General features: G+C 43.2%; 1 protein-coding gene across 1 annotated transcript; it reads right to left on the reverse strand.

Annotated features, from left to right (window-relative positions):
* Window positions 1-8,455: 8,455 nt before the first annotated feature.
* CCL20 (C-C motif chemokine ligand 20) lies at window positions 8,456-39,118 on the reverse strand. Its single transcript, XM_078667988.1, has 4 exons — window positions 38,937-39,118; window positions 25,214-25,331; window positions 15,549-15,626; window positions 8,456-9,006 (listed from the first exon to the last, which is right to left on the reverse strand). Exons 1-4 carry the CDS (start codon window positions 39,010-39,012, stop codon window positions 8,979-8,981), a joined length of 300 nt encoding a protein of 99 aa, XP_078524114.1. The 5' UTR covers window positions 39,013-39,118; the 3' UTR covers window positions 8,456-8,978.
* Window positions 39,119-72,089: the final 32,971 nt, after the last annotated feature.

Consider the following 72,089-nt stretch of genomic DNA (forward strand, 5'->3'; position numbering starts at 1 on the left):
TATCTACTTTCAGGTTTCAGTATTGCCAAAAATATATACAGGCTGGCATGTACGAAAAATTGGGTAAAGGGTACATTAAGTCAACATGGAACTTGCCCTATTCACATGCATGTATCAGTAATAAAGGCCAGAAAGTGTTTCTTAGTGGCAATAATTGTGCAATGTCACTAAGCGGTACACTACTGTGTAATGGAATTAGTTTACACGGAGCCTGTGAAGGGTCTTCAAATAACCTTTCATGTCACCAGCTAGGCACACCTGCAACACAAATAGAACCATTCTTTAGGAGACTATCGAACGGGAGTTACATTCTGATTGTAGAACGCAGATGTTGTAGTTTGCTGCCCGGAGTACCTTATCTCGTAACTACGACTGCGAAGGTCATGTGCTGTGAACGAGTATTGTTCCCCAGCGCAATGCCAGACAGGGAGGCAAGGTTATGGCCGAGTTTGAAATTTGCTTCTATTCGAATTGATACTTTAAGCAGAATGAAAACAGTGCTTCTTCAGACGCCGACCATGCTCACGTCATCAAAAGAAACGTATGATCTCCAAGTTGCAAGGACAATGGCAGAGATTCATTCGTTGTTATCAACTAATTCCCCCATACATTTTGCAGAAGTCCTGAACGAAATCTTAAATATTTCTGATACCAGTGGAGTCTCAAATGTATTTAAGACAGTGTTTTCGGGGGCTTTAAGACCATTCAAAGCCATTCTGGGTATTTTTCCAGACTTTGTCCATTCCATCTTTGGTGGACTTCCTCTCCTTTTGGGACTAGTGGCAGGAATCCTATTTTTGATCCTGTTATTTCGCTATGGCAGACCGAGTCACAGACAAAACACCTGCGACAAGGGAAGAAACAATCCTAGCCATTGGATACCGGGACCGGATATCTAAAATCCTTGGACTATCCCGGCTTAGAGACCTGAATATGACTTGGTTTCTTTCATTTAGACCGATGTGGCAAAGATGTGTTTTACCTGTATTAAGGTGCTTGCTATGCGGAGAAGAATGCGTGTTGGACACCTGTCTGACGCTACAATCAGATGCGCCAATGGATGCAGAAACTTTGTTGGGTCCGGTCACGGCTCATGCATTGTGCTGTCCCCAGCGGCTACCAATCCTGATGACGGCATTCGTGGAAACTTCACCACTACGATTGAGGGGTAGTGAGGTTCAAGATGAAAGCAGCATCAATCAGGTACGACCTTCTGTCAGCTATGCTGATCAATACATCAATGAAGGCAATCATGCTCATGAATGCATGGTGACCACTTTTTCCGAGTTAGTGGAACTCTCACAGGAAGCTGTTGACAGCTTTTTCGACAGTCTCAATGATATGATGTTCACACCAGAGCAGAAATAATGACTTTTGAGCAAGCTAGCACACGGCATTCCCATCGCCCTGAATTTGGCCTTCAACTTTAATGATAAAGTAACATGAACAATTTTTTCTCCAGTCTACGGACAGCAGATTTTTCACAAACCCCAAAATATTTTTTGTTTTCCGGGACACTTATCTTCTGCTTAAAGTAGAAACTATTCCTAAAGAACTGAATTTCTATTTTAGGAACTTTAGAGACATTAGCTGCCCTCTGGCATGTTCATGGATATTTTATTTTGTGATGAAATGGACTCGCATTTTTTCATCTGTATTAAGAGCCATTTCATGTGTCATTTTCATATCTTGTTGATAATAATGTATGAATATGCGTGATTAATTTAGCATTCCTCTACTGCTTATGTGCATATAGTGCATATAATTATATTTTTCTCGTGTATTACATGATTTCGAAATACATATAGATGTATTTTGGGGTGGTACGGTATACACATACGTCACTGTATATTTACTATGCCTAGATTTGTAAACATGGACATAGTTAGCGTGGAGTGGGTGTGATGTATTCCTATAGGTTCTGTATCGATCCCCCTATTCCTGACCCGGTTCTGGTTAACAAATTAACTAGCAGCCATCCCATGATGCTGAAACCGTTATCTGATTAAGCCACACCACGGCGCAGGAACGCGTTATCTGATTAGGTCATAACGCTTGCCATCTAATTAGGCAAGCACTATTCCTTCAGCCCCTGATAAGGCATACGGAGTTCTCAAAACAAATCAAACCTGTGACAACCTGGGAAAAACCCTGCGGCCATTGTTTTGATTTCTCAGAGAACTTCACTAAAGAATGTGCTAACGACTAGTTCGTATGACATCCTTATTGACGTATCTATGTCCATCCTTACGTCAATCTCGGCACCTTATAGGTATAAATATTACCGACATTGCCTTAAGCAAACACAAGCGGTGGTGACGAGATCGGAGCAGCGAGACTTGCCGAGGAGCCCAGCAGAAAGCGAAGCCCACTGGCGCTGCCCCGCCTTCCTGACGCGCTGAGAACGAGACGCTGCTTTCTCCTGCCGAGAAATCCAGCTCCGGCGCTTCCAAGCGGCCCTTGCAGGCAGCCTGGAATATCGAGACCAAAGACGAGAGATACCAGCCCTCAACCATTCTAGATCTCAGGTACAGAACTGAATAACCCCTTACAGAGAATTCCTAAGTCAGTCACTTGGCAAAACAACCTTAACTTAAACTGCTACTTATCTACTCCCGCCCACGTATTAGGCTTAGGTCAGGTACACTGGGGTAGGCGTAGTTAGAAGCACCAGTTGAGTACGATTAGTCAAATGTATATATGTATGTATCTATTTTTTCCATTTTAAACCACCATATGGCTTAGAAACCATATAAATGTTTTTACAGTATTATTTTATACTTCTACTTTTATTGTATGCACCTTACTTAACCATAAGTATTGCAATAATATCGATTCATTTCTCTTGTACGAGAAAAGAGACTGATCAATAAATACCATCTTTTATTGAACACGCCCGTCTCTTCCTTTTCTCTACAATCTGGTGAAACTAAGAATGCACTGAACTGACTGAGTAAAATAAGTTGTCTTTTGTTTTCACACGACTCTAGAGATACACTCTTGATTAGGAGAGAGCAAAGTTGTCATGTTCTATGGTTGTCAGAAACTAAATCCCTTCTTGTCTATCCAGGGAAGTTCAATTCCTCCCTGCCTATTCGAGAAAGTTTCTAGTGAACTCTGAGCTAGCTGGCAAACCCAAAACTTTAAGTCTAATATCGTCAGTAGAAGACCTAGTTAACCTCCGTCCTAGGTCTATACTATTGAAGGTATTATTCCAATGCGCAGAGCCTATTGGGATAATAGGAACTACACTACAGTGTGTTCGATGCTTTTGCCAATCTTATTGGCTTCAGATAAATCAGGGCTTTCTGTCAACAACCTTTCATGAATTTTCATGTGATTAGTGCACCTTACGAGTTGGTCACTAATGAGTGAGTCCGTTAGGTTTCCAAATTCACACGTTGAAGACAATCCCCTCAGGACAGCTATGTCATTGATTACCTTGGTTTTTTGAAAAAGACGTGTTCCTTTCTAGTACAATGTTAATTTTATCACTGAACTGTTCTTCTAATTTCCTTAATGTAGCTTGGTATACATCTATTTGCCTTTCTCCTTCTCCTCATTCTCATTCTTCAATAGTGTATTGGGAATCAGTTAAATTCTCATACATTTTTCTACCATATAGTCCTAAATTATGTAATAGGATATGTTGTTTGCGTAATGCTCAATATCTGTCACCACCTACAGCTATTAAATATGGTTCAAACAATCTCACCCATCATTTCCATGGTAGAATTGGTTTGCCTATTTAATTTAGGAAGGGAGATGGTTGAGACATGCTTGAAGAAGCCATGAGGGTAGTTTCAACTTTCACATACTCAATTTGCTATAAGCAACTAAACTAGTACAAACTGATTGCTAAGGTACAGAAGGAAGTTATTAATACACTACTAACAACCCTTCAGAAAATGACAGGGTTACATGTCAACCATTACAAAAGTACTATTAATATGATGTCAAATATGGCACAAACCTTAATGCTGAAGAAACCAGAATGGTCACAGCGTGCTGCAGAGAAAAATGTAACTAACACCTCTTATGTGATTTCAAAAAATTGTGCTCTCACTAGTGTAACACTTGTTTCATTAGTGTATCGTTAAATTGACATTAAGGAAGAATTAGTGTGGCTTATTCAGGAGCTAATTACTTCACTTAAGAAAGTCTTATGAGTTATGTGCTGAATCAGTTCCAAAATTGAGAACTCTGGCAAGTAATAAGGGTGATCAGCTTTTAGATTAACCAATCAATGTGATTGTGCTACACTTCACAGTCTCTTAATGAGGAAATAGGTGGGACACCACCTCCTACATCAACGCACCGTAAAGGCAGGTTCTATTGCCAGACACCCTCTTTCTGCCGACCTCTCCAACTGCCACTCGTGGGAGGCTGCCTACCAGTCACTGCCAGTGCAGGTAAGCGCGGTGAAGCAGGACGGGGGTGTGGCAGAGGGGAAGTGACAAATAACAGAATAGGAAAAATAAAATAAATAAATAAAACCACTTACCGTGCGCTTGCTGCATCGCCGAGTCGGCAAGCATAAGGTAAGTGGTTTTTATTTTATTTTCCCAATTCTGTCCTTTGTCACTTCACTCCCCGCCGTGCTTAACTGCACTGGCCGCGTCTGCTGACTACCCTCGTTTAAATTGCTGCTACGTTGCTGCCCCAAGTTTTTGTAGCGCAGCTGGAAAAATGTAAACCTGCATCTAAGTGTCAGTGTTCGATGTTCAGGAGCCAGTAAATAGCAGCCGCCTCTACGAAACACTGTCCACTGCAATGGCTTTCCCAACCCTGGTGCCAAATGAGGTGCATGGCCGGCAATAGTTGACTGGAAAAGCTTCCATGTCACTGAAGCATCACCTGCCTCTGCAGGCAACCTCTTACAGCCACCTACTTATCAGTTCCTTGATAATGGTGCCAATGAAGTGTAGGGTACCACAGCAATTCTTGACTGCTGCCGTGTTGTAGAAGCAGCACCCACCACTGCAGGCAACATCCCATTGTTGAGGCATTGCCCCTTGCTTCAATCGTCCACTCCTTGAAGTGAACAGCTGGGGACCACAGCTCTTCCAGCACAGTAGGTGTCAACATCAAAGGTGTTCCACAGCGGAGCTCAGAGATTCCTGTTACTCGACAGAGAGACTAGCAAGGTCATAGCAGAGGTAGATATGAAGATGACGGTGGTAAAGGCACTCACTGTCCCCTGCACAGCTTTGCTCCTAATCACCACAATATGTAAAGGATTACCACGCATAAGAAGGTAGAAATCAAGTTTATTCTTATGATGTGCCTCTAACTCCTCTCTCACAGTAAGTCTCTAGCTGCGATATTGTTCGAGTCTTTCACTCTTCACAAAATTCTAAACCAGTCTTCAGAGTGGAATGTTCCAATACCACCATAGGTGAAGGAAGGGGGGAACACAGGAAAAGGAAAGGGAACATGAAAAGGAACACAGAAATGCTATTTATAACAATCTGCTTTATTGGACAACACGTTTTCCCCCATTTAAAAAAAAGTCAGTAAAAGTTTCCTCTCTTGTGGCTTTCATTTTAGATCTTGAAAGGTAAATTCACAAACCCCTTTAAACCCCCCCCAGGTGGGAAAAACATGGACACACATTTGGTCTGAATATGTTTTGCAGGAAAAAAGGTCTGAAGGCTTAAGTACAAAGTGCTCCAAAAATAAAAAAAAGGGCTCATTAGAGGGCTCAGCCTCAGTGGTCTAAAATATTTTTCACTTGTTAATAAAAAATATAGTTCAATAGTGAAAGAAGGTTTATGATAACTTTAGTGGGAAAGTATCTTTATATAAGTGGGGTTTGTGATGCTTGAGGGTAAACTGATTTAGAATTGGTTTGCCTCACATCCCTGCTCCCGAAACTGAATATACATCTCTGGCTTACTGTTAACAGCCCTCCTCCTGGAAGTCAATTGCTTGGCCTCTGATGGCAGGAAGTTTAGAGGTGATCTTATCAGAAGCCACTTAGCAGGGAGGGGGACAAAAACAATTGGCAACACAAGAGACAGCTGTCTCAGCTCCTCATTTGAAGTCAAGATTTTGCAAGAACGTGGCTAGGATTGTGTGTATGAAATTATCCAATCACTGACGAGTAAACAGGAAAAGAATGGTACTATGCCACCAACTAATTAGAACATAGATGGAACTGGAATGAAAAAATAGGAATTAAAGAAGATTTTGCCTGGCTGCTGGAGAGAGAAGATTGAAGTCATCCTGTCTCCTGCTGGCATCCAGGTACTAGAAGTGTTGTCCAAGAGCCAAGTTGTTAGCCTTCTGTTGCTGTTACAGGGTAACAGAGGAAGAAGGATCCCTACTCTGAAGAAGGCCCATCAGCTAATTTGGGGCAGGGCCTTCAATGAAACCCAGAAATAAAGATGCATTGCCTGCCCAAATGGCCAGAGGGCTACAGGAGAGATCTGGATCGATTTCCCCTCACCAACAAACCATTGGGGTGCTTGGCTGTACCAGAATAGTAGGAGCAGCGAGCCCTGTCTCCCCACTTTGAACTTTGAATAGATACCTCCAAAAAAGTACCAGGAAGATTGAAAGCATTAGAATGTACCACTGTGGAACATTACTGACTCTACTATTGACCTCCCATCCTCAGTGAGGCAGAACAGTTTCTTGGGAACTTTTCGTTGTTTTTCCTTCTGTTGTAAGAGCAGCCTCTGATGTCCATTTCTGGGTAATGCACATAGACCAAAGGAACCCTTAAGATCCTCATTGTTCCTATTGGAACTTTTTCAATATTCTACTCAAAACTTTACAAAAAGTTAGAAATCTATATCTCCAGTGCACCTAAGCCAGTTTTAACTACTTTTGCATCTTTTACATCACGCGTGCGAATGCAACGGGCTCTGGTCCCCCAGATTGGCAGAAGAACGTAACGTAAGCAGAATTGAAAACTTCACCAGCTCAATCACAACGACAATCTTAAGTAGAACTGATCCTCATGATAATGTAGCACTTCAGACCTCTCCATTAACTGGTCCCCACTGGGGCAGCTGTGTCTTGTCACCCCATCGCCCCGGTCCTCACATACTCTTCCCCCTGCCCACCCACAGAAACAACAGAATGAAAAGTGTTATACCCCCCTAACACAGATAGGTTATAGCGTAGTCTCACCTCTCACATAAATACCTGGGTATCAGTTAGACAAATCTGCCACACAGTTCACTGCCGTGATCCAAGCATGTACGAGTAACTTACATAAAGAGTCTCTACAGCAAATTTTAAGGGCATATACTGTTAATGTGTTAAGTAGTTTTCTTTTGATTTGCAATGCTTTCTCTATGCAGCAAGGAAACAGCAGACTCATGATACGTTATCAATATTTGCATATATACTATATATGTATAACTTTGTAACTCAGTACTGAATGGTATGCTCAAATTCATGCACAACCTCCACTGCTCGGCTGTTTAAGTATGTTAAATTAAAAATTCCCAAACATTATTGAAAGAAAAAAAACTATTTCTGTATCTTTTTGCTCGTTTTATTTCTCTAGGTTTTTCTAAATTGGTTCGGGAATGTTGCTGTATTGCGCACTTAACTTTAATGTTGCCTGGTCTTGCATTGAACTTGACATCCATTTCACTGGGGAATTGCCTACTGCTTCTGCCATTGCTATCAGGAATTGAGCTGAGATTTTGTTAGAACTGTGGGGCATATTATCAAGGAGGTTTATCTCCGCTTTTTTGGCTTTAAAAGCCAAGAAAGCGGATATAAAATTATCTGCCTATTACCTAGCTGTCGCTAACACCAGTTAGCGACAGCTAGTAGGAGATAGCGACCATCTTGGGCCCCGCTTTGCATGTCAGTGAAATTTATCACTAATGACATGCAAAGAGGGCGTGCCAAGATGTTAGCGACTGGAAACAGTCGCTAACATCGCTATCTTCTATTACCAACTTTTGGAGATATTCGCGCTAAGCGCGAATATCTCCAAAAGCTAACACCTGCCCCTGAGCAGTTCTTAGCCATGTTATCCAATGGTAGGTGGATAACATGGCTAAGAGCATTAGCTCGGTAATGCATGAATATCGCTGACTTTTCAGCGATATTCATGCATTTCGGCCGATTTTTATCGCTTAGGAGATAAACCTTGATAATAGCAAGGTTTCTAAGCGATAAAAATCGCTGCAGCTCGTCGATAAAAATATTGCCGCTAAGCCAACATAGCGATAATTATCGCTAGTTGTTGGTAATATGCCCCTGTGTTTTGACTTGCTAGAGTTAAGTTGTTATTGGTAACTCCCTTCCAAATTAACATCCCAGTTTCTGTCATTATTGTTCTGAAAAGTTAGATTACGTTTTGCACGTAGGTCCTCATAGAGAGAGTGCAGAGACGAGCAGTCTGCACGCAGTACAGGAAGTTCTTCCCCCAACTATTATACGGTTGGATTACAATAAAGCTCTCTGATGCAGATCTTCTGACTGCATTTCACAAATAATGTTTATTTTTTTAGTATTTGTTTCTTACAAGCACTTATTCCTAAGATAAGTATACACCATTTATACAATAAAACATTTAATAAATACAAATATTATTAGCTGCCTGAACAAATAAATTAATAAGGCAAAAGAAGATGCAAAGACTACATAGAACTTCAGGTAGGAGTCAGTAGTGAAACAAAGAAGCTCTCAACTTCAGGTACAGAATGTTAGGCAGCCATTTTGAAAACACGGCCTAATCATCTGCATTCTGTCTCTAGTGCATGGCTTGTTAACTTTAAGAAAGGTTTGATACACCACGCGGAAACCATGATTATATATTTTTTCACGCCAGCGACAAGGCAGGCTACATCAACTATGGTTTCAAGTATGTTTTGCTGCAATATAAAGCAAACAGTGCAAAAGCCATAATTGTTTCCATTGAAACTAATTTAGTCAACTGATGTGGCATTGTTGGCCAGCAACCAAGAAAGTCAGTTCTGTACTTTTGTTCAGATTCAGAAGTCGTCTTAACCACTTCTCCCCTGATTGGTCTTTCTGCAAGGAAAAAAACAAAGAAAGAATTAGGCATAAAGTAAATATTACTATAAATGTGCTCTCCTCATATGAATTCTACAACACTCAGCTGGTTTTCATAAAGGTTATTAATATACGAGACCTATGTCCTGGTAGCATCCTCTTGGCAATAAGTTGCACACTGACACCACCCAGAATTCTGGGAATCCATGGACAGTCATTTGCCAACTTCAATATTTATGGAATGAAAGAAGTCTACGAAATGTGGCTTCCACCATCAAGAAATCTGTCAACATTCATCACATCCATTGGATTCCAGTTTTCACAACCAATAGTATAGAAGAAGACTGAAATGGTTGTTTGCCACAATTTCAAGGTCTATTTAGGGGTGGGAAATAAATTCCGCTTTCGGAGTTGGCGAAGTTTTGCCCACTCTGTGCTACGCTTGTTACGAGGAGTTCTGGCAAAACTCTGCCAACAGCTGCTTGGTGGAGTATTTTCTTACTCGCGGCTCGCTAACTTTAAGCTGGCAAGTGGGAGTGAGAATTTGCATCCCCTAACACAATTTTAAGGTGCTAGAATGGCACCTGGTGAGATTTTATCAACGTGGGTGGTTGCAGCAGGTTGTGACCATTCGTGGTGAGAAAGCCACCGCTTGAGTAGAAAATCTATTTGAGCCACAGGAGAGAAGCAGCGCCCTCTGGCACACAGCGTGGTGCCATTTGTGCTGATTCTGCAGTGTAGAAGAAGCTCCCGGTGCTACAAATCAGAGAAAACAGCACAACATGGCGCCTGCTCGTGACACTCCAGAATCTCAGAGTTTTATTCAACTCCTCGAGTTCCACCCATTTCAAGGTCTATTGTATTGACCTGCACATATATTGACCCCACAGTTTTGCCTCCCACTATAGTGTCAAGGAAAGCATAGAAAGGAAACTATGCATTTACGAATCTAACCCCATATCTACTTACTTTGCTGATATAGTGGTAGCCAATATTATGAAGCGATGTAATGGCGTGTAGATGTTACAAATTTGATACTATGACCCTCCATCAACTCAAAGGTATTACTTTAATTCCTATTAACAGACAAATGTCTCCACTTCTAGTCTTTTTTGACAATTAGTATCACCCAATATGGAAATTGATTTACCTAACCCATAACACTCTTGTCTACCAATTTCGAGACCGATCACAGGCCTCAAGTTGGTGGTTAAGAAAGAAATCAACAAAATTGCCAATGTTCCTGTGTTCACCAATAAGCATTTGAAAAGTGACTCACCACAACACAAATGGGCTTAAAAACTGAAGAAAATTGAATGGAGATCTACATGACCCTTAGACCTTCCCCCTTGGACATCCAGAGCACAAGGCTCATCCCCCAACTCTTTAAACTAAACTGATATGTCTTCTAATACTGAACCAAACAGCACCTAACACATTCCTTGTTTAGAGTTAAGTCACTGTTCCCACCACACCTCTGTTTTTCACTCCACCAATACATACTTGTGGAAGAAACGGCTTGGACTGGACTAGTAAGAAGTGGCTGAACACTAACAAACTATTTTCACACAAACCTTCTGTAGGAAGTCAACCTTTTGTGTGTGGTCACCACTGATTTTTTATCTTTTACTGAGCCTATGTTTTTGCTGGTGTTAGACCTCAATGCACTTTAATCCTGCAAACCATTGTTAAAGGGCGTGTGCCCCCCCTTTAAACATGATTGATTTGGCATATTTCATAACATGCTTCAGGCCTATCATTGAAGCCTGATTGTAGCAGTGAAAAAAACTATTATTCGACCTGCAAAAATAAATACTTTTGACAGGTCAAAGACTTCCTTTTAACTATTAATAAGTCACCCCTATCTAGTTCATGTTGCCCACAAGGTAGGGTGCATGGAATTCAAAGGAGATCATAAACTTAATGTTAACATGTTCATTCAGTGACTAGCACCCTCAAGCTATTTTTCACAGTGCCAGTCCTAGCTTCCTATGTAGAACACCAGAATACAGATTAAAAAAGCTAATAGTGTATTTTGGGAATTGGACCAGCTAGAAAAATAACTAAACATCTATTTTTAATAGAATTAAAACCCAATTTGATGATGAAGTTGGATTTTTAATAACTATTAAGAAAAAGTAACTTTCTGAAAATTTCCCTTTCCCTGCCTGAAGTTCCTGTAGGCTACATTTACATTTCCTCTACAATTTCTGTCAGCCAGTAATTAGCATTTGACGAGGTATGGAACCTGCTCCCTGAGTACTGAGAAGGGGGGGGTGTTGTTCCCTTGACAGAATGGCATTAGGATTGAACCCAAGTAAAGAATTAACTTTTAAGTGGTCTCCCTGTCACATGCAAATGTCAGCTGATATCTGGGCAGGGCCCATCCTTAGACCCCCCCCACAGCCAGGCAGGCTTCACTCAGAGAGGACCTCTTTTTGACCCTACAATGTCCAATCTTGCAGGAGTGTCAAATCTTGCTTATCAGACTTGCTGTGGTGTACACATAACACTGAGGGCGCACTTAAAAGGAAGACAAACCAATCTTGCAAATCCAGTGTCTGGTTGCCCAGAAGCCCTGATTTGTTCTACTAGATGTCTGTGTTTGGGTTTAATGGGGGTACAGTGACTGGCACCAACTAGATGTTAGTGTTAGATGTGAGCAGACACTAGGATTACCAGAGTGCAATCTCCACACAGATAGATTTCAGAGCCTAAGTTGAGTGTGTCCAAAGACTTTCATTAAATGCCCAAAGTAGGTAGGGTTGGCCCCAGAACATTTACCCCATTGTTTGAGGCATGCTCAGGAGCCATTCCCACACGCTAGCTGGTGGCAGGCATAATGGTGGTAACTCCAGACGTCCATTGTAGAAAACTAATGGACCTGTGGAAGTTCAGAAGAGGACTGAACCTGCAGTCTGAACTGGAGAAGAGTTCTTAAGGACTGGACCTGCTCTCCCTCTTGTATACAGGACACAAATGTGGATGTCACAGACTTTACCTCCTGTTGAAGCTACAGGGATACAAAACACTACAAGAGGCTTTTCCTGCAAATCCCCAGCTTGCTGGTGACACCGCACCTGGATGGATCCTGCTGTTTGGCCTCTGCCTGATAATGTGAGTCTCTAGTGCCTCCTCTGAGGTTCTAGGGAACTTTAGAAGTGTACTCATATGGTGGAATGGGACTTTAAGGACTAAGGTCAGAGGGAAAAGTCTTTCACCAGGGTGAACATGGTTGGTGTAGCTGACCCGTACTCCATCGCAGTCAGCATCAAATTGTGTCTAGGTCACGATTTACTGCGATCATTGACTATCATTGACACTTTATTCTTCTTGGTGCTATTCCTACTTAAAACTTTAAAAATTCCTCTCTTTGGGTACCCTCATTGAGGCTTTGTCATTTTGGTGTCATTTTGTTTATTACGTTTTACTCTACTTTTCTAATTCAGTTTCGGGTTTTTGTTCTTTTGTATTTCGACTTTATTACTGTTTTAGTACTGCTTAGGCATTGCTCTATGATAAGTCTGTCTGCTCTGTGCCATAGCTACCAGGGTGTCTGAGCTCAGATTAATTTAGTGACTTTAAAGGTTCACCTTGACAAGGGTTGTGAATATTCCTTGAGGTGAGTAGTCACCCATTCCAAATAATGATCCAATTTCTTACATCTTTCTTAAATAAATACTTTAATTAATTCAATACTATTACTTTTTTCAGTCTTTGAAAGGCTTTACAAAACCATCATCAAATGCACAATTTCAAAATACTTATATATTTAATTCTACCAAGTAAATTCCTTTTGATAGGCAGCATATATTTATAAAATAGCATAATGATTAAACGAAATCCCTGCAAATTCATTAGCTACAAAACTTTTGGACACCTCAAACTCTTTTTAGGTAAATGCACGGAACATGTAAAGCAGGTTAATGATTAAAAAGTATGTGTGAAAATCTATTTATTACCGCATGGTACTAAAATATAGTGCATTAAATATTGTTTGACACAAATATTGTGTTCTACATATCATTCATACAAAATGCCAGATTTTAGTGTATACTAGAACATCTGCATCCAATGGGATGAAAGTTTTCTAACTCAAAAAAGTGATTTGAGTAAATTCAGAGCTTCCAACAGAGTACCACTGTTTAGGTCAAAGTATTTCACAAAATCAATTTCTTTAAGTATGTTTTCTAATTTATATTCTTAATAGGGGTGGCATCGAATTTCTGCAATATTCACAATGGTAGTGTTCAAGCACGGTGCAGAATAGTATCTCATAACTTCTGATTGCATAATTTAGTCCACTATGCATCTGGGCACTAAAGCCGTTCTACAGGGGGCGGGGGTTTAAAGCAACTGTAATGAAGAACGCAAATCCTCATGAAAAGAATTACATATGTCAAAAATAAATAGCTATTTACATTTAAAGGCCATATTTTCATGATTAAAACGGAGACGCTGCAATGTGTAATATCAATGCCAGCATTGCTCGAGAACTTGTAGCGCACCTTAAGTCGAACAGATAGTGTTCATTAAACAATTATAATAAGATCATTGATTAAGAGCTGGAATATCCAGTGCAATAATATCATGGAACACTTACATCATAGACAAATTTCGAGGGGCAAAAGTGCAAGTAAAGAGGTATAAAATCTACTATTCTCAATTCCACATATATGTACCTTTACAATATCTACATTGTCAAGATATAAAGATGTGGAGTTAGGTAAAGAAAATCTATACATACCTTTTGATATGTTGCCCCTTGATAGTGTGACTATGATATTAGTGCCCCATGGTATTATGTAGTCGATATTATGGATCCACACCAAAATCATAGGGATAGAATGAATTGTGATAACAGGAGACGTTATGAGATTTCCACAACCCTTGAACACATTCATTGTGAACACTGCAGAACAGTAATCCCTTACACCGTTGAAGAATAAAAGCTGAAACATGCCTAAAGCGATTGTAGTTGTGATATACATTAACTGAGAAAAAGGCAGTATCCAGTTGCACTCTCTGTAAGTACTCAGATTCCATTGTTGATTTGCCGAATGATTATCCGGGCATGGGGTAATAGACAGGAGGCACACCACTACATTTACACATATTGAGAACTATGTTAAAACATTTAGAGACGGAGAGTTCAAAAAGGGTGTATAACTAAAGGACGTTTTTTTTCTCTCTCTCAATAGTTCTGTAACAAGATATTTGGGACATTCTATTAATATCAGGTGATAGTTTTGAAAACAATATTCTGACATTAACCAAGAAATAAGTATTTTGCCTTTGGTGTATAGAGTAACATTGTGGCAATGCGTTTAATGGTTAATGCATTTGTGCTTTGGTTTTACAACGTACATTTATTAGTATGTCTTTATGGCAATGACATTGCTGGTTATTAATCAATTTTGAATCAAAATTAGTGGTGTCACAATCCATGTATCTAACACTCACGACATATATTCGGAAGCGATAAAATTGGGTTGCCCATGGCTATCACAAGAAGGACTCTTGGAGACTGCCCAGCCAGTGTTCCATGATGACTTCCTGCCCCAAAGGAAAATCCTTTACTTGGGGGTCACCATCACGACCTTTCAAACAATGCCCAGGATCCCATCTGCAGGCCCTACCCTCGTTCTGTGAGGAAGCCTGCAGTGGGCACCAAACAGATCACACCTTCAGTTGGTTTATACTACAAGCTAGATAAACCATTGTTGCTACTGACACTTTGATTCAAGAGAACCAGAAATACATGGCCAATGGGGATTCTCCATCAAAAGCCGCCAGACTGAATCAGAGACAGATATATGGCATAAGGAGAAATACCTGAAGATAACATCTTAGACCATAGCAACCCACATAATGCACAGCATGATGACCAAGGAAAACACAACAACAAACCCAACCCCCTTCACAATTGACAAATACCAGGTTACTGGCATCAAACATATGTTGCAGCATCGACTGGTGACTGTCCTTGTCAGTGTCCCCACCCTCATGGTTCCTGCCACACCCCTACCACTTGACACATGCCCATTCCTGTATGCCTCTCCTCCTCCTGGCAAGGTCTTGTTGGCCAGCTTCATCCTAATATCATGCTCAGGGATGCAGATCCCTATGTCGGAGGAAGACCCAGCCCTGCCACCCATCCCATCCCGAGCAATACTGTGTAAGTCTTTGCCGATAACTGAAATTCCAGTATGTCAGGTGTAGATAAACATGAAGTCCATTTTGTGCATTCTATTACATAGAATTTTGCCTCTCTGGTTATGAAAGCATGGTCACAAGAACCAGAGTGAGTGGAAGGAAAAAGACTGCACAAGGTCTGCCGGTTGGCTTAAAAAATGTGGATCCATAAGTGTCTGTTGAATTTTATTATTTTGCCTTATTTTCTGTTTGTTGCTATTCCTCTGGAAGAACAATAAAAGACCTGAAAACCCAGCAATGAACAAAATTATGCCACAGTGACCTGCAAATGTGTGGTAAAATGCCACCGTGCGCCTACATAACCATAATACTTATAAAGTTTGCGTGTAAAGAATCTTACGTGCCTCAAGGTTTTGATCAACACTTTCACCCACTTCTCCTGGGGGTTGGCACACACTCTGAAACCACGCCTAGTGTGGAATCTGGAAGGAAGAGACAAGTTGTGAATGAAACACCTAAAATAAATTTCAGACAATAGCAAATCTGTCAAACTTTCAATTATTTTTTCTGATCAGTGATTCTGAGAGGATGTGAATGGTTTTGGGTGAAGTTTGGCGTTTACAGCCAGATCTGCCGACTTTGGATCTTGGGAGCCAGGTTTGAGTCCCAGGTTGGCTCATCATGATGTGATTCTGGGCAAAATCACTTACAGCTAGATTCATGAAGCAAAATTGCGATCGCAATAGCTGCGAATTAGCTATTGCGGTCGCAATTTCAAAGAAAGGTATTCATGATAGTGAAAAATCCAAAATAGCGAATTCGCGACATAAATTTTGCGAGTTCGCAAATAAATTCGCAGAATCCAGGAACAAGCCCAATTGGGAATCTGAAATAGCGATGAACCATGGATTCTGCGAATTCATTTGCGGACTCGCAAAATAATCGCAATCGCCATTAATGAAAAATCGCATATTGCGAAAAACCCGAAAATCGCTATTTGCGACGCGCAATTCAAGGAGAACCCAAACCAGGTGGTAACCAGTAAGAAAAAAAAATTAAAGATTCAAAAAAAGTTAGCAAATTACAAACAGGTGCAGGCCTGACCAAACACACTTAAGGACATGCAGCTGGAGCCTGACGACTCTCACAATGCCAGGACTCTACATGGTGGTAAGGCGGCGAAGGCTACAGCGAGCAGCACGGAACAGACGTAGAATCCAGGAGTGGATATTCCGTGTGCGGGTCACCCTTCTGGGCCAAACCAGGGAGCAAATTTACGCGAAGTACCGCCTAAATGGGGCAATGATCATCAAGCTGATCCAGGACCTAGACCCCCTGATGCAGCACCCAACAAGGAGAACCAATGCCGTTCCCACCCATGAGCAGGTATTGTGCAGCCTGCACCTACTGGCCTCCGGAAGCTTCCAGGGGATAGTCGCTGTCGCAGGGGGGATATCCCAGGCCACCATGTCCCGCTGCCTAAGGAGTTTCCTGGAGGCCATGCTGACCCGGCTACACCACTACATCTCATTCCCCACCATCCAACAGGACTTAAATGACACCAAGCTGCAATTTTACAATGTTGCCCAATTTCCACATATAATAGGATGCATTGACTGTACCCACATCCACATCTGCCCACCAGCACAAACGGAATACATGTATCGCAACCGCAAGTCATACCACTCCCTCAATATCCAGATGGTGTGCAATGCAAAGACAATCATCACGGACATAGTGGCACAGTACCCGGGGAGCACACATGACTCCTTCATATTCCGGCACAGTGGGGTTCACACACGACTGGCCAGGGGAGACTTTGGTGAAGGACACCTACTGGGTAAGTACACATGCCCCACAATATTACACTGTGATAATGTAGCTGCGCCGCACAGGCACTCACCATCTGCTCCTATCATTCAGGTGACAGCGGCTACGCTCTCCGTGAGTACCTCCTCACACCATACCTCAACCCTTCAACACCACAGCAACGGCGTTACAATGCAGCACACATACGCACAAGAAATTGCATTGAGAGGACATTTGGCCTTTTGAAAATCAGATTCCGCATACTGCACAAGACTGGTGGGGCCATCAAATACGAGCCAGAGGTCTGCTGCCGCATCGTGGCCGTGTGTACAATCCTCCACAACATTGCAACCAAGCGCAGGATACCTGTACACATCTCTGGCAGTGAGTCTGAAGGGTACAACCAACCACCTGCACGTGTGCGTCACACACGCGGCGAGAATCCTGCAGAAGGACACATGCGGCGCAACCAAATCTGCATGAACTATTTCTAGTGCACCCACTCCCCACACCCATTACCTAACTCATGCATGACAACATTAATAATGACATGAGTCAGATTAAGTTAGTCAGAATTTTTTTAATTGTTACAGCACAATAAACTGGGCATTCTGCTAACTGGTACATCAATGACATATTGCGTCATATGTCTGTCCTTCAGGAGGGCATGCTTTTAGCAGCAGCATGGCCCCTCATGTTAATGATAATGTTCAATGCCGCCTCCGGGCAGATGCTCCCAGCCTCCTTTCCCCATCCTCCTCCTGATAAGGCCGTGAGGCAGCAGAGGGCCTGCTGCTGCGGCGGGGTGCTACCACCGGTGGAATGGACTGGCTGCTATGGCTGGATGTAGCCTCACTTGTGTCGTCAGCCCCCCCCCTGGCCATGGTCGGCAGCCTGCATGCCCTGGACTGCTGTTGACACATGCTCCAGAGCTCTCGCGACGTCCTGGCAGCACTGGACCATTTGGACCTGCATGGCCAAGGAGCGTCGCGACAGCTGGGAGGTTGTGTTCCCTATTATGTAGTTCGACCGCGTGTATGCTGACAGGCGGGTCAGCAGTTGGCGGTGTCTGCGGCGATTGAGAGCCCGCTGCCTGTTTATGGCCTGTGTGTTGGCCTCCATAGCAGCTGTCATCCTCTCCATGCGGTCTGACATTACTGCAACATTTCGGGCGGTCTTGTCCAGTTGCAGGTGGATAGCCCCGAGATGACGGGCCTGCGTCTGATGCACATGTAGCATCCGGCGCTCGATGGAGAGCCCACCTGCTCGCACATTTTGTCCCCTACCAGCACGGGAATTGGTAGTGCGCTGACCCCTCACCAGTCCGCTGGACTGGCTCCTCACAGCCGCAGGGCGGCGGGTTGATTGGCGAACTGCAGCTGGTGTTGCATGCCCCACTGGGGATTGCGTGACGGGCAGTGCTACTGCAGCGCGTGGTGGCACAGGGGTAGCACTGGCCACAGGGGCAGGTGGTGTGATGACCGCTGGTGCGGCAGCTTGCCCTGATGGTCCGGGCTGTGGGGATAGATTTGTGTCTCCCTCTGTGTCATCCGTGATGTCCATGACCAGGCCATCGCTGTCTGTGCTGGGGACTTCTACGCCACCTGTGATGTAAAGTGGACGTTGATTAGTGACATGTTTCTTACACATTTAGGCTTCCTACATGCATGCAGACTACCATTCCCTGAGTCGCTGCAGGATTGACTCTCACTAAACATGTCTGGCTTAATGGGGCAAGATGGTAATTGTGGTCAGACTACATGTCCCACAATGCAATAGCGGTTTAGTGGTGTGCTTTGGCTGCATGACTGGGGTTTGATATGGGAGGCTCTGGAGTCATGGACATTGTTAGGGGACAGGGGGTCGCAGTCGCATGGCACTTACCTGGTGTGTCTTGGGTGGGTCGGGAGGAGTCAAGCTGTGTCACACCCACGCATGCCTGCGGATTTATGGTGTCCTCCACTCGGTCCTCCAGTGGTGTATTCGGTGGGACAGTGGGCTCCCCTCCACCTGTCGCCACACGCTCCCCCAGCCTCTCCGCTATCTTCTCCTTTGACCGCCCTCTGAGGTCATACCAGCATTTTTTAAGTTCGTCCACGGAGCACTGGGTCACCCCAACAGAGTTAACTTTAGCGCGGATGCGCAACCATAGCCGCCTTTTATCGGCCTCGGGCACCCTTCTCGAATCTTTCCCGAAGAGCCGATTGTAGTCCTTGCAGACTCCTTCTATTAAACATTCGAGCTCTTGCTCAGAAAATTTAATTTTTCTTTTTCTCCCACTGGCAGATCCAGCTGCAGCTTCCTCAGACATGCTTGCCACTGGGGTGTCTCCTGAAAAACTCCTGTAGGCACACTGGAGGGGACCTCTGGTGGTGATGCTTCCAGTTCAGGCTCTCACTGCTGAATGAGGGTGGAACCTGCCTACTTCCTGGTTGTGATGTCATCACTGTGCTAAGGATGCGACTTCCCGTTTTTGCGATCTCGCAGTTACCGAGATCGCAATTTGCGATATCGCTAATTGCGGAATCGCAATTTCTAAACGGGTATCGGCCGAATATGCGATTATTTACCGATTTTCGGGGACTGGCAATCGGCGATTGCGGCCGATTGCGAATCGCTTTTTTTAATCGCAAATATTAATGAATTCCAATTTGCGATTTCTTAATTGCGATTCGCTTTTTCTCGCAATTTAGGAATCGCAGATTGGGACATTGATGAATCTGTCTGCAAGTCCCTTCGTTCCTAAAAAACTGATCTGACTTTGTGTAATGTACCTGGTGCCCTTGGCCTGAGTTTGTGCTTTATGAAACTGAAAAAAACTACATTCACCTTGTTGAAATGGGAACCATTATCAATAGTCATTGCCCAAATTAAAAGGTGGTGATATGATACCAGAGCTGGAGAAATCTATTTCAGTCAGTATATCGACCAGTAATTCCAGATATGGAGAGTTGAAGTTCACAAAGAAACATGCAGACCAAGAATAGCGGTGGCAAAAATGCAGGTTTTCCAGATTCCTGGGCCTTTTTGATTCTCACATCTAACAACTGCTAAGAGAAAGTAGTAAATGTGAGTGTGGGGGGCCACATTGGGTTAGTGTGGCGGGCATGAGCCGGCTCTTCTGCTGCTTGGTTGGTTATTGATCCCACCCCTTCCTTGCTTTTACGGGGTGGTTTTACCATGTGCATTTCTGTGGCCAGTAATCTGGGCCTAGTATTCTCACATTCAGTAATTTTGGGTGTGGGGACACCAGAACATTCAGAATCATGTTGTGAGAATACTTGGGACGACAGCTAATGAGATCCCTGCAGTATGAGGTTACTTAAGTTTTCCCATGGCATAAATCAACCTTAAAACTGTTTTAAGCCAGAAAATATTTGCCAGATTCATGAAGGTATTTTTCCTGGCTCAAGGCAGTCATAACACCGTTATTTCTGACTTTAGGCAATTGTCTTAATATGGAAGAAAATCAGTAAATGTGACCTATGTTCTATTCTGACCGTTTTAAGATTGTCTTAAGTGACAGAAAATATTTAGTTAATCAGGCTCTAAGTCCAGAAAAACACCAACATCGCCTCTCTCAAATAACCCAGAAATCATATTAGTCATCAGAGACATTATGTTTCAGTCTGAGATTTCCTTTACAATACATTTTTTCGAGTGTATTTACAAATGAACCAGGATTATATCCCGCAAAAACAGTAGGGCCCATTCACAAAGAAAAGTTGTAAATCTGCACCCTCTGCAGAACTCTTGTGAACAGGCTTGAATGGTCTTATTTTGTTCTGCTCTTACAGAGAGTGACTATAGTTTATTTCAGTTTCTAAAACTTATGACTCAATGCTTTATTTTATTTATTTATAAAGTTTTATATACAGCGAAAATGACCCTAGTGGGTATCAGAGCGCTTTACATTACACCGTTCAGAAACATTAGAGGGTTGAGGGGTAATATACATACAGTCAATATTCGACATTCAACACAAAAAGAGGTAGACAGTGGTACATAAGATAACATATGTTGCTAACAGTCACATATGATTTAAAGTCTTAGGATATAAATGTGTTCATTAGAAGCATTTTTACTTCTTTTTTGAAGGAGGATGAGGGAGGGATTCTGCATACATCTGGTTTCAAATCTTCGGTGCTATACCTGATAAGGCTCTGCAACACGTTCTATTTTTGTGGAAGGATTGTGGTTTCAGTAGTAGTGAAATCGTGCTTCGCGAATGTCTGCAACCTCCCGATAGCTCTAGCTTTTGTGTTAAGTACCTGGGGGTTTTGAGATGCAGGGCTTTATGGGTCATGCAGGTGATCTTTAGTTGTATTCTTGCCTCGTATGGTAGTCAGTTAGTTTATAACAAAACACATTACCCATCTATAATTCTATATGTTACGTATGGCTTTTAATAGGAGCAACTAGTGTGAGCACAAGAGTCTAACTCTGGTAATTCACTGCTATGATATAGCAAACGTTGATCACCAAAGCTGCTAGCCACTGTTGCTCCCTCATAAAGGAATCGCATACTGCTCTGGCAGAGCTCTCATAGAGACTGTCAAAGGAGTGCTGGAAAGAAGGGAGCTCAGCTCCTGAAGGAGAATAAAAGGTAGACTCGGAGATTGATGGGGCTGTGTGGCAGGAGGCCAGTTATTTATTTTGTTTTACATTAAGGACAGGCAGGACAGGCCATGTTATATATGGCTCCCCTATTACTCCTCTGCTCCGGTGCAGCAGTTGAAATCTGGGGCAGATGATTTTGGGGGCAATACATAATGTGAAATTATAGATTGGTAAAAAGTGAATTATTGGGATGTTTTTTATTTCAAGGTTCTAAGTGACATCATAGACAACTCGAACATCACCCTCGTTGTCTATTTGATGTCATTATGAACGCCCCAGTGAAAAACATATCCATAATTCTGTTACCTATCTATAATTCTCTGTGCCAATTCACAAATATTACCCATAATAGCACAGTGCAGTACAGAAGCCTAGCCAAAGATGAGGATTGACTACTCATAGATCAAAGAACCCTGAGAAACATAGGGGCATATTACCAACGATTAGCGATATTTATCGCTAACTAGGCTTAGCAAAGAATTTTTTATCGCTAAGCATCGCCGGAAATTATCGCTGAGATAACTTGCTATTAGCAAGCTTTATCTCCAAAGCGATACATTTTCCAGCGATAGCGTGAATATCGCTGAGAATACAGCAATATTCACGCATTAGCGACAAAATGTTCTTAGCCATGTTATCCACCTCCCATTGGATAACATGGCTAAGAACTGGTCAGAATTATTTACAACAAGGGATGGTGATGGACAGAGTCTCTGAATTAAGCAGAGTACTCTCACCCAGTCAAGAGATCAGGGCTAGATCCAACACCGTTTTTTAGCTCATTGCACCATCCCAGTTTCAGAACCTGGCTGTATGCAAATTAGTCTGTCCCTGGCCCAGTGCATCATGGGAACAGGGCAGACCAGACTACAAAAGCCAATTCTTACACTGGGAAGGAAACAAGCTTCCGGGGACCGGTTTCTGCCATTTCAGGCGTCTTCGGCCCGGCTTGCTTGAATCCTGATGGTGCAATGAGCAAGGGACTCACATCTGAGTATACCCTTCCACGCTTAGGGTGGACAAAATTATTTACAACAAGGGGTGGTGATGGACAGAGTCTCTGAATTAAGCAGAGTACTCTCACCCAGTCAAGAGATATGGGCTAGATCCAACACCGTTTTTTAGCTCATTGCACCATCCCAGTTTCAGAACCTGGCTGTATGCAAATTAGTCTGTCCCTGGCCCAGTGCATCATGGGAACAGGGCAGACCAGACTACAAAAGCCAATTCTTACACTGGGAAGGAAACAAGCTACCGGGGACCGGTTTCTGCCATTTCAGGCGTCTTCGGCCCGGCTTGCTTGAATCCTGATGGTGCAATGAGCAAGGGACTCACATCTGAGTATACCCTTCCACGCTTAGGGTGGGCTTGTCTCCTTTCTGGTGAAGAATTGGCTTGGTAGTTTGGTCTGCCCTGTTCCCATGATGCACTGGGCCAGGGACAGACTAATTTGCATATAGCCAGGTTCTGAGCTGGGATGGGGCAGTGAGATAAATAACGGTGATGGATCAAGCCCTGATCTTTGGACTGGGTAAGAGTGGTCTGCTTAATTCAGACACTCTGTTCATCATCACCCCCTTTTCTGAATCATTTTTGGCCACTATAGGTGTGGCAGGGTATACTCAGACATGAGTCCCTTTCTCACTGCTCCATCAGGATTCAAGCAAGCCGGGCCGAAGAGGCTGAAATGCCAGAAACCGGTCCCCGGTAGCTTGTCTCCTTTCTGGTGAAGAATTGGCTTGGTAGTTTGGTCTGCCCTGTTCCCATGATGCACTGGGCCAGGGACAGACTAATTTGCATATAGCCAGGTTCTGAGCTGGGATGGGGCAGTGAGATAAATAACGGTGATGGATCAAGCCCTGATCTTTGGACTGGGTAAGAGTGGTCTGCTTAATTCAGACACTCTGTTCATCATCACCCCCTTTTCTGAATCGTTTTTGGCCACTATAGGTGTGGCAGGGTATACTCAGACATGAGTCCCTTTCTCACTGCTCCATCAGGATTCAAGCAAGCCGGGCCGAAGAGGCTGAAATGCCAGAAACCGGTCCCCGGTAGCTTGTCTCCTTTCTGGTGAAGAATTGGCTTGGCAGTTTGGTCTGCCCTGTTCCCATGATGCACTGGGCCAGGGACAGACTAATTTGCATATAGCCAGGTTCTGAGCTGGGATGGGGCAGTGAGATAAATAACGGTGATGGATCAAGCCCTGATCTTTGGACTGGGTAAGAGTGGTCTGCTTAATTCAGACACTCTGTTCATCATCACCCCCTTTTCTGAATCGTTTTTGGCCACTATAGGTGTGGCAGGGTATACTCAGACATGAGTCCCTTTCTCACTGCTCCATCAGGATTCAAGCAAGCCGGGCCGAAGAGGCTGAAATGCCAGAAACCGGTCCCCGGTAGCTTGTCTCCTTTCTGGTGAAGAATTGGCTTGGTAGTTTGGTCTGCCCTGTTCCCATGATGCACTGGGCCAGGGACAGACTAATTTGCATATAGCCAGGTTCTGAGCTGGGATGGGGCAGTGAGATAAATAACGGTGATGGATCAAGCCCTGATCTTTGGACTGGGTAAGAGTGGTCTGCCTAATTCAGACACTCTGTTCATCATCACCCCCTTTTCTGAATCGTAAGAACTGGTCAGAGCAGGCGTTAGCTTAGCGCGAATATTTCCAACGCTACGCCTGCCTTGTTAATAGGCGATAGCGACGTTATCGACTGCTTTCAGTCGCTAACGGGTTGGGTACGCCCACTTTGCATGTCATTAGCGATAAACATCGCTGACATGCAAAGCGGGCCCCAAACCGCTCGCTATTGCCAAAAAGCTGTCGCTAACATCAGTTAGCGACAGCTTGCTAATGGGGCGATAGAATTATCGCCGCTTAGCGGCCGAAAACGGCTGCTAAATCGGCGATAATTGTCTATCGCCCCCCCTTGGTAATATGCCCCATAGTTCAATCAGTAAATCTTAAAAAATCGTACTACTGCTGATGTTGTTTTAAATTAACACCCTGAACAAATCAATTATTCTTCTGTGTGGCGCTTGGCTGGTGATTTGAACTTGAATTCAAGACCTGCAAAAGTAGAATAAATCATTTGCAAACTTTAGCTGTTTTCTTCACTGGCTTGTGAATGTTTATCAGGCCTTTTTTGAAGTTCATAAAGAATTATATAAAAGGATAACAAAATTATATTTGTACGAATCGTATTTATATGAAAGTTTCTATAATACAGGGAATGTACATACTACATTAGTAATATTTGTATAAGTTTTTTGCTTGATTTTCTCACCACCACAAGCTCTTTTTCACAGTATGTAACTCCCAGAAGTGTACATAGAGACGTACGAATGTGAGTTACTCCAGTCATATGCTTGAGTAAAAATCTTATCATTTCCAGTGCAGGAAAGGGTCGAATTGGAGTTTGTGAGTGCCCACTATTTCACAAGTTTGTGTGCGGTCTTAAACTTTAAAAGCAAACCACACTTTGGTCGACCCGCTCCTTGCTTTCGATGTACTTCTGCGGATTTCTGTGAACTCATAGTGGAGAAGTCTGTAGTTGTAAAACCATTTATGCCTGTCAGAAAACATTCTGTTTGCCATCCCTGGGTATGTGACTCTTAGCACGCCCTGGTCAGTCATTACTCACATTACGGCATCTATGTCACAGATTTCTTCCGCACTCTGAATAGTGAAACTCCTCACGGCATGTCTTGGAAGAGGTTTCCTTGTATAGCGGTAACAGCAATCATAATTGGTTGGAAAGGCTGAAACAGAAGATAAAGTAAACAATGACATTAATAGGCTAATGGAGAAAAAAAACCTTCAAGAAAATGGAAACTAGATTACTTAAAGGAAAGTTATTAAAACTATGTTGCTCCCCAGAAAAGAGTTGAAAGTTAGCCAAAGGTTTGAGGATGTAGCCTCGAAGCTGAGGAACCAGGTTCGAGTTTTGGCAGGGAAGCTCAGCATCCTGTGATTCTGGGAAAATCACTTAGGGCGAGATATACGACCGTTCCAATTTGCGAGTCGCAAATTGCATCGTTTTGTGACTCGCAAAAAGGAATTTACAACTCAGAAACTGTTTGCGATTTCTAATGAGGTCGCAAATTGCCTGCCTCGTTCATGAGGCAGGTGCAATTTCAGACACCATTCGGAATGGATAGCTCTCCCAGGGATGGTGGAATGCTGGGATCAGTGGCCCACAATGTCTGTGACTGCTTTTTCAATAAAGTAGTTTTTAGGGCTCGGCCTACATCCCACGAAGTGGGTGTGGCTTCAGAGTTCTTTTGAGAGGAATTCGAAAATCTAACCTGGGAATTCCAGAAAAGCGCGTTAATTTTGTTTGTTATTTATGGCAGCAGCATGGCAATTGGCCCTCGCGTGGCTGTGCTTTTACAAGGCAGCACTCAATAGGCCATAGTCTGTAGAGTTTCTCCACTTCCTGCATATTCCGTGCGGACACACGCAGCAGAAGGCTATAATTCATCAATTACCAGCTGTCAGGGGCTACTGTAATTGAAGCCAGATGCTGGGCGCGCATTCAGCACTCTCCAGTTACTTGCATTTTTTTTTTTACAATACGATCGCTTTCGCGATCGGTTGAAGTGACGCTTGCTTTTAACTTCTGGTTAGCAGATGTCCGGGCTTCACAAGCAAAGCATTGTTGTGAAGGTGTGGCGAAGCCGCGTGACAGACTCTAGACCCTACGCTTTCACTGAGTGCATGACTGTGAAAGTCCATTTCTCACTATCATCTTTGTGGACTCAGCTGTGAGGGTGTAACTCGAGTGTGTTCTCTGCGTGCATGAGTAGGAAGATGCATCTCATACTACCTCTGAGTGCACCACTGCGTAGGCACACCACGTGTTTGACCCTTGGGGTCGTGGGGTCACAGCAGTGGGGGCGCATGTGACGTGTGTGACCCTTGGGGTTGTGGAGTCCAGGCAGTGAGGGCGCATCTCACATGTGTGACTCTTGTGTGCACGGCAGCGGCTGCGTTAGTGCACATCCTCGTGAGCTCGGTCTGAGGCGCCGCCCGTGCTTGTATTATCTCGTCCTAGCCCGTGTGTGTGTGTTTTGGGAGGGAGGCACTGGAGGGTGGGGGAGCACTATCATCTTTGTGGACTCAGCTGTGAGGGCTTAACTCGCGTGTGTTCTCTGCGTGCATGAGTAGGAAGATGCATCTCATACTACCTCTGAGTGCACCACTGCGCAGGCACACCACGTGTTTGACCCTTGGGGTCGTTGGGTCACAGCAGTGGGGACGCATGTGACATGTGTGACCCTTGGGGTTGTGGGGTCCGGGCAGTGAGGGCACATCTTACGTGTGTGACTCTTGTGCGCACGACGGCGGCGGCTGCGGAGGCATTGCTGCACATCCTCGTGAGCTCGGTCTGAGGCGCCGGCCGTGCTTGTATTATCTCGTCCCAGCCCATGTGTGTGTGTTTTGGAGGGGCAGCACTGGAGGGTGGGGGAGCTGCGGGACACGAGGCGGTTCTGTGGACAGCAGCCAAGAAACCTGTCAGGTGAACAAACATGGAACCTCTTTGGGGCAGAGTGACGTCACTGTTTTCTTAACTCCAAGTCTTGAATTAATCATGAAGCTGCGATGGTTCCCGTGCTCAGGGGCGTGCGCGCTCCCGCTGCACTGGAGGGGAGCTATTAATCTTTATACGGATTTCCGGAGCATATTGAAATAAATCGAGATTCACTTAAGGAGGCGCGTGCACGCTGTTAGGACGAATCAACATTTATGAAGTAAGAATCGTTGCGGCAGGCTCTAATACACGAATTAAAACACAACTTACAAAATAATAATTACATAACGCAAATCTGCTGTTAAGCGCTCTATGTCACACCTGCTAATATTTCTCAATTTATATTACGCTGCTTTTCTGCTTTGGCAGGATTTCAACTCATGACTCAGAGAACGCTCTATTTTGTTAGCGGCGAAAGATAACAGGAAGCAACAGAACTTAAGCTGAGATACTACCGATACAAACAGCCCTGCACGATGCGCCTTCTTTTGAGGCAGAACACTCCAGCGCGCCTCCTGTTATTTCTGAAAGCAAAGTAAGGTTTGCTTGCCAGCGCCAAATGTCAAACACGGCTTCGTAGGAAACACAAGGGCATATTATCTGTCTTTGTAGGCTCTGCTATGTGATAATTTATCTGGCGTGCTCTCTCCGGCAAACACAAGCAGAGACACATGAAATAATCAATCTAATTATGTAGCTGTTTTGAGAAATAGAAACAAAGGAAGGTGTTTTTTTGTGTGAGCCACTACAAAGGATTTCACGAAAACCTAACACAGCTGATGAAAATAAACGAAGTGCTTGTAAGCTGTTACAATATTAGAGCAAATCAACTTTTACAGGTTTCATATGCAGCCTAGGCGGAGGTGCCTTTCTCACTGCCCTCCACCTCTCTAAACTTCTTGCCTCAAACCTGATACCTCACCTGTCTCCACCCATCACCATCCTGCCCCCTCGTGTCCATTCGGGCTTCCTGTATCCCGTGCCTCGCCGCTCGCTGTGCCTCAATCCACCTTTCCCTCCCGTATCGCTCTCCCAGTCTCTCGCTCTTATCTCATCCGCGCTGTATCTTCCAGGGCTGCAGCCCTCCTTCCCTCTCGCCCCCTTCTACCCCTCAGCTTCTCTTGCCTCAATCCTACCCCTCCCTAACCGCCTGTCCCACCCCAGCCCCCGCACCGGTCACCACCACCCTTCTCCCTCTATCTCTCTTCAGCACCTTCTCTGCACCCCGTTCCCTCGCCACTGATTTCGCTTATCCTCCCTCCCCCGCCTTCTGTGCTATCTACACTGCCCCTTTCCTCGCACCAGTTCCACGTCCCTGTCTCCCGCCTGCCCTGCTCTTCACCACAAGCTGTATCTTATTCCTCTTTTTCTACCCCTATCTTCTCCAGGATACAAGAGACCATCTACCCTATTGCACATTTTCCGCCTCGCACCACCTTTTCTTTCGTATTCTGCCTGTCTGCCCCTCCCCCGCCCGTTTATATTTCTGCGCATGTTTTTCTCCCTATTATAGGCCTGCTCTGCCCATTCCCGTCCTGTTCCTCCCTGCCCCCTCCCCTCACTTCCCTATTTGGCCTTCTCTGCTCTCCTGAATGCACAATTTCAGCTATATTGGGTTCTTTCCCCGCGTGCCGCTCTCCCTTCTAGTTTCCTTGCCCTCTACTGCTCTGCAAAAGGCACCCACCTTTCTGAGTCACTGCCTCTCCACCTGCCAATGCTTTTCTTCTCCTTTTCCAGGTTCCGTGTTCTTCCTTCCCTTTCCACGCCTCAAGCACCCCCTCTCATTCCGATAGCACACCTCTATCTTTCTCGTATGTTTCCTCTCTCCACCTTATCTCTAATTCCACTTCATTTTTTATATTCTACCTTCTTAATTCCCTTTTATGTTGCTAATGTCCCCATTAGCCCCCGCCCCATTTCAAAACCACTCGTGTCCCTGCCCTTTCCCCTAGTTAACTCTCCCCTCCAGATGCCTTTCCTCACTGCCTCTGCGTTGCCTGCCTCTCCTCTCTGCCCCTGCGTTGTCCTGCCGCTCGTCTCTGCCCCTGCGTTGTCCTGCCTCTCCTCTCTGCCCCTGCATTGTGTCCTGCCTCACCTCTTCCCCCCTTGCATTGTGTCCTGCCTCACCTGTCCCCCCTTGCGTTGTGTCCTGCCTCTCCTCTCGGCACCTGCGTTGTGTCTTGCCTCTCCTCTCTGCCCCTGCGTTGTGTCTTGCCTCTCCTCTCTGCCCCTGCATTGTCCTGCCTCTCCTCTCTGCCCCTGCGTTGTCCTGCTTCTCCTCTCCGCCCCTGCGTTGTCCTGCCTCTCCTCTCTGCCCCTGCCTTGTGTTCCGCGTCTCCTCTCTGGCCCTGCGTTGTACTCTCGCTACTCTCTGGCCCTGCGTTGTCCAGGCTCTCCTCTCTGGCCCTGCGTTGTGTCCTGCCTCTCCTCTCTGCCCCTGCGTTGTCACCTGCCTCAACTCTTTGCCCCTGCGCTGTGTCCTGCCTCTCCGCCCCTGCGTTGTATCCTGCCTCTCCGCCTCTGCGTTGTATCCTGCCTCTCCTCCCCTGCGTTGTGTCCTGCCTCTCCACCCCTGCGTTGTGTCCTGCCTCTCTTCCCTGCCCCTGCGTTGTCACCTGCCTCTCCTCTGTGCCCCTGCGTTGTGTCCTGCCTCTCCTCCGTGCCGCTGTATTGTGTCCTGCCTCTCCTCTCTGCCCCTGCGTTGTCACCTGCCTCTCCTCTCTGCCCCTGCGTTGTGTCCTGCCTCTCCTCTCTGCCCCTGCGTTGTCCTGCCTCTTCTCTCTGCCCCTGCGTTGTCCTGCCTCTCCTCTCCTCTCTGCCCCTGCGTTGTTGAAGACCGGGCACATGTTACTTGAGGCACTCTGGTGTGGTGGTGTTAAAGACAGGGGCACTGCTTTTAGAGTCTTTGGCTCCTAAGGGGGACCCCAATCACCTTCCAGCTCATTCACAGGAGCGCTTCCATGCTCCCCCATCTGACCAAAGCTTCCATTCCAGACAACAGACCCCAGTGTCTCACAGAAGATCACACAACACCACACAGACACACACCACACAGACACAAACCACACACACCCCACACACACACCCCACACACACACCACACACACACCACACACACACACACACACACAACACCACACACACACAGCACACACACACACACTCACCACCACACACTCACCACCACACACTCACCAGGCACACACACACACATCACCAGCCATCGGTGCACACTTTCAACAGGCACACACAACACCAGCCGTCACTGCACGCTTTCACCAGGAACACACACACCACCAGCCGTCAGTGCACGCTTTCACCAAGCACATACAACACCAGCCGTCATTGCACGCTTTCACCAGGCACACACACCACCAGCCGTCTGTGAGTGAAAGTGACTGCAGAGTGAGAGTGACAGCATGATTGACAGCAGAGTGAGAGTGACTGCAGAGTGAGAGTGACTGCAGAGTGAGAGTGGCTCTGGAGAGTGAGTGTTCCAGAGAGAGCAGGGTATGCGTGTGCGCTTACACGGTGCACTGACACACAGGAGCTAACACAAAGAACAGGTGAACACGTGTCTTGGGAGCTTCATGGAGGCAGCCGGCCTTCTGTGAGGGGAGCAGCAAGGAGGGGACGCCCCAACCAATCAAGCCCAACTACTCACAACCTACTGTACGATTACAACACAGGCCAAAGGGCAGAGCTAGGTCTTTTTGAATTACGTAGGGTGAGCATTGTGTGAGTGTTTAGGGTGAGCAGTGTGTGAGTATGCAGGGTGAGCAGTGTGTGAGTATGCAGGGTTAACAGTGTGTGAGCATGCAAGGTGAACATTGTGTGAGTGTGTAGGGTGAGCAGTGTGTGAGTGTGCAGGGTGAACATTGTGTGTTTGTAGGGTGAGCAGTGTGTGAGTGTGTAGGGTGAGCAGTGTGTGAGTCTGTACGGTGAGCAGGGGGAGAGTGTGTAGGGTGAGCAGTGTGTGAATGTTCAGGGTGAACATTGTGTGAGTGTGCAGGTTGAACAGTGTGTGAGTGTGCAGGGTGAACAGTGTGTGAGTGTGCAGGGTGAGCAGTGTGTGAGTGTGCAGGGTGAAAATTGTGTGAGTGTGTAGGGTGAGCAGTGTGTGAGTGTGTAGGGGCAGTGTGTGAGTGTGCAGGGTACGAAAACTCGAACTAAGTCCACCACACACACACATAAGACCACACACATAAGACCACACCCATAAGACCACACACACACCACCACACACACTCTCACACCACACTCTCACCACCACACACTCACCACCACATACTCACCACCACACACTCACCACCACACACTCACCACCACACACGCAACCACACACACAACCACACACACACCACCACCAGCCGTCAGTGCACACTTTCACCGGGCACAAACACCACCAGCCGTCAGTGCACGCTTTCACCGGGCACAAACACCACCATCTGTCAGTGCAGGCTTGCACCAGGTACACACCACCAGACGTCAGTGCACGCTTTCACCAAACACACACACACCACCAGCCATCAGTGAACACTTTCACCATGCACACACAACACCAGCCGTCAGTGCACGCTTTCAACAGGCACACACACCACCAGCCGGCAGTGCACGCTTCCACCAGGCACACACACCACCAGCCATCAGTGCACAATTTCTACAGGCACACACACCACCAGCCATCAGTGCACACATCAATTGTTAAAGCATCCACAATTACCTATTTTAGCAATCGCAATATGGTGCACTTTACTTTTACACATATTCATCTAAAGCGCAGCATGCCACCAATGCTACAATTCCAATCCAACCCACATAATTCCACTACACACCACATGCATACACTCCATAACACATGGCTAAAAGACATTGCCATTTACAATGCCATTAGCTCTAACTCAAATAAATCCGAAACCTATTGCCTTTCCAATGCTTGTTTAAAAAATGCAGCCTGTTTTCCTTAACCTGTGCGCTGCGCCCTTCGGCCAACGGCCGTCGCGAGCACTACCTCGTAGTGCTGCCCACGTCCGTTGGCCGACACGGTCCTGCCCACGCAAGAAATCACCCGCACCGCGGCGGAATTTATGCCGCTGTTAACGGGTTAATCTGCAGATTATAACAAAATAATTTTTTGTTTCTAGCTCAAACGGATCAAAACTTTGTAAAAATGTAGCGACGTGTTCGCATATATGAGAAAGCCATTCTCAAAGGGTAACTGGTCATCTTACAGTTGCTTATTTCTGTATTTTGTTGTTAGACAGGTATTGTGAAATCTTTGCCCAGACAATATTTCCATTTATAAAAATGGAAAAATTATTAAGTAATACTAAAAAAAATGCCACTTTTGTTCGCATATTTCTCCTTTTTTTGCCACATAGTTTAGTCAACCCTGATGCATAATTTGACACTGCCTTGCCGCATTATTCCAGTGGTCCTGCATGTAACCAACCAGTAACAAAGAGGAGGCCGTAGAGGTATCACGATTGGGTCAAAGAGTCAATGATTTAATGTCATCGGAGGTCAAAGGATTTGCTCGAATATTCGCTGCTGCTAGCATTTTAACAAAATTAAGTCCATGGACAGTTCAGGATGTAATTCTACCTGTGGTAGAAAAATGCTTGCAAATAGAGGGGGAGAGGATTGCTGCATATCTTTCAGCATATATTTTATAACAACTTTAACCTTAGGCCCCTAGAGATAAAATGGAGTGCTCACAAGTGCCCAACGCCTAGAAGTGAACATACTTGGGATGTGCCCTGACACTTGAGACAGCTGAGCATCATACTCTGAGGTTTTAGCTAACTGCTCATTGCATTCTGGGACATAAAACTTTGCCTTTAACCTTCTCTAAGCAGTGCTTTAAATTGCCAGGCTCTGAGTACCTACACCTATTGTATTTATTAGAAAGAGTACCAGCACTTCTGAGAATTAATCAATTACTGCTAATGATAGAGCATCAGCACATCTCAGTAGAAGTGGGTAGTATGTGATTTTGAGTACCTGTATTTCCAACTATCAATCTGAGACACTGATTGCTCAAAAGTAACAGTATACAGTGTTGCTGGTTACAGATTCAGGACTGACCGAAGGTGTCACACGTGGCTTGGCCTAAACTCTAGCTCTCTTTGATAGTGCCATGCACTCTTGTATCACTTTCCTCCCTCAACACGGCCGGACTGGGAACTGAAACCAGCCCTGGCAATCAGCTTGACCAGCCCCGGAGGGGAGGGGGGGACATCACTCGCTCCCACTTATGTTACAGGCGGCCCCCTGTAATAAAACCAGCTCCCAGGGGTCCACCCTTCCGGTCCACCTGGAAAACGCCCAGTGACTGCTATGACCAGTCTGGCCCTGTCTCTCAATGGCGTGGTTACAATAATCTGGCATTGCTATGTGATCTGATGGGAGTTTTGACAGGACTGGTGTAGGTAATAATTAGGGGTAGAGAGGGACTTTTAGGGTTAAGGAAAGGGTAGTGTTAAAGGAATGTAGAAAAGCAAAGGGTGAGCTCTTGCATGCAGTGAAATCCAAGTTCCGCCCTGATATGGTGGCATATAGATCTAGATACTGACAGGCACTAGAGTATGCCAAGAAACAATGGGAATGTTCCTTATGGTTCTTTCTACACTGTGCATTGGTAGCTAAAGATAATAAGTTTTTTTAAGAAAAGCAGCTCAATGTCTGAAGGGACCCAGGTCTGCTCTGGAGTTTACAGTCCAACCAGAAGAGAGGTAATCCCATTTTAGGGGGCTATACCCTCTAGGAAACATGGAGGAAGAGGAGTGTGTAGGCACGAAAGAGAAAGCCCCATCTGTCACTGTTGACGCCCTAAAAATATCTCTCGAGGAAACCCAAGTAGCCATTAGCTCCTGTATCCCAGCTAGAGCCCCTGGCCCAAATTGAATCCCCAACAATCTATATAGAGAGGATTTAGAAGTCTGGGCCCCATATATAAATATGTTAACCAATGCTATCCTTTCAGGTATGGAAATTCCTACTTCCTGGAACTTAGTTGAGATTATATCTATCTAGAGGGAAAGGAGATTGACTGATCGGTCTGCTGGACGGGTTTGCCCTAAGTGACTATTTGCAGAAAATGTTCTGCAAGCAGCTACTGGCCCGCATCAAGGATTTGATCCTAGAGTCAAATATTCTGTCTGACTTCCGGGTGGGCTTTCAGGCTAATACTAGACCCCTGGACCAGAACCCTGGAACAAGTATTCCACTTTATCTGCATTTATTGGAGAGAGGTTGCCATCAAAAGGGGGAAGCTGTATGTAGCCTTTGTAGATCTAAGTACCGCCTTTGATCTGGTCCCTCGAGCTAAACTCTGGAGGGTGGTGGCAGAGTTGGGACTCCCTCAGAATTTGCTTCACATTTTAATTCGTCTGCACTCAGCTAATAAAGTCCATGTTAGGTGGGGGGACGAAGGTCAACTAACCGAGCTCTTTACGATAAATCGGGGAGTAAGACAGGGATGCGTTTTAGTGCCCACCCTATTCTCGCTTTTTATCAAAAGGGTAGCAGGCTTCCTCAATAGGGATGGGTGCGTGTAGTATCCTGATGTTATGGATTGCCTCTGTCATGTTTCCCTGTCCCTGGCTGCTCAGCCTGTGTGAGTGTTCTGAATGGAATGTTTGGTGTGTGGGCTATGAGTGGAATGCTTGGGTGACTGGCTAGCAGGCTGCCCCTGGTGGGGTTGCAGTAGCATTTTACCTGGATCTGTTCTAACTGTTTACCTGCCTACCTTCTACTTGAATAAACTTCCGTTGACTTCTTCACTCCAGGGTGGTCCCTCTTTACTGCAGTGCGATGCCACAAAAGTCGGGAGAGAAGAGTGCCCGCACTTCTCTTCTCTTCGCTGACGATGCACTACTAATATCAAAGTCCCCACAAGGTCTCCAACAGCTACTAAACAATTTTAAACTCTTCTGTGACGAGCGTGGCCTGGAACTCAATGAGGTAAAATCAAAATATATGATATTTTCCAAGGGGATTTTTTAGCCCTCTAAGAGACGTATGCATGTAGGGGACCGGGCAATAGAACTAGTCTCTGTTTTTGACTATTTGAGGATCCGTTTAACTCCAAACTTATGCTGGGCATCCCATATGGAGAAAACACAGTTGTCCCTAACCCAGCAGACCGCCCACATAAGCAAGATTCATAAAAATATGGTGTCTAGGATAGTGGCCCTAGCATTAGAAATATATAACATCAAAGCCTTAGGAACTGTTTTACATGGAGCATAACTGTGGGGTAGCAGGAATACTGACTGTCTTACTGTTATAGAGCATTGCTTTATAAGATCCCTTTTTAATCTACCAGCCAGTACCCCATGACTCCAATTTACCTGGATCTGGCCCAAAGAAAATTAGATCACAAGATGATCTACAAGCATTTAATGTTCTGGCATCGCCTATGGACAATTGAGGAGCGTGCCCCCTACAGAGTGGTAATTAGGGACCTTGCTACACAGTCTAAGGTTATTACAATCTCCTGGTTTAGTACCCTGAGAGATCTGTTGAGGAAATCAGGGATTGAGGTTTATTGGTCAAGTCCTGAGGAATTGCGTTCAATTCCGAAGTGCGGGGTCAAAACCCTTTATTGGAAGTCCACTCTGGTGAAAGATGTGACAAATCCGGTGGGCACTCTGACCCAGGAGTTTATGAACTTTAAACCTCTCCCATTGTTTGAGGAAATAATTGATGAAATTATTCCTCCCCTCCCATGTAAATTATTCCTCCAGTTCAGATATAACAAGCCCCTTCCCACTAAACTGTTTTGTTATAAGTGGCACACTAATGATTCTTCTGATAATAAATGTCCAGCTTGCAAAGGAAGCTTTGAATCCCTAGTCCGTCTGTTATTCTCCTGCCCCCATTATAAGACCTTGAGGGGAAAGTGGATAATCCCCTTGTGTAAGCTTATCAGACCTGGCCACTACCTCAATGTGCTGAGAATCCTTTCTACAGACACCCGTTGAGTAAAAGTCTTTGGCTTACCTAACTTTTTGTTAGCTTTCTGGATCAAACTTCCAAAATGTATTGTATAATAATTTGTTATTGTATATTTAACTGTATATATGGAAGAGATGTTATCTTTTAATGGCTCCTATGTTTTTATGCATATTTAACTTGTTTCTTTTTCAATGTACTTTTTAAGATCCTTGTGATCAAAATAAAGTTACGATGATGATGATTGTTAAGGGTTAGTGAGAGGTTTTTAGGGTTCGTTAATGGGTAGTGCCAATGGGAAGTAATTGTTTTTAGAATTCTGGGCAGGGCAGTTTAAACTGTGATACGTCATTTTTAGGGTTCAGGAATGGTTAGTGCTAAGGGGTTGTAAGAGTTTTCTAGGGTTCGGAAAAGGGTAGTATTAAGAGGCAATGAGGGATTTTGGGGGGTTAGGGATGTCTAGTGTTATGGGGTAGTAAGGAGTTTTTGGAGTTTAGGAATGGGTAGGAAGCTATTTTTTTAGGTTTCAAGAAAGCGTAGTGTCATGGTGTGGTAAGGAGTTTTCAGGGTTCAGGGAAGGGTAGTGTTTGTGGGTTTATGGATGGGAAGAGTTTAGGGGTAGTAAAGAGTTCTAGGGGTCAGGGATAATTTCTCTTCAGGAGTAGTATGGGTTATTTTTCAGTATACATGTATAATATAAAGTCATCCATGGTTATGGTTTGCGTTATAGTAACTTAGACTCAATGTATGTGCTTGTTACTGATACACATGTGACCTCAAGTTTAGAATGTTAAATCCTGACAAAACTGCCTTTATACTTGTGTGGGTGACAAAATGAGCACTATTAAGTTGGGTAATGGTAACGCCTGTTATTTGCAGTGTTATGAATCAGCTTATCTGTCAAAGAAAGAGCTTAACAAAACAAGTACTGGCAAAGTCAATAGGTATGGGCCTAATGCGCCAACACACATGACATTAGCACATTTGAGTTAGAAACACCAAAAAGGATCATGGGGAGAGTCCGGAGAAGGCTATAGTTTTAAAGTAGTCCCTCATGCAGTTTAAATCAAGCATTTGTGTGGAGAAGAGAGGATTCAGCCAATGGTGCTAGATGATAGGTGAATACTTAAATGGGCTGTGCCAAAATATGATTGACAAAATCTTTGGACAAAGGATGAAAAAGCGAATGAATGAAGAGAGCAATTGGTTGAAAGGGGGGAACCAAATACCACTCTGTATACATTGTTAGCAGTGGGCCTATTTCACAGCTTCATTGTCAAACGCAAGAACTAACACGTTAAAGTCATTTGTGCATTTCCTCATCTTCAAACCTCTCCCCCGCCACCTCTCTGTACTGCCTCTCAAGTTTTCTACAAGTTTCTACATGCATGGCTTAGCTCTTGTTTGCATTGAATGGTAGTTGCATCCACACTTGCTTCACCATTTTAAAACACACCAGTTTTTTCCGTTAGATCATGGATGTATCAGTGAATTGGTAAATGTTTCCTCCTAGGTGTCCCATGGGCCCCATGAAATGTTACTTATGAAGAAAAATAGCAGTGATCAACTGCATTCAGTTTCGGGGACTGTGACTATTTTTCATCAGCACAACAAGAAAGAAAGGCAGAAAAAAAGACAAAAAAGGAGAAAAAAGAAAGGAAAAGAGTGACAAAAGGAAAGGAGGGATGTAAGAACCTGCAAGGGCGAGATAAAGAGGCAGGAAGAGTGGGGGTGGGGTGGAAGAAAGAGGCAGGAAGCTGGAATCAAGACAAGCCTTGGTATTCAGGAACCCCAACCTTCGGCAGCACCCTAGAAGCTTCTAAGGAAAGTTTGCCGCTCTGCATTTATTTATTACAAATTAAGCATAGCTAAGGAGCTAACACTCATGCCCCTCCTTTTTTTCAACATAAAGCCCCTTCACCAGCAATCTATATGAACCTTTCTTAAATGTTTTACCTCTGCGGAAGCCACAGCCTAAGCAATTTCTGTAATTTGAACCACAAAACAATAACACAAATATAGAAACAAGTATATACACAACCATCTATTTTTCTTCCTAAAAGACAAAACGATATGCTAGACTCTGGCCTATCACTATGACTCTTTTTCTCCTGATGATGGTCCTTTTTGTAGGCCCACACCAATGCTTTAATTGAGGCCACCAATTGTCAATACCAGACTCTGTCTTCTGTACTTGCTCTATTCCTACAGGGATATCAACTCAATTTGTTGCCTCCAATTTCAAATGTCTTCACATTTGCAGAGCGGTTTGAAAAATTATATTTTCCATTTTACTTTATTGTTTACATATACTTTACTATTCTGCTAATCTAATTTTATTTTCAAAACTGTGGACCCCCTGTATAAGTTTTGTGGGCCCCAGGGGTTAACCCTGACCCCGGGTTAACCACCACTGCACCTAATCCTATTTGAGGTCTGCCCTTTCCTAATGCACGTTATTAGATTTAAGATTCCATAGTAATGTGGGCAATGCTCTATTCACAGAACAAACTGTGAGTGTGCCTTTCAACCACCCCTATTGGGTTGTGGCTATCAGTAGTGCAGCAGGTGCAGTGGCACCAGGACCACATGTGTAGGTGCTATCGCACACCATTTATAGCTGTTTTCACTACCCAATCAAGAAGCGAGGGGAGTGGGGGGGGGGGATATTAACTTCCTTCCTACATTAGGACCGTGGCACTGCAGCCTTACCTTACCAGCCAAAACCGCTAAGCATTTTGGGTCTCGTAGTTTTACTTTTCCTGTTCTAATGTTCGACCAACAAGTCCCTGTGTGCCTAGTGGTGTTGTCGGCAAAAACAGCGTATACCACGCACCAAAGGAGGCTACCGAAAGATTACAAGACCAACACTCACCTTCAGATATAAGAGGCGTGAGGAGAAGCCCCGCTAACAGGAAAGAAACAAGAGTGGCTGCTAGTAGACACTTCATCGTCTTGGTGAGGACTGTCTATCGCGCGCCTTTGAGAGATTCGCGTGAAGCCAGGAGAGGCTGAACAAAAACGGGCCTGTCTTTGGCAACGAGAGTTATATGCACTGCACTGCTTTGTGACAACCCAGCACCCACACGCCTCTTCTGGGTATTTCCCTTGTCACAGCAGAGGTTGTGAAATAGTTCTTGCTCTTTGTACACATGGAATCTGGTTTTACTAGAGACCAACGTGGTGTGCCATTGAGAACAGAAAAGAGGAAGCGCTGGCAGGTAAAATGTACAGCTCTGATGTCACCTTGGGTTTTCCTCTGCTCTGTGTCGTGGGATGGGTGCAGGTGGCATGGAGGAACACACAGACACGAAACCTTAAAAAAAACTCCAAACGTACAGATTATCAGCTGGATAGGCCGGTAGATAGATTTATCGGATCAATGGGCAGACACATTGGGGGGGATTCACATTTTTTTTCCGACTGGTGTAATTTCATGACCTTGGTGGTAAGTTAGGGAACCTTTTACCACCTATTATGAAAGCAGTTTTCTGGAAGTGGTAATGTGTGAGTAGATTTTTGAGCATATTTGTGGTGTAGTATCTTTCAGCTGGTGACATGTTCTTTTTGTTTTTTTCTACGGTGGTTTTGTGTAGCATTAGCACAATGTGATCTTGCTTTGTTGTATTGCCTTCTGTTTTGACGGTGTTGCTGTGTTGATCCCTATCATGGTTTTTTTTAATGTTGCTTTGTGTATGTCATTGCGTTATGCTCTGTTGTTTACTTGAGGCACGTCAACAAATGCTTCTACATTTCCAGCCAAATGCAGCACATACTTTACAAGTTCCAGTGACAAGCAACCATTTACGATTCTCTAAGGTGGTAAAATAGCGCTGCTCCAGGCCTTCAGCTGTTTATCGAACTGTGGCAGAACTGTCCCATAAATTAACACTTTCAGCGCTCACTTTATGTGATGGGGCCCCAAAAGAGATATAAAGAAGCAAAACTACTAACTTGGGGGTAGATGTATCAACATACCCTTTTGCGATTTCTAAATTGCGATTTTTAAGGAATCGCTATTTAGAAATCGCAAAATGGGATGTATGTAGAAATTCTCTATTTTTTAGCAATTTCTTATTCTTCCTTATTTGCGAATTCGCAAGTTGCGAATTCGCAATTAAGGAATATTTTCCCATTCATTCCTATGGGCCAGGAGGCCCATAGGAATGATTGTGAAATAATTCTCAATTTGCGAATCACAATTTGCTAATCGCAAATTGAGAATAATTTCAATGGTGCAGGGGTGTCTAAAGAACACCCTGCTGCACCCCTGAAATTTACATGTGTGTGCATAAAGCGCACATACATGCCCTATGGGCATGTATGTGCGTCACATGCCACCTTCACAAATGCCAAATTGTGCATTTTTAAAAGAATTTGCAAATTACCACCAACTACAAGTTGGTGGTAATTTGCGATTTCTTAACCTAAATTCGCAATTCCAAAATGCTACATACATAGCATTAAGGAATCACAAAATTGGGATTCCCTAAATGCTTAAGCAAAATAAGGAATCGCAATTTTTGCGATTCCTTATTTTGCGATTTTTTGTTACATGTCAAACATGCAAAAAGACCATTTGCGATTCGCAAATGCCAGAATTCTGCAAATTCCGGCCTTTGCGAATCGCAAACGGCTTGATACATCTACCCCTTGATGTTTAGAAAGCTACAGAGATCGGTAGGAACTTTTAACAATATTTATTCTTTTACCATGTTGCCATGTGGACCAGTGACACTTTGCCTATTGGCCACTTCACAGGGGCATAGCTTGTATTGGTGCAGCAGGTGCAGTGGCACTGGGGCCCAGAGGCCTGAGGGGCCCTCTCAACCCTGATTATTGCTGTATTTCACAGTTGAAACAATGAGCCCATTTATTCCCTTGCAATAGGGGCCATGACACATTGGCTACGTCACCGCCACTTCAGGGTACGTATTACATAGCAAAAGACATACCTTTATCAGAACTAATAACTTCTGTACTAAGGACAGACAGCCCACTATGTATTAAGGACATGGCTGACTGTACCTACCTCCATGGTATCTATATTTCTCATCCATTCATGTTGCTACACGATATGTAGATTGCTCCACAACTCTATTTTACTAAAGAGTCCTAAAGTGTACCCATATGTATATAAGTGGATTACTGTAACCCCTCACAAAAGTATGGGGAGTCAAGTGGCAGCTGGTTAATAGGGTTCTTCTCTTGTACTTCTCATCGTGGTGTTGACTGTTCTCCTGCCAATATACTTTCAGCCTTCCATCAGTGTTGCCCCTCACTTCCTTGAGTGTTCATGTGTGTCTGTACTACATGTGAAATTTGTGTTGGCCATGTGCTTTGGGAAAGATGTCCTTTTCAAGAGCACGGTGCACGTAGCTAAATATGGGATTTCTCTGCATTATGGTTAAGGTCATTTTGACTTTCCTGTCATTTGTGCAGGCACCTCAGTCATGAGCCTTGAAGACTCCTTTGTGGTTTCACCTGTGCGAGGTTTCTGGATGTGTTCCACATTCCGAACAGAGACAGGCCCATCAACAAAACCTACTCAAAACAACTTGGTGGCCAAGTAGAATAAGGCTCTGTCCAACATCATCTAGGCCCCCTTGTATTATCTGACCTGTAACTTCCCAGTACACATCACCACCTAAGTCAATTTCTTTCATGGGCGCCATTAGATGGCATACACTACACTAGCCACATGGGTGATGGCCCACTACTCCCGGAAGTCCTAAAGCTTTGTGTATGGTGTTAGTTGGCATTATTTTATGCTTGGGTCTCTTGTTTACCAGGGTGTATTTAAGGCTTCTTCAACAATACCCGTTGTTTCAAACATTTCAGCTGACTTATTTTATGCTCATTTCCTTTCTCCTTTTCATTATTCGGACACATCGTCTGTCTCCAGTGCAGGTGGGTCACAAATATACCCTCTAAACTTATTCCATGCACCCCACACTTTTTACCATTTTCGTGGACATCCGCGGTGGATAAAGACCGCCTTCTCCGCTACTATGGCCTCATCCATGACTTTACACCATTCCCGGAGTGTAGGTGTTTCCCCCGACCCCACATCTTAGCAATATTACGCTTGGCAAATGTCAGCCCCAACGTCACCCAATCCTGTGCCTGGTGGGTAAGATCATTGGGCTCCCATACATTTAACAAACATCATTTTGGGTCCGGTAATAGCGATATGTCCACAGTTTGTGAGACAGTGCGCATCACCTTAGCCCAGTAGGCTGCAATTTGTGGACATTGCCATATAGTGTGATAAAACAAGCCCTCCTCCCCACAGTTTCTCAGACAAATCTGGCGTTGTGCTATCCCTATTTGGTGGAGAGTCAGTCTAGTGTAGTAAGAACGATGTAGCACCTTTAGCTGCACTAGCCTTAATCGCAAGGGTATGGCAGCTTCTCGCGGAGATGACAATGCCTCCTGCCACTCCGCATCATCAAAGTCTCCCAAATCCCGGGACCATTTTTGTCTAAGTGTTATCGCTGGGTCTGGCAAATTATTAACTAATTTACGATAGGTAAAGGATGTAGCCCTCCTGTGCATATTCTCAGTCAATAGCCTATCCTCCAGAGGAGTAGCCTCTGGTATGATAGTGCCGGGCGGTAAAACTGTCTGCAGCGCCTGTCGAATTTGCAGATATCTGAACATTTCGGTCCGTGCCAGTTCGTATTGAGCCCTCAAATGTTCAAATTTGACCACCTCTCCTTTTTTCCAAAGGTCGACTACTGTGGAGATGCCTATGGCGTCCCAGTTCTTAAACCCCTTACTGTTCCTAAGTCGCCCAAGCTGCTGTGAGTCCCAGAGTGGTGTCATCTGCGTAATGACCCCCATGCGTTTTAATCTGACTTGCGCCTTGTACCATGTGTTAACCGTATGTGCTGTTGGGCCAATCAGGGAGGGGGGTCTGTATTTGTTGTACAGTGCCGCTTGCATTCCATTATTTTCCCAGCCCTTGCCTATCTGCTTGAAACACTGGATCTGCTTGAGGGGCATGTATCCATTGATTAATTATTTTGAGGTGAGCTGCCCAATAGTACAGCTGTATATTTGGGAGGGCTATCCCCCCCATCATACCAGCACCAAACAAGTTTACCTTGAGCAATGCGTGCCGGCTTATTCCCCCATAACAAACTGGAGACTTCAGCTGCTATTGCCTTAAAGTGGGTCGGCGGAACGGCAAACGGGGTGTTTTCTAGAACGTATAAAAACCCGGGGAGTGTCATCATTTTAAAAGCGCTGCTTTTTCCAGCAGTGTCAGTGGCAGGTTGTGTCAACACATCGTATCTCGCTTAAACCGTTCCAGCGGGGGCTTCAGATTTTTTGGATAGAATTCGTCAAACTCAGGCGTCACATAAATGCCCAAATATTTAAAGGCCTCAGCAGTGACCTGTAGCGGGCGGTTCTCAGGCAGCATTGGCGTGGAGCCATGTAAGACATATAGAATTGATTTAGACTAATTAATAGTATACCCTGACACCCGACCAAAAATGTTGCAGATAATTAAGAGCACTAAAATGGATCGTCTAGGGGACGTTAGGTACAGCAGCACATCATCCGCATATGAAGAAATGCGGTCTTCCCAGTTTTGTGTCCATCGAATCCCGCAGATCATTGGGTCCCATCTGATCCATGCCGCCAGGGATTCCAGGATTAATGCGAATAATAGTGGAGATAGGGGGCATCCCTGGCGCGTTCCCCGTGAAAGCGTAAAGTCCCTTGACATGTGACCATTAGCCAGAACATGTGCCAGGGGGTTGGAGTATAGCAAGCGCACCCATGCACAGAACTTTGGACCGAAGCCCAGGTGTCTAAGAACTGCTAAGAGATAAAGCCATTCCACCATATCGAATGCCATACGCGCATCTAGAGAGAGAATGACTGCAGGCTCCTGGATGTATGGCTTACGTGCTAATACCGCATGTAGGCGCCTTCGATTAAGGGCCGTGCTTCTGTGCGGCATAAACCCAGATTGATCTGGGAGAATTAAGGTTGCAAGGTGAGGGGTTAAGCACCTCGCCAGAAGCATGGCAAGAATTTTGGCTTCAGCGTTGATTAATGAAATTGGGCGGTATGAGGTGCATTCCTCGGGGGGCTTACCTGGTTTAGGGATTGCGACTTTGGTGGACATTCGTTGATCTCGTGGCAGTTCCCCTGTCTCGAGGCTTTCCAAAAACATATTTAAGAGGTACGGGTCTGTTACGTCCGCATCCTTCTTTGTAAAGTTCGATAGGTATTCCGTTAGGCCACACTGCCTTTCCTGAGTGGAGTGATCCATTGGCCATCTGCAGCTCGGCAACTGAGAGGTCAGCCTCCAGCAGGAGGGCCGCCTCAGGCAATAGTTTGGGTATATTGATATCTTTAATATAATTCTGAGCCTCCTCGGTAGTTAGGTTTGATCGCGAGGCATACACTTGCTCAAAATAGTCTGCCAGTGTATCCACTATGCCTTGCGGAGCACACACCAAGGAGTTAGTTGGAGTGCGTAATTGTGCAATCGTTCTGGGCGCCCGCTCCTTCTTATCTAGCCAGGCTAACATCTTACCTGCCTTGTCACCCAATTCGTACACTTTATGTCTGGTGGCTTGAAGCCGTGCTTTGACCATCTCTTTCTGATAGTCTAGAAACTCGCGTTGTTTACGCATAACCTGCAATGTATGGGGTGAAGGATTTTCCGCATGTTGATCATTGGCCCTTGTGAGCTCGGATTCTATAGTGTCTAACTCTGCCTGCTTTTCCCGTTTGTGTCCAGTAATTGACGCTATAGCCTGCCCACGCAGAACCGTTTTATAAGCCTCCCATAAGATGCTAGGTGACTGAACCGATAAGATATTTTCCTGGAATTACTGTCGCGTCGTCCCAGTGATGTCATTCAACACCTTGGGGATAAGTAGATATCCAGGGTGTATGGGATAGATGCGCCACCTTGCTCTATGATGATTCGTATAGGTCATTACTATCGGGGAGTGATCAGAGATACCCTTGGAGCGGTTCTCAACGTTCACAACTCTTGCTAAACTGTCCGGTGAAGTGAGGAAATAGTCAACTCGTGAGAGGCTGTTGTGTACGCTCGACTGAAAAGTGTGATGTTTTGTGGTGGGGTGCAGATACCTCCATGCATCTGTTAGACCAAGGGCGTCTATCAATCCCTGCATACGGGTAGTGCCTGTCATGTTCACTTTAGGGGGGTATCTATCCTGAGTCACGTCCACTATATAATTAAAGTCTCCTCCAATTAACATTTCCCCCTCTGGGAGAGCAAGTAAAAAGGCAGTGAGTGCAGGGTGAGCTATAGCATGGAGAGCTGGAGGGATGTATACTGAAACTATGTTAAAAGGCCTCCCTTCCCACTGACCAGTGACAGCCGCGAAGCGGCCCTGGCCGTCCGTCCGGGTTTGCTGGATTATCAACGGGAACTGTTTTTTGATCAGAATACCCACACCCCGTGACCCTGATGAGAATTCGGAATCCGCCACCATTTTATATCCCCATCGGTCCAGCGCCTCACACGCCGAACCCACCAAATGTGTCTCCTGTAATAGGACTATGAAAATGGATTGGTAGGCGCACAGCCAGTTTTTCGTGTAAATCTTTGTTCGTGTATTGTCAATTTTGGGTGCTACATACAGGTGGCGTGTCCGTCCAACACACGTATATATTGCTTATGACTCTTGTGCCACCATATGACTTGCTCACTGCACCATCAGGATTCAAGCAAGCCGGGCCGAAGAGGCTGAAATGCCAGAAACCGGTCCCCGGTAGCTTGTTTCCTTTCCAGTGTAAGAATTGGCTTTGTAGTTTGGTTTGCCCTGTTCCCATCATGCACTGGGACAGGAACAGACTAATTTGCATACAGCCAGGTTCTGAAACTGGGATGATGCAGTGAGCTAAAAAACGGTGTTGGATCTAGCCCTGATCTCTTGACTGGGTGAGAGTTTTCTGCTTAATTCAGAGACTCTGTCCATCACCACCCCTTGTTGTTAATTATTTTGTCCACCCTAAGCGTGGAAGGGTATGCTCAGACATGAGTCCCTTGCTCACTGCACCATCAGGATTCAAGCAAGCCGGGCCGAAGAGGCTGAAATGCCAGAAACCGGTCCCCGGTAGCTTGTTTCCTTTCCAGTGTAAGAATTGGCTTTGTAGTTTGGTTTGCCCTGTTCCCATCATGCACTGGGACAGGAACAGACTAATTTGCATACAGCCAGGTTCTGAAACTGGGATGATGCAGTGAGCTAAAAAACGGTGTTGGATCTAGCCCTGATCTCTTGACTGGGTGAGAGTTTTCTGCTTAATTCAGAGACTCTGTCCATCACCACCCCTTGTTGTTAATTATTTTGTCCACCCTAAGCGTGGAAGGGTATGCTCAGACATGAGTCCCTTGCTCACTGCACCATCAGGATTCAAGCAAGCTGGGCCGAAGAGGCTGAAATGCCAGAAACCGGTCCCCGGTAGCTTGTTTCCTTTCCAGTGTAAGAATTGGCTTTGTAGTTTGGTTTGCCCTGTTCCCATCATGCACTGGGACAGGAACAGACTAATTTGCATACAGCCAGGTTCTGAAACTGGGATGATGCAGTGAGCTAAAAAACGGTGTTGGATCTAGCCCTGATCTCTTGACTGGGTGAGAGTTTTCTGCTTAATTCAGAGACTCTGTCCATCACCACCCCTTGTTGTTAATTACCATATGACTTGATGGCATCCCTGTGTCTTGTGCACACCTCTGGAGCTCGAACCATCAAGCTTCCACAATAAAAGTTATTTTGTTTCACAATTTATTCTTGTGTCATCATAGTTTTCTCAAAACGTGTGATATTTTATCCTCATTTCACATGTTATGCATTATCAAAGGTGGCTCCAATGCATTTCGGGTGGTATACCCTTCATCGGGGAGCATCTGCAAGTAACAATAAAGATATAGCTAAGGGGCGGAAACAACTAATTGGATGTACTAATCGTAGCATGCAGGTAAGGTAGGTCGGGTTGGTGAAATGGACAATTGCTGTTAGTTTGGGAGTGAACGAATTACATTTGCAATCGGTGTTTTTTACCTGTTAGTTGTGGCGAGTTCAGTGAGTTTAACCCTAGGGTAGTGATGCATTAAACAGGACGTAAAAACGTTGTGCTCATTATTGACAGTGAGTGACCCTGTGCAAAAGGAACACTGTGCAAAAGGAACGCGGCGGACACTCACGTGTACCCGATACAGTTAGGCATCTGTGAAAAATATAAACGAGCGTTTTTAGGAAACCTCCACAGATATCAAATATCGCGCGTGCAGCGCTTGTATTCGGCAGTCATTCGACGTTACTTACTGGTGATTGAGCCTTCTCATTTCTCGGGGACTAGGTACTCCGACGTTTTACCGGCGCTTCTCCTCTCAGTGAACCCGGAAGTGTGTGAATGGCACCCGTGTGCGGTATAGTAGATATAGAAGTGGGACTGGGGTGGCGGCCATCTTAGGTGAGTTAATCGTGTAACGGCGCTTTGGGGATCATGGTGGGTGATAATCGGGGGCATACACAGGCAGAGTATGATGTGATAACAATGTTGTTAGAAGTACAGAATATAATACAGCAATTGATGCAAAATGATATTAAACGAGGAGGAAAGAAAATGAAATTAAACTACATTGGATATGAATATTAACCAATACAGAATGGACAAACAGCTGCATTCCAGGAATGTCTGTAGGCGACAGGGGGCACCATTAAAGGTGCTTTACAGGTAACAAGAGAATTCCAGACGGTCACTCAGTCCCATGGGCTTCATGTACTGTAGTTTAAAAATCCATGTCATCTCTCTTTTTAAGAGTTCTTTGCTGTTGTCTATGCCTTCGTGTTTTTTAACGACCTCAAGTATAAGAAATTTAAGTTGTGAGACGTTATGTCTAAATTCTTTGAAGTGGACAGCCACATTAGATTTTGAATTCCCTGTCCTTATGTTGGATTTGTGCTCGTTGATACGAGTCTTTATCTTCCTCTCTGTTTTGCCGATGTATATCATGCCACATGGGCATTTGATTAGATAAATGACGTTCTGTGTGTCACATGTTGCAGTGACTCTCAGTTTGATTTCGTTCCCTTTCATGTGATGGTTAATGGAGGTGCCCTTGATAATACAATTACAATTCCCACAGTTCATACAAGGTCGAGTGCCTTTGTGGTTGATTTTGGCAGGTGTGTTCTTGTTGAGGATCTCTTTGATATTTGCACTGCGTGTGTATGCAAAAATGGGGAAATTGGCAAAAGTGTTTCCAAAGTCTTGTTCCTGCGGTTAAGATCGGCCAGTGTCTTAAGATGATTCTTTTATACGCTGGACTAAGTGTGGAAAACTTTGATACTAAGACCATTCTGTCTTCGTGATGTGTGATGGTTTTTTTTAACAGTTTTTCTCTGGAAGTTATTCAGGCTTTTTCCACTGCTTTTGTATTAACCCTTCGGGGTAACCTCTTTCTTGGAATCTTCTTCCCATGTCTTGCAGGCGTGACTCTACTTGTGACTCATCTGAGATGATTCTTTTCACTCGTAACATTTGTGAAGTAGGTAGATGCTGTTTCAGTGAACCTTGATGGAAACTGGTATATAGGAGGGTGTTGTTCCTGTCTGTAGGCTTTCGAAAAAGATCCGTTTTTATACCTGTTTCCGTGATGGTAACTTTTACATCGAGGAAGGTTATAGTTTTGTTGTTCGTTTCCCAGGTGAATTGTATTCTTTCATTGGCTAGATTCAAAATTCTTAGTGCTTGTATCAGGGTTTCTTCCGAGTTTTTCCAAATTATGAAAACATCGTCGATGTACCTGGCGTACATCATTATGTTTTCCATCCATTCACTGTTGTTGTATATGGATGGAAAACTTAATGATGTACGCCAGGTACATCGACGATGTTTTCATAATTTGGAAAAACTCGGAAGAAACCCTGATACAAGCACTAAGAATTTTGAATCTAGCCAATGAAAGAATACAATTCACCTGGGAAACGAACAACAAAACTATAACCTTCCTCGATGTAAAAGTTACCATCACGGAAACAGGTATAAAAATGGATCTTTTTCGAAAGCCTACAGACAGGAACAACACCCTCTTATATACCAGTTTCCATCAAGGTTCACTGAAACAGCATCTACCTACTTCACAAATGTTACGAGTGAAAAGAATCATCTCAGATGAGTCACAAGTAGAGTCACGCCTGCAAGAAATGGGAAGAAGATTCCAAGAAAGAGGTTACCCCGAAGGGTTAATACAAAAAGCAGTGGAAAAAGCCCGAATAACTTCCAGAGAAAAACTGTTAAAAAAAACTATCACACATCACGAAGACAGAATGGTCTTAGTATCAAAGTTTTCCGCACTTAGTCCAGTGTATAAAAGAATCATCTTAAGACACTGGCCGATCTTAACCGCGGAACTAGACTTTGGAAACACCTTTGCCAATTTCCCCATTTTTGCATACACACGCAGTGCAAATATCAAAGAGATCCTCAACAAGAACACACCTGCCAAAATCAACCACAAAGGCACTCAACCTTGTATGAACTGTGGGAATTGTAATTGTATTATCAAGGGCACCTCCATAAACCATCCCATGAAAGGGAACAAAATCAAACTGAGAGTCACTGCAACATGTGACACACAGAACGTCATTTATCTAATCAAATGCCCATGTGGCATGATATACATCGGCAAAACAGAGAGGAAGATAAAGACTCGTATCAACGAGCACAAATCCAACAGAGGGACAGGGAATTCAAAATCTAATGTGGCTGTCCACTTCACAGAATTTAGACATAACGTCTCACAACTTAAATTTCTTATACTTGAGGTCGTTAAAAAACACGAAGGCATAGACAACAGCAAAGAACTCTTAAAAAGAGAGATGACATGGATTTTTAAACTACAGTCCATGAAGCCCATGGGACTGAATGACCGTCTGGAATTCTCTTGTTACCTGTAAAGCACCTTTAATGGTGCCCCCTGTCGCCTACAGACATTCCTGGAATGCAGCTGTTTGTCCATTCTTTATTGGTTAATATTCATATCCAATGTAGTTTAATTTCGTTTTCTTTCCTCCTCGTTTAATATCATTTTGCATCAATTGCTGTATTATATTCTGCACTTCTAATAACATTGTTATCACATAATACTCTGCCTGTGTATGCCCCCGATTATCACCCACCGTGATCCCCAAAGCGCCGTTACACGATTAACTCACCTAAGATGGCCGCCACCCCAGTCCCACTTCTATATCTACTATACCGCACATGGGTGCCATTCACATACTTCCGGGTTCACCGAGAGGAGAAGCGCCGGTAAAACGTCAGAGTACCTAGTCCCCGAGAAATGAGAAGGCTCAATCACCAGTAAGTAACGTCGAATGACTGCCGAATACAAGCGCTGCACGCGCGATATTTGATATCTGTGGAGGTTTCCTAAAAACGCTCGTTTATATTTTTCACAGATGCCTAACTGTATCGGGTACACGTGAGTGTCCGCCGCGTTCCTTTTGCACAGTGTTCCTTTTGCACAGGGTCACTCACTGTCAATAATGAGCACAACGTTTTTACGTCCTGTTTAATGCATCACTACCCTAGGGTTAAACTCACTGAACTCGCCACAACTAACAGGTAAAAACACCGATTGCAAATGTAATTCGTTCACTCCCAAACTAACAGCAATTGTCCATTTCACCAACCCGACCTACCTTACCTGCATGCTACGATTAGTACATCCAATTAGTTGTTTCCGCCCCTTAGCTATATCTTTATTGTTACTTGCAGATGCTCCCCGATGAAGGGTATACCACCCGAAATGCATTGGAGCCACCTTTGATAATGCATAACATGTGAAATGAGGATAAAATATCACACGTTTTGAGAAAACTATGATGACACAAGAATAAATTGTGAAACAAAATAACTTTTATCCTGTAATAGGACCACTGCAGGTGCACATCCCCGTAGGTATTGCATTACTAAACCCCTCTTTATCTTGGATGAACCTTTTTGATACATACCTGGTTGTCATTGGAGGGGAAAAATTCTCAGCGGCTAGAAAACAAGTAGTGTTGCTCCACAATTTGGGGGTTGAGGGACGCAATATTTATGATAGTTTTGAAACCAGTCCTATTGGCAAAGCAGAGAGGGATGCTGATGATGCTTTTAATATGTCAGCTCTGACATTAGAAACGCATTTTGAAGCAAGAACTAATGTAGTTTTGGAGCATCATCCTTTTTTCCCCAGAACACAGGGCAAGGATGAGAGTCTTCGAAATAATATAGCTTGTTTACGAACCCTGGCACACACTTGTGAATGTAATCTTTTTGACTCACTCTCTTATTAGGGATCAATTGGTAAGATGTACAAACAATGTAAGGGTCCAAGAAAAATTGTTAACTAAAAATCCAGATCTGAGGGAAGTCATTGCAATTGTAGAGGGTGTGGAAAGTAGCAACACATTGGGAAGAGAAATGTGAGCCGCGCCTTGCACATCACAAAGAGATGTGAAAGACTCAGGTGTGTGTGAGATGGTAGGATAGGTTCGTGTGAAAACCAAGCAGGAAGATTAGAAAAGTAAGGATGGTGTAAAACAGAATAGTAGCAGCAAAAGTGGTTGATTTACCAAAATGAGGTGTTATCACTGTAGGAACCATGGCCACTCAGCAAACAGTACGCAATGGTATGCCAGGAATTTGGTGTGCAGAAACATGCTAGGAAGGGCCATTATGCTCGGATGTGCATAGGTGAAATGGGTCAGTCCCATAGTGTGGATTCAGTTACTAAGGACCTGAGCAAGATGGTGTTGACAAATTGACCTGATCCGTGACGTGGATATTGGTCCTTTACAGATGCCTGAGTGTCATATCAGGTAGGATGATAAGGACGTTGTGGTGGTGTTGGTGGATTCAGGGTCACCATATACCATGGTTGGTGACAAGAATTGGGAAAAGGAATTTGGTGGTGGAGAAGTAACCCTGTACCCACTGGATATAATCCAGTGAGCTATGTAGGGTCCAAAATTGATGGGCTAGTCTATGCTGTGATGAGAATCACTTTTGAAGACAAAGGAACTGTGGGGAAAGTGTATATTGTGAAACATGGGGATGACTTGCTGGGCTGGCGACACCAGTGTGACATGGAGATAAATCTCAATCTCACAGTTTTCTGGTGCGTTCAATGAAAAGTTGGATCTTCCTAAGAACTTTGAACATAAGATAATTCTTAAGAAGAATGCAGCCCAGTGTGCTCATAAAATAAGGAAGGTTCCTAATCTTGACAGGTTGGTGAGAGAGGGGATACTTGTGGAGATAGAATCCTCTGAGTGGCTGGATCTGATTGTTATAGCACCTAAAGATAGGGTAAAACAAATTCGGATGTGTGTTGATCTTCCCGATCTGAACAATCATATATGGGTTGATTGATTGCCAGTCTCGTCTGAATATTTCTGAGTTCCTGACCATGCTTGGTAATACAAATGATTTTAGAGTGGTAGATCTCTCATCCGTTTATCATCAGGTGAAGTTGCACGATGAGTCCAGGCACATAACTTAATTTGTAACACCACTGGGAGTGTACCGCTTTTTAAGGACGTCTTTCGGGCTGGCATCTGCAGTGACATGTATCCAGAGGGTTATGAAGAAGGTGCTTGATGGTGTTCTTCCAGGATGATATCTTGATTCATGGAAGGAATTGTGAAGAACATGATGACATTTTAATGTAAGTTTTGGGAAGATTGGCTGAGGTGGGTTTGGCATTAAAAAAAACTAAAATGTAGGTTTAGAAGGTAACTGCTGTCTCCTATTTGGGTCACACAATTTAAGCATAAAAATCAAGCTGAAGACAGAAGTGGTTGATTCCATTATTAAGACACCCAGCACCTGCTGACAAGGATCAAGGGAGGTCTTTCCTTGGTCTAGCTGAATTTTATTCAACATTCATCCCCAATTTTTCCATTTGGACTCATCCCATTAGAATGTTGTTGAGAAAAATGTAAAATTTGAATGGACTGATGACTGTGGGAGAGCTATTAATCTGGTAAGAGACATATCAGTGTGTTGCCTACATTAGGACATTTTGATGCAATTAAGAGAACCATATTGACCACAGATTGGAGTCTTTAAGGCCTGAGTGCAGTGCCCTCCAAGAGAGTTGCTGGGGAGGAGAAAGTAGTGGCATTTCTGCCATGTGCACCTAGGGGTGCAGAGGAGAGGTACTTGATAATAGTGAGGGAGGCTTTGATGAGTGTGTGGCCAATCAATCAATTCAAGTTCTCTCTGGGGGGAATGCCAGTTTTTGTTCTGTCTGACCAAAGGCCACTGGTTCATGTGTTTTCTACCAGAAAGAGTGATGAATCAACTCCTTGCATCAAAAGGTGAGTAGTGGAATTTAATAAGTTCAATTTTCATTCAGGTGGAGTACATTTCGGGCTCAAAAAATGTGGTTGGAGACTGTTTGTCTCATCTTCTAGCTAATGTTGATTTGGGAAGTGAGTTGTCAGATGTGGAGGTGAACCAAACTCTTCCGGTCAGTTGGATTTGTGAAAGTGCCTTGCAAGACAGTGAGTGGAAATCTGCGTGTGAATTCAAGGAGGTCATTGTCAAGTTGGACTGGGGAAACAGGTTCATTCCACCCACGGTGATTAGCAGTGCTTGATTTGTAAAATATGAAGTGCAGGTGCTCAAATGTTTGTCGGAGGCTACACCTTCTTTCCCCAGGCTCCACCCATTTCCTCCACTGGCTCCACCCACTTACTCTATTAGTTCCATCCAAATCCTCAACTGGCACTACTATAAATCAGTTGAAATTATAGAAAGCATGGGAATGTCACACACAAGTACTCAGACCAGGAAGCAAGGAAATGTCACACAAAGGCACCCAAGCCAGTGGCGCTGGAACAAAGTGTTGGTAGGAGAGAGAGAGCTATACTCTCTCTTACCAACGGCAGAGGCAGAAAGTTATGTTCCAGAAGACATGAAAACGTCTGACAATGGGGAAAAATATTGATCTCAGTGGCACTTCGGGGGCAATTTCTATAGTTAACAAACAGTAAAATCTCTCTATGGCACTTGCTTTGTATTTGAATCTTGACCAGAACCATTGATAGTCCGAGGTTCAAAGTTTGTACCCCCTGCCTTAATTAGGTATCTGGTTCTGTGCTCTCTAGCCCTTTTCAGTCACAAGCCATATAAGTAAGAACCCTTGTTTATATTGACTCTACATAGTGGCCAGTGCCAGAGTCCTTATCAGATTACAGTGAAATGTTGTGGTAGAAAGTTCAGTGCTCTATAAAAAGCAGCGCTATAGGGAAATGTAAAATAAACAAATATATTAAGAAATTATTGCCATTGTGTTAGGGAATTTACAGATGAACATGTTGCCAGGCCTAGAATGAACCTGAGTAAAATATATACTTTTGATACAGTTGGGGTCTCGTGGTTACATTCTCTGGACTGAGATTGCATATTAAATGCATTGAAATTTACTGTAATTTTCAATAATCGATCATATATTGGTAGCTAGGAATTATAAATTAAGTTGCTGCCTTCAAAAAACAGCGTTTTCTACCAACCCACTGCAAGTTAGCCTTGTCTTCTCAAAAGTATACATTTTTGTGCAAATTAAGTGCTCTTTGTACCACCGTTTGAATTTAAATATATTGAAATGTTAAAATCTTCTCTTTTCTTCTGGCCACATGTAAAATGTAGACAGTGTTTCTTGGTCTGGTCATCATAGCACTGAAAAATAGTAAATTACATCCATGATACACTATTTGTGTCCATTAAAGAGGCTTTTTTTTAACTTCTGAAGGCCACGCGAGGGATGTGTGCCAGGTTCAGGTTGTTTAGCGGCTGGGGGAGAGGGAAGAAACTCTAAGGGGGCTCTCGTGGTGATTAAAAGTCTTTTAGCAGCAGAAAGGGGAGAGTACGGTCGAGCCTACATTAAGCTTGAACTTGAAGCATTTTCCAATCTTGATTAAGGTATTTCCATAGTAGACACATACATACTGCAGCTCTGCCAGCCTCCACCATAAATACAATAAAATAATTAGTTGGAAAAAAAAATCCGCACGAGTCACTCAGGAAAGCCAGTGGCACAAAGAGCCTGTTTAATCGAATGCTCAGATAGCGCGCAGTATTCATTAGCCCCTGGCCAGGACTAGGAGGCGGGAAGCCGCTACACCATGCTGTATAGATTGCTTTGAATTAAATTAATGGAAGACATTATTGCAAGGCATACCTACCCCTGTCAGTTGGTTTTGCACATCTCTTTAATACATATTTAGGCACGATTACAAGCACAAACCATGGAACACTTAAAGAGCCCTTAAGAGTATGGGCTCATTCATTAGGTGTGCAACTATACGTAAAAAAGAAGGCAACAAGTTTAATTAACATCCTGCTTTTCATGGCATTTAACCACTCGAGTCTTAAGCAGTAAATTGTTTAACCCCTTCCATGCTGATGACGGCCCCCGGCCGTCATGCACCACGGTGGGCGTGTGCTGATGACGGCTGGGGGCCGTCATGAACCCGCCCACTCAATAAAAGTGCCGCACAGGCGCAGAATCGCGGCCGCGCCCAAGGGGTTAAGGGAGGATACTTCAAGGGCAGGGACCGGGCAGGGCCTTTAACTTAACCCCGGTGGCCCTTTCGTGATATAATGTGTATAGCTAGGCCAGGGCCCTCGGCGTCATCGAATCTTTAGATTGTGGCGACACCAAAGTAACCGTCACAACACCACGCTCAACTAAAAATTAGCATAGCATGGCTTTTTATTACTTACAGTTACTGGTGGTGGGTGGCCAGGGCTCTGCCTTTTTTAACTGATAGGCCTGGTCTGCTGGTGCTGGTGCTACTGCCTGCCCTCAACGACTTCCGCTGTTGACTCGTGGATTGCGGGTGTGTTGGGGGTGTGGCATTTTAAAAAGAAATCTGCACATGCTGCCTGCGCACGCTGCTCTCTACCCCCATCAAACCAACTCTAGGCTAATCAGTGTCCTATCCTCCCACTGGCAACACTGAAGGAAGGCCCGGCGGGGGCACCCAAGGCTAATTCGTAATGCGCATGCGATATGGATATTGGCAGTAAATAATTATGGTTGGACCAGTCTGGGTTAGTTGGACCAGTAATGAATCATGATTCATATCATAAGTATCTTGGCTCTGATAGCCGCAACCCTCTTTATCGGGATTCATCACTCGGAAGACAAAATTAACAGCACTGTCTGTGCGGAGTCAGTAACTGAGTGACGTAATTATATGATCAATGCCACATGATGTGCAGACGCGTGTAGACCCGACCCTGATAAATAAGTGCTGGTGTTAAGCACCGTAAAGCACCAGCACAAAATAAGCACTGGGCTAAACTAATGTAGAGGTGATGTTAAAGGTCCATAAGGCTGAATGTGTGTCACTGCCTAACTATGGATGTGAGATTTGGGGTTCGGTATAGTGTCCTCAGCTACAGGTGGCTTTTCTCAGGGGCCTCCTCAAAGTTACTCAAAGCATCCCTTCAGAAATGTTGCATGAGGAAGTAGGCATTGGTTACATAACAGTCTGGACTGCCCTTTATCCCCAGATCTTCTGGCTATCAGTCTGATTGGAAAATGGGTTCTTGGTTAATAGGTTCATAATACACAATTGTATGGTGTTGAAAGGAGCAATGAATATTTCCTGACTAGCCTATAGCAAGCTGACTTTTAAGTCTTTGGGTTGACCTGAACTGTTTTTCAACCCTGAAGGGATAGTCAAGAGGGACATCCCCTGGGTAAAACAGGCTTTTTTGAAAAGGCAGTGTTATAATCTGTACATTCCACTGCTGACTCCAGCTGACTAGAACCTGTGGTGGTGAAAGGAACGAATAAAGAAGAGTCCTTACTTCACTACGCTTCGTATGCTTATTCTTTGTAACACTGGCTACAAACAACCGTGTGGGGACAGTTCACCATCACCCCAATATGTAATCCAGTGACAGCTGATACATGCATTACTGATACAGAAATTGTGAGTACGTACCTTACATCAAGTTGTGCTGCAGCTGGTGCTGACTGTATGTATCTGCATTGCTGCCTGTAGTTTAAAGACATTGTGCTTGATGGACTCATCACCTTGGAGGCATACTTTCGCTGTGCTTCAGTACCTATTACTGTGTGAGACAGTGCCTGAGGTGCGAGGGTCCGAAGCTGTCGTGGAGACTCCTCACGTTTCTAGGAAGTGGTGTGCCTGGAAAATATAGTTGTGGGACTATCGTCTTGATTGCCTTTACCGAGTGCCTTTGTGAAAAAAGAAAGCGCAACGCTGTAGGAAGCATTCTGAAAGAAAATTGAGGCGTACCACTGTGGAGAGTGTGACTTTGGTCACAAGAGCCCATAGAAAGCTCATAATGGTTGGCCCCCATGGTTCTTACCACCAAGGCGTCCAGCAAGGAGATCAGATTATGTATTGACCTGAGGGATTTAAATGAGACCATCTGGGTGGACAGGCATCCCTTGCCCCGGATACATGAAGTTCTTACCCTAATCAAAGGTGCAAGTTGTTTCAGTGTGCTAGACCTTTCATCCACATACCACCAGGCAGAGCTGCACCCTGACTCCCGCCACTTAATCTCGTCTCGTTCATAACTCCCCTTGGAGCGTTCCAGTACATTCGCATGCCCTTTGGTCTGGCTTCAGCAGCCGCTGCCTTCCAGGGGATCATGCAACATGTACTTAAGGATCTCCCATGCACCCTATGCTTTCCGGACGATATTCTCATTTATGGGAAGGATTTGAAAGAGCATAATACCATTCTGAGGAGTGTGTTGGCCAAATTTGAAGTAGCAGGCCTGACCTTGAAGAAGAACAAGTGTTGCATAGAGGTGGGATCCGTGGAATACCTAGGTCACACTATTTCTCAAGATGGAATTAAGCCAAAGGTTGACCTGGTAGATGCCATTCAGAATACTGCAGTCCCAAAGTGTGTTGAAGACCTAAAATCATTCTTGGGTTTATCCGAGTATTATGCTAAGTTTGTCCGTAAATATGCTAGTGTTGTGGAGCCATTGAGAGTGTTACTCAAAGCGAGAACTCCTTTTGTATGGAACAAAGAGTGCCAGGCAGCATGCATCACAGTGAAGGAGAGCATTGCTTCCGCCCTATCGTTGAGCAGATTTGTTCCCACCTAAACCACTGTTCTACGCACTGACGCGAGTGATAAGGGTTTGGGTGCCAGTCTTACCCAGGCTGTCAATGGCAATGAGTAGGTGGTTGCCTTTGCTTCCTGCAACCTTAAAGGAGCGGAAGCAAATTACTCTGTGATGGAGAAAGAGGCACTCGCTTGTGCCTGGGCCGTTAAACACTTCTGTTTCTTTTTATGGGGTATTCCCTTCACTGTGAAGACTGATCACAAGCCTCTTATGTATGCATTCACCACAAAAGGGTCAGCAAAAACCACCCTGAGGACCGCAAGATGGATCCTGGGACTGGAGGGGTGCTTCACTGTTAAACACATGCCAGGTACAAAAAAGGTGTTAGCTGATTTTCTATCTCGTTCTCCGTCTGAGGGTGATGATTGTGCAACTTTGGTTGAATCTGATGAAGTGATACTCAAACTGACTTGCCTTAACAAAGAGGAATGAGACGAGTGCTTACATACAGATGAGAAAATGAAATCACTTAAAAATCTCATAGTCAATGGTTGGCCTAGTGAGAAAAAAGAAGTCGCCACACCATTGAGTAGCTACTGCGATTTGAAACTGGAGTTAAGCATTCAAGAAGGACCGGTATGTAGAGGAGAAAACTTCGTTCCACCTGTAAAATTGTGGACCTAGCCCATATTGGTCACTTAGGGAATAGCCTTACAAAAAATAAGATCAAAAAGACCTCCCCGAGCACTTAATTCAAAATAATTAATTAGTGTTCATATTTGAAAATTCTTTCTCCAACTCAATAGTATTTCTCAGTTGGCACAGTTCAGTCCTTTCATCCGTGTTCCGTATCCGTACATCACACAGTTCATATAATCCGTATATTCCAAGATAATATTTATTGATCCGAAGTTCTCAATCCAAAGAAACAGCAAACAACACATGTTTCGTCGTGCATACATCTAGCACTTTGACTTCTTCAGGGCTGCAACCCAAAGTAACATTACATAAGAGTAATTCTAATGCATGTAATTCCACATTACATCAGATGTCTAATTAAACAATAAGTTCATTACAGAAATACTAGAGATAGTACCAAACGAACCATCACCCAGTGCTCGCAGGATAGAACAGAACCTAATTCCAGAGAAAGCCTCACCCAAACTTAGTGTAAATCACTAGTTACTCTCAAAACTTAAGTACTTTAACAATACAGTATACTATTATAAAGTATAGCACCTGAAATATTACACTCCATCCATAAACTCATCAATAATCTGCAAACTCTCGCAAAGCACCAGTATTCCCAATATATAAAAAAAAATCAAAAACTTGGTGATTAAACATTCTGGTGCCCCAACACCTTTCCATTAATCACCAAACTTCTACACTTCACATGTTATCCTGAAATTATCCTAGAGACTCGTAGATGCCTATTATGCACACAACTAAATTATACATATCAAAACCTATCAGTAAACTCATATTTCTCAATTCGTTTTAATCCAACTCAAAATTATGGTAGACATAAAGCAAAAAGTACCATTATGAAATGTCCTCCTCCGTAGAGCTTTTACCTCAATCTCTGTCCCATTACTACTCCCATTACTACTATCTTACGATATCAAAATTTCTGTAAATAAATATTACCTTGGAATATACAGATTATATGAACTGTGTGATGTACGGATACGGAACACGGATGAAAGGACTGAACTGTGCCAACTGATAAATACTATTGAGTTGGAGAAAGAATTTTCAAATATGTACACTAATGAATTATTTTGAATTGAGTGCTCTGGGAGGGCCTTTTGTCATTTGTTATATGCATTTGTGGATTGTGGTGGGGTTGTATGGTAACCAACCCCTCTTCACCTTGGAGCACCGTTGGAGACTTTGATAATTGTACCTTCCCTGATTTTGTAGAGCGCCCTGGTGTATAGTTGGTTACCATTTATAGAGGGTTTTAAAAAAAAATAAGATCAGTCCGGACTACTGGTGGCCGGGGATGGATGCTATGGCTGAGAATACAGTAAGGGACTGCCTAGAGTGTAGCCGCTCTGACAAAGTACATCAAGCCCGGAAACCCCTTCTGTCTCCAGTGGTGGGGCCAGATCATCCCTGGTCCAAAATAGCACTCAACATCATTGGTCCCCTCAACCTCAAAACCTTGAATGAACGTTTCATACTGGTTATGGTAGACTATCATACTCTGGGTGTTTTTCAAGTGTGTGCACCAGATAAACACAAAGGTACTCCTCAGCTTTCTGAGGGATGCATTCTTCGATGAAGCTATCCCAGACACCCTGGTAACTGATAACGGGGTACAATTTACATCAGAAAACATGACAGACTTCCTATCCGAAATGAGCATTACTCATCACAAAACCTTTATATTGTCCCCGTTCCAATGGGTTGGTGGAACGTATGAACCATTTAGTAAAAGAGTGTCTTCAGTGAGCGGAGATCTTAGGAATCTCGGCAAAAGACGCCTCACAAGATACATTTTGGGCCTATCGCTCAACCCTAATTTAGTCACAGGGGTTTCTCATTTTAGATCCTTGAAGGGCAGGGTCCCCAAAACCAGATTCTCACCTCCTTGTGGAAGACAGAACACCTGTGTAGTAAATTGTGACGAGATTAACAAAAGAGTAAGCGATCATCAATCCAGGTACAAAAACAGTAATGATACAACAAAACATGTTAAACCTCGTACCTTCAGAGAAGGTGATTGGGTTTGCATAGACCTTCCAAAACCTCGAAGAAGGGAAGCTACAAGATTCTCAGAACCCATAAAGGTGACTAAAGTGAGCAGAAATGTAGTTCAGCGTGCCAATGGGCTAACTTGGAGCATGGACAGAATCTTCCATCATAGGCAAGGAATGGTTCCCCATGTTGATGCCCAAGGGGACGAAAGGGTCAGTGTTACTCCTATGAGATCCAAAAGAACCAGGTCCGCTCATAAAAGTGGACAAAAGACTATTGTACTACATAAGAGTTATATATTCTGTGTTCTATTATTTTCCTGTATCCACTGTGTTTTCCTCTTCAGGATGTTCTCCACGTTTGGGTATTTAGTGGTCTGCCAGCTTTTACGAGTTGAACTGTTACCAATTCACATTCCCTGGCTCACCCTTTCTTTTCCCTTCCTTCCCTTTCCTTTCCTTCCCTATGCAAGGAGATATGTTACGATCTGTACTTGGTATGCCCCGCCACCCCTCCCTCCCCTCTACTTGGTATATGCCTATCTGTAGTGAGATGAACATTCCACAGCTGACTCCAGCTGACTGGAACCTGTGATGATGAAAGGAACGAATAAAGAAGACTCCTTACTTCACTACGCTTCGTCTGTTTCTTCTTTGTGACAAGCAGCTTCTGAACGGGAAGCCTTAGGCCTTCATAAGCTTCCAACAATTCATTATGACAGTGTGGGGTATTGAACCTTATTTACTGTGGGAAATGTCTTCATATCATAAAAGGCTCCAGACTTACCTCAGGTATAACAAGATTTATCCGCTTTTGTTACCTGGAGGGGCTTGGTGTACAGTCTTGAATCTCCCTCCTTGCTCATGTGATCATGTGTACCTCCCCGATACTTTCCATACTGTTATGATATGTCCTAGATTTAACGAGGTGCGCCACAACTTAGGCCGGCCTCTTCTGTTGAATCAGAATTCTATGGAAGTGCGGCCAACTTTTTACATTCTCCAGATGTTAAAACCACCCACTATGTGTTGCTATTTATCCCCTTTTTTTACAAGGGGTTGTTAATGGGCACTGAAAACGAATTATTGATTGTGGTTTTTAACAGGACAGTTGTTCTTTTAATTGATAAGATGATCTATTTTTATTCCATGCATTTTTGTCTTTAGGAGGATTTTATGTACATGTTGTATTGAATGTTGGGAGATTTGGGATACCGATTTTTTACATTGCATGATGTATTTTCTATGTACTTTTATGATTTAAAAGAAAATTGAATAAAGTTATAACTAACTAAAATCATACACTAGACTCCTGGAAATTGAATTACGTCGAACTATTCATATTTGAGATGTCTTTGGATATTAAAATGCTTTAACCTTAGCTGGGAATAGATAAAAAAAATCTTTGTGAAACAGCTGATTCTCCTTTTCAATTGAAATGTCTGTTGTTTAATATTTGTGGCTTCTAAGCAGTGGGGCCACAGAAAGTAGAGAATAATAATATTTATGATACAATAGTGCGACATTAAGTGCTAGTGCTTATTTTTGTGTATGTGAGTTATAAGTATGACTTATTGTAATGTGAAAATGGTGCCTTAATGCTAAATTCACCAGATTAGTATAACCCTTGAATTTGTTATGGTTATGTAGTTTAAGTGCGTAAGTGGTGCAGAAATCGTAAATGTAAGTGAGAACTGTAACGTTAGAATGTCCAATGTTTCTGTAGTCCATGACTATATATATGAGCGAATAATTGGTGAATAAACCTTATCTTATTTTGAGTATCCACGGAGTCAGCGCCTTCTTTCTGAAGCGCAAAGTTGGACTGGTGTTCGATATATATCACAGTGTGAACAAGGGCAAGTTGGCCCGAAACGCGTAGCTGTTTCTTCTGTGAAAAATAAATTTTCCATCTTGCTGTACCTGGCTGGTCCGTCTCCTTTGTTGCTGGCGTGCTGTTGTGGCTGCGCAAAGCGGAAACTGCAAGGAGTTGATTTCATATGTATATATATATATATATATTACCTACTGGCGGTCGCCAGTAGGTATATATAGTTAGGATTTTTTCCCTATGGGATTTTTGAAAATTCTATGTCTAATAACTTTGGCGTTTGTGGACGGAATTGGCTGAAATTTTCTGGAAAATGGAACATTTTGTTTCTGAGCAGCCCCTGGAAATTTGGGGAGGTTTTGTCAAGGGGGGGCCGAGAAAAAAGGGGGGTCCCAAAACGTGTTTTCCCCATGCAATTTTCCATAGGGCGGTTGGCCTCACTTTTAGCCCGAACGGCTGAATGGATTTGCATGAAACTTGGCAAAATTGTAGGGACTGGTAGCCCGATGTGCCTTTTGTAGGTCTCAATATATGTGCTCCAGTGGATTTTGAGAAATTAACGTTTAAAAAAAGATATATATCTGTAAGCGCGCTCCAGGCAGCGCTCCGGTCCGCGGACCTTAAGCGTACCGGAACTTCGCGTAGCGAAGCTGATTGGCTCTCCGGTGTCTGTCAACATTCTAAACAGTCCGGAGCGGCCGCCATCTTGTCTCTCGGTAGGATTGAGAGACAAGAGGAGGCCAAAACAAAGGGGGAAATAACCATAAGGGGGCATAGTAGATCCTCCCTGACCCCCTAGGTTTAATGTGGAAAAAAAATTTTTTTGTTTTTTTGCGTGGGTAGCGCCCGGTCCGCGAACCGGGAAGCGTTCTAGGCAGCGTACTACAATGAAAAATGAATGATAGACTTTTCAAATGCTGTATGTTAATTGATTGTTGGTTTTGTTGATTATTTTTTATTTTCTTTATTTTTTAAGCATTTTTTTTTATTGTGATTGTGTTTCATAATTTATTAAACTTTCTAACATTTCATTGTCAGAAATTTCATAATTATCATTGAATATACATTGTAGTCTCTGAGGGTGTAAAATGTCCTCATTTTCAAGGAGGTTATCTACTGCTTGTACACATTGCAGTAGTTCTTTGTCTAAAGTTTCATCGAAAAATTCAATATCATTTTCATCAATGATTTCTTGGCTGCTCTCTTGCAGGACAATTTGAAATTCAACTTTCTGTTCGCCTTCCATTTTGCCTGAAATTTAGATTAAAAAAATATATATTAGTAGAGATAGGGCACTGTTGGGATTAATTTTAGATAGGCAGTTTTTATCAGTGAATTTATCTTTGGGCAGTGTATAGTATCAGAGTGGAAGTAGGAATATAAAAAAGTGTATGTGATTTAACGTAAGTAAATTCATAATTATACAAGAGAAGCCTAACTCCATCCATAACTATAACAGAGAAGTCTATCTAAATCTATAACTACTACAGAGGGATAGTATATAACTATCAGAAAAAGTTTACCATATTAACTTATAGTGCACAATATACTTCAGTTTTAAAAATAAAAACTTACCTTTAGAAAGAAGTTGAAGGAATTAGTGAAAATCCTATTGAAATGTACACCAAGAAGTAGTAGTCAAAATGGCTGTGTTTTCTTCTCTTCCTTTATATATATTCAGGTATATAACCAATGAAATGTCAGGTAAAAAAAGTAGAAAATGAAAGTAACATATTAATTGGTTGTCAATTCCAACACTTCAGATGTGTTTTGTGAAGTAATTTACCTCACGGTATTTAGAGAGGTCTACAGGCTAAATGGCTAAATGGAATTCCAATCAAATTTGTGAAAATGGTAGGGATTGGTATGTAGTATGAGCTAATCTATATTTGGTGAAATTGTCTCCAGTGGCTTTTCTGTGAACTACTTTCCCACCTTTTTTGATGGTGCGCTTCCCAGGGAGCGACCCGGTACGCGAACCGTTGAGCGCCCCGGTTCGCGAACCTTAAGCGTTACGGGAGTCCACCATTTTGTGTTTCGGTCGAATTAAGATACAAAATGGAGGGCAAATAATGTTCAGAATGGGTAGAAGGGGGCACGGTAGACTTATCTTGACCCCCTAGGTTTTGTGAGGGTGGCTGAGGAGGCTTATATGTGCGAAAAAAACATTTTTTTTAAAAATTTCGCGAGGTTAGCTTCCAGTTCGCGTACCGGGTAGCGTCCCAGGGAGCGTACTTTGTTGAAAATTAGTGAAAAAAGTTAGAGGAAAAATAACAATTGTGAGTGATCAGATGTAGGGTAGCTCTGAGAAGAGCTTTTGGGTTTATGGTACATTTAGGTACTTATAAGTAGGTACCAATGCACATTCTTAAATTCAGAGTGAAAATTCTGTTGCCCTCATCTGAGAAGTGAACTCCATCTCCTCTGTAGATATCTTGCATGTAGTAACGCAAGTTATTGTTGTACAGGGAGCCCATTCCATGGTCTCTCATGTAAGCTGAAACAGATTTGTTTACATGCTTCCTCGACTTCTCAATTTGTGGACAAAATTGGTTTGACCACCTCCATTTCTGTCTTTGGCATATATTTGAATATACCAAGGCAGTCTGAGGAAAAAGTGCCATTAATTGCTCAAAGGTGTCCTTTAAAAGCATTTCCAGACCTACACCAGTCAAAGTGCCCAAGTCATTACCTCCACAGTGCACAATTAACAGGTCAGGTTTGGGCAAATGCATAAAGGTTTTCACCAATGGTATCAATTGGTGACATTTTAATCCTCTGTGGCCAAACCACTTAATTTCCACATCTTGTAAATTGAGGTTAGGTAAATTCCTGTTTTCAGCGTACCTTTGAGCCCAGGGAATATAACTATGTCCAACAATCCAGACAGAAAACATGGTGAGAGAAGGTTCTCCTGCAGTCAGATGAAGTGTGGCAATGAAATGGCAGTTGAAAAAATGAGAGTTTAAAATGAAAAAAACTGTGGAGTTTCTGTGTTCATGAAGCAGTAACAGTGATTGGTGGATTTTGATTGCTGAAAACAGAAAGTTAGGGTGCACGGATGAGTTATTTGAAAGATGTATTTTGAATGGTCAATAAAAAATCATTAAATGGAAGAATGCACTGGATATGCAGGTGCACTGAGAGTTCAGAGTTCAATTGCAACATTGTTGTGTGAACTTGCAAACACCAGAAGTCTTCCAAGAGGTGGTTGCCATGCAGAAAAGGCAGAAAGGGCAGAGGGGGGAAGGGTTTTCATTTGAAAAAAAGTGAGGGAAGAGTTTTGATTGGGTGACATGAGAGATATGTGTGAAGAATTACAGCATTTCTGTGCTTTTGATAGCTGCAGACTCTGAAGTGCATACCTTTTGCTCTGCTGAAGACAAATTGGTGTGTTTCTGAGACTGTTTTCAAACTCAAAGTATTTGCTAAGGTGAGAAAATATTTCTTTAATTTAGATAGAGAATAGTGTGCTTTAAGGAGAAAATTATGAATTATGTGGCGCAAATTGCTTGTAAATATGCTCCCACCTGTGCATGGAAAATTTAGATTTTGAATGTTTGTGTTACATAGCCATGTTAAAAGTGATACAAACATGCTGCAAAGGCAATTAAAAAACGCTTTTATGTGTCTTAAGGACATTTTAAGTAATTTTCCCATGTGCAGTGTTTTGAAATTATGATTTGAAAATCGTTTTTGGGGAAAAGAAATTGTTTTTAAATTTATGACAAGGACATAATGGTGTATGCTTCTTTATAAGGCAATTGACTGTCCCTGATGTTATTTTTCCCATTTTAATGTAAGACCTTTCTCTGTGGCGCAAATTGCTTGTAAATATGCTCCCACCTGTGCATGGCAAATTTAGATTTTAAATGTTTGTGTTACATAGCCATGTTAAAAGTGACCCAACCATGCTGGAAAGGCAATAAAAAAACACTTTCATGTGTCTTAAGGACATTTTAAGTAATTTCCCTGTGGGCAGTGTTTTCAAATTATGAATTGAAAATCGTTTTTGAGGTAAAGGAATGTTGTTAAAATTTATGTGCGCCATATGCCCCCAAATTTCTTTTTCAGGGGTGCAGCAGGGTGTTATTGAGACACCCCTGCACCTTTGGAAAAATTCCTAATTTGCGATGAGCTAATTGCTAATCGCAAATTGCACCTTCTTTCATATGGGCATCCTGGCGCATGGAAATGAATGGGTAATTTGCAATTAGCAATTTGCTCATCGCAAATTTGGAATGGTAAAGAATCGCTATTTATTCCTTAAAATTCGCTATTTTGGAAATGCAAAATAGTTATATGATACATATGGCGGTTGATGTCTAACAAGATAAGAAGCTTAGGGATACATTTATGATGACTGGCGCAATGAAGTGGACATCACTTACTTCATTGGTAGAGCTTTACATGTATTATGTCCTCTGTATTCTTCATCAAGCGTAACTTTAATCTGCAATCCTGAGTAGGCCTCACCTTAAACAAACCTCTGGATAGGCCACATCTTATCGTCATCCTGAATTAATCATTTAAAATGCTAGGGACAGATTTATGATAGGTGTATGCCTCTTTTGCGCCACTTACAAAACACTGTCCATGGGGAAATGACTTAAAATGTCCTTAAGACACATGAATGTGTTTTTTTAAAGCGTTTGCAATTTTTTTGGGTCACTTTTAACATGGCTATGTGACTCAAACAGTCAAAATCTAAATTCACCATGCACAGGTGGGAGCATATTTACAAGGAATGTGCTCCATGGGGAAAGGTCTTATAATGTAATATGGGAAAAATGACATCAGAGACACTGAAATGCCTTATAGAGAAGCATACACCATTATGTCCTTGTCATAAATTTGCAAACCATTACTTTTCACCAAAAACGATTTTCAAATCATAATTTGAAAACACTGCACATGTGGAAATGACTTAAAATGTCCTTAATTCAAAATTTGCTATTCCTTATTTTGCGATTGCACTGAAGGATTTGCAAATTTTGCGATTCCTTAAATGCAATGTATCAAACAAAAAATATGTAAAAAATGACATTAAGGATTTGGAAACTACCACCAACTTCTAGTTTGTGGTAATTTGCGAATTCTTTTCAAAAAGCATTTTTTTCCAAAAAACAAAAGGTGCCATATGTCGCCAATACATGTCCTTAGGGCATGTATGTGTGCCATATGCCCCCAATTTTCTTTTTCAGGGGTGCAGCAGGGTGTTCTTGAGATACCCCTGCACCCTTGAAAAAATTCCTATTTTGTGATGAGGTAATTGCTAATCGCAAATTGCAACCTTCATTCCTATGAGCCTCCTAGCCCATGGAAATGAATGGGTAATTTGCAATTAGCAATTTGCTCATTGCAAATTAGGAATGGTAAAGAATTGCTATTTATTCCTTAAAATTCGCTATTTAGGAAATGCAAAATAGTTTGATGGTACATATGGTGGTTCATCTGTAACAAGATAAGAAGCTTAGGGATACATTTATGATGACTGGCAAAATAAAGTGCAAATCACTTACTTCATTGGTAGGCCTTTACATGTATTATCTCTTCTGTATTCTTCATCAAGCGTAACTTTAATCTGCAATCCTGAGTAGGCCTCACCTTAAACAAACCTCTGGATAGGCCACACCTTATCGTCATCCTGGATTAATCATTTAAAATGCTAGGGACAGATTTATGATAGGTGTATGCCTCTTTTGCGCCACTGTGCGTCACTTTTATGATGCAGCGGCGGTGCAAAAGATTTGCTATGAGGCGACAAAATTACAAATTGATGCATTTAGGCAGATATGTCATGGTGTAAAAAAAACGTACCACATGAAACCGATGCAGCAGTGATGCAAAAGATGCACCATGTTGCAAGACAGGCCTCACTTGGGGCCATATGTATCAAGCTAATTAGCATTCGCAAAGATCAAAATTCTGCGAATTTCGGCCTTTGCGAATGCTAATTAGACAAATGGTATGTATCAAACAAGTTTGATGCAAAATAAGGAATAGCAAAATTTGCTATTCCTTATTTTGCGATTGCACTGAAGGATTTGCAAATTTTGCGATTACTTAAATGCAATGTATCAAACAAAAAATATGTAAAAAAATGACATTAAGGATTTGGAAACTACCACCAACTTCTAGTTGGTGGTAATTTGTGAATTCTTTTCAAAAAGCTTTTTTTCCAAAAAACAAAAGGTGCCATATGACGCCCATACATGCCCTTAGGGCATGTATGTGCGCCATATGCCCCCAAATTTCTTTTTCAGGGGGTGCAGCAGGGTGTTCTTGAGACACCCCTGCACCCTTGGAAAAATTCCTATTTTGTGATGAGCTAATTGCTAATCGCAAATTGCACCTTCATTCCTATGAGCCTCCTAGCCCATGGAAATGAATGGGTAATTTGCAATTAGCAAATTGCTCATTGCAAATTAGGAATGGTAAAGAATTGCTATTTATTCCTTAAAATTCGCTATTTAGGAAATGCAAAATAGTTTGATGGTACATATGGTTGTTCATCTGTAACAAGATAAGAAGCTTAGGGATACATTTATGATGACTGGCGAAATAAAGTGCAAATCACTTACTTCATTGGTAGGCCTTTACATGTATTATCTCCTCTGTATTCTTCATCAAGCGTAACTTTAATCTGCAATCCTGAGTAGGCCTCACCTTAAACAAACCTTTGGGTAGGCCACACCTTATCGTCATCCTGGATTAATCATTTAAAATGCTAGGGACAGATTTATGATAGGTGTATGCCTCTTTTGCGCCACTGTGCGTCACTTTTATGATGCAGCGGCGGTGCAAAAGATTTGCTATGAGGCGACAAAATTACAAATTGATGCATTTAGGCAGATATGTCATGGTGTAAAAAAAACGTACCACATGAAACCAATGCAGCAGTGATGCAAAAGATGCACCATGTTGCAAGACAGGCCTCACTTGGGGCCATATGTATCAAGCTAATTAGCATTCGCAAAGATCAAAATTCTGCGAATTTCGGCCTTTGCGAATGTTAATTAGACAAATGGTATGTATCAAACAAGTTTGATGCAAAATAAGGAGTAGCAAAATTTGCTATTCCTTATTTTGCGATTGCACTGAAGGATTTGCAAATTTTGCGATTACTTAAATGCAATGTATCAAACAAAAAATATGTAAAAAATGACATTAAGGATTTGGAAACTATTGTGGTAAATTGGTGGTAATTTGTGAATTCTTTTCAAAAAGCTTTTTTTCAAAAAAACAAAAGGTCCCATATGACGCCAACACATGCCCTTAGGGCAAGTATGTGTGCCATATGCCCCCAAATTTCTTTTTCAGGGGTGCAGCAGGGTGTTCTTGAGACACCCCTGCACCCTTGGAAAAATTCCTAATTTGTGATGAGCAAATTGCTAATCGCAAATTAAACCTTCATTCCTATGAGGCTCCTAGCCCATGGAAATGAATGGGTAACTTGCAATTAGCAATTTGCTCATTGCAAATTAGGAATGGTAAAGAATTGCTATTTATTCCTTAAAATTCGCTATTTAGAAAATGCAAAATAGTTTGATGGTACATATGGCGGTTCATCTGTAACAAGATAAGAAGCTTAGGGATAGATTTATGATGACTGGTGTAATCACCAGGGATGTGTCAGTCATCCTGCGCCGCTGTTCCGCCACCCATGGTGTGCTGCATTTACAATGCGGGGCATCATGGGGCAAAAATGGCACAGATGCGTGATGTATCTGTGCTGTAAAGGTAGTGATTGCTGGAGTTGTATCGCAAGTGCGATGCAGCTCAAGCAAGGCTCAGGGGTGCCCCATCTCCACAATGTTGCGTCAAGACCTATGCCTGCTTAAAGCAGGCGCAGGGTTTTGACGCAGCTTTCTCCTATCTGATTGTAAATACGGCACACCATGGGTGGCAGAGCAGCGGTGCACGTTAACTGGTGCATGCCTGGGGATGTGCCATTTAACATAAATCTGCCTCTTTACATTTAAGTATGTGCAGGACACACAGAGTCGGTGAGGCTTATCCTAGGTTAAGAAGAGATGAGTCCTGTTCACTGAAAAATTAGACATAGTCTTCACCTGATCAGCATTGCTGGACATGGCTAAATAATAGCTGCAAAATATTACTCTTGTTAAACAATTTTACTATTATAATCTCTGAGATTTGTCTCTTACTCTGCAACATCTCATTGTTGTTATCTTTCTTTAAAGATAAAGACAACATCAACATGAGCGACAATCTGCAATCAGTTGATTTTGACCTCATCATTGAACTTGTAATTGAAACATCAGTGGATGTTGATCCATTGGATGATTTAAATCCTGAGGATGAAGAAGAGCGTGATGAGGATGCAGATTTGTCCGAATTATATGACATAGGGTGGGAAGCTGACCTGCTTGAGCCTATGGAAATATAAACATTTATTTTTAAAATGTATAATTAATAAAAAGTAAAAATGTAAACCGTTTAATTTAAAAATAAAGACACCTTCAAAAACAGGTTATGTGTAGTGTCTTCAATAAAATATTAAAATATGCTCATAAAATTAGATCAGATTCACATATAAAATAGCACAGGTAACATAAATATAAATGTCATTTCTTTTCTGCTATTTCTGTATTGTAAATTTGCCAAGGACTAAAAAATCTTCTATTTAAAATGTCAAGTAGTGTGTTAAGTTTTTGATCACTGTTATTGATTTACTGTTTGGTAATAATGGTTAATAACATTTTTTATTATATTTTACCACAGATTCAACTGCAGATCATTTCAAGATTTCACCATGCCAACAATAGAAAGACAGAGAAAGGCTGCAAAACGTCAAAGACAGCAGGTGAAACAAAATAAGCAGCAGTCCTCTAACAAAAAGATTTGTCAAGTCACGAAGAAAGCACCGGGTAAGAGCACAAAATATTTCATAAGAAATATGTGTAGTAAAAAAAATATTACTACAGAAAATGTTTCAGTCCATAAAAAGAGAAGCAAATCAAATGGAAAGGAAAGGCCAATCAAAAATGTTACTGCTAGAGCAAGAGATAACTCTGTGCATGATAGTAGAAGGAAACAACAGTTTAGGGACATTCGTAAACGAATGTTCCGCAACAGGATAATTGGCAATTTGTTAAAAAATATTAAGAAAGGTCAACAGAAACTGGTTTTTTATAAGACAAAAAAAAAAAGTTGAGAAAGTTATTGATCAGGCATTTGAAATTAAACGTAAGTTATTTATTTTGATAATCAATAGAATTAGGAAGCTAAACAAGGCAATTTATGATTTCAAAAGAAATAGTAGATGGAAGAGAATAGTTAATCGTAGTAATTTTTGTGAAGTTTTTTCTGGAGAATGGATGCATAGTTCAAGCTGTGAGGCATT

This window comes from Lissotriton helveticus, chromosome 11, assembly GCF_964261635.1.
Source record: "Lissotriton helveticus chromosome 11, aLisHel1.1, whole genome shotgun sequence".
Taxonomy (NCBI): Eukaryota; Metazoa; Chordata; class Amphibia; order Caudata; family Salamandridae; genus Lissotriton; species Lissotriton helveticus.

What these genes read in the sequence shown, in the direction of transcription:
- CCL20 (XM_078667988.1), bottom strand. Translation starts at nt 39,012, where the DNA reads ATGAAGTGTCTACTAGCAGCCACTCTTGTTTCTTTCCTGTTAGCGGGG. An exon ending in TGTGACATAGATGCCGTAAT is followed by an intron (nt 15,627 to 25,213) that starts GTGAGTAATGAC and finishes TCTTCCTTCCAG; the next exon opens with ATTCCACACTAGGCGTGGTT. An exon ending in GTGTTGATCAAAACCTTGAG is followed by an intron (nt 9,007 to 15,548) that starts GCACGTAAGATT and finishes TTTTCCTTGCAG; the next exon opens with AAAGACCAATCAGGGGAGAA.